Raw genomic sequence first — 71,518 nt, 5'->3', positions numbered from 1 at the left:
AAGGACGATCTTCCAACTGTAGTTTATCTACATAATTTTCAAACAATATATTTACCTCATGCAAGTGGCATCTCTAACCTTCTTATTAGTCTGTCCATTTTGCCCCCTTTCCAGCTTGATGTCTCCCTAAGTACAGATGTCTCCTCAGCGCAGCATGGCTGTTAACCTGGAGGCAAAAACTATGTCCCACCACTGAGCCTTCCCATCTCCCAGAGCTCTAGACTCAAGTGTCAGTAACTTCTCTGGGGCCCTCAAGGAGCCAGTGGCTGTCAATTGACCAGACTGTCATAGGTGACATTTCAGAAGGTTGTTTTTTTCTCTTGGGATACAGGCACTGAGAATCTCATAACCTTCTCCATGCCCAGGTAGGCTTGGCCTGCAACTTAATTCCTCTTTGTCTTTTGACACCAAGCTTAGTTTTGGCACTCCAGCTCAGCTGCAGGTCTGCTGTCCCTCAATGATTACCAGGGTACTTGCTCTGCCTCCATGCTGAACGCTGCAGTGAATGGATACTTGTCAAGATTTATTGCAATGAATCAGTCCTGAAGAGGTGGAGTTTGAAGGCATTTCATTACAAAGTCTTCTCATTTCAGCTGAGCTTTAAATAAAGGACATACCTTTATTTATACTTATACTTCTCTCGAACTACTAACCACCCCGCTTCTAATACACCCCAGGATGCCATGGGCCCTCTTGGCCACAAGGGCACAGTGCTGGCTCATGGTCATCCTGCCGTCCACCAGGATCCCCAGGTCCCTTTCCCCTACACTGCTCTCTAATGGATCATTCCCCAACTTATACTGGAACCTGGGGTTGTTCCTGCCCAGATGCAAGACTCTACACTTGCCCTTGTTATATTTCATTAAATTTTTCCCCACCCAACTCTCCAGCCTGTCCAGGTCTCGCTGGATGGCAGCACAGCCTTCTGGCCTGTCAGCCACTCCTCCCAGCTTGGTGTCATCAGCAAACTTGCTGACAGTGCACTCTAGTCCCTCATCCAAATCATTGATGAATATATTGAATAATACCAGCCCCAGTACTGACCCTTGAGGCACTCCACTAGATACAGGACTCCAACCAGATTCTGCCCCATTGACCATGACTCTCTGGCTTCTTTCCTTCAGCCAGTTCACAGTCCACCTCACTATCTGATCATCCAGACTGCACTCCCTCAGTTTAGCTGTGAGGATGCTGTGGGAGACTGTGTCAAATGCTTTACTGAAGTCAAGGTAGACCACATCCACCGCTCTGCCATCATCTATCCACCTCGTTATATCTTCACAAAAGGCTATGAGGTTGTTCAAGCACGAATCCCCTTGGTGAAGCCATGTTGACTGCCCCTAATGACCCTCTTATCCTTGATATGCCCTGAGATGGCACCAAGGATAAGTCGTTCCATTACTTTCCCAGGGATGGAGGTGAGGCTGACTGGTCTATAATTACCTGGGTCTACCTACTTGCCCTTTTTGAAGACTGGAGTGACATTAGCTTTTCTCCAGTCCTCAGGCACCTCTCCTGTCTCCCAAGACTTGGCAAAGACGATGGAGAGTGGTCCAGCAATGACTTCAGCCAGCTCCCTCAGCACCCATGGGTGCATCCCATCTAGGCCCATGGATTTGTGGATGTCCAGATTGCCTAATTGTTCCTTAACCCAGTCCTCATTAACCAAGGCAAATTCTTGCACTGTCCTGACTTCCTCTGGGGCACGGGGCTCCTCAGGACAGCCTCCGGCAGAGTAGACAGAAACAAAGAAGGCATTCAGTAACTCCGCCTTCTCTGTATCTTCTGTCACCAGGGCACCCACCTCATTCATCAGTGGGCCTACATTGCCTCTGGTGTTGGTTTTATCTGCCACGAAGCTTGTGCAGAGGAACTCATCTTGGGTAGAAAGTAAGTTATTTTTATGTCTTTGGTGTAGATGTACAAGTGTGTATAGGACACTAGTTCTGGAAGCATTTGTTACTGGCTTCTGCTTTCCTGGAAGGTCAGTTTATTATCACTGTTTTTTGTTCTGTACTCCTAGCTAAGCTCATCAGGGATAACCCAGGCTCCTAGTTGAATAGATGTCCTTCATTGTCAATATGTTTCCCCTGTAACTGGATCACCTTTATGGCTGCTCCATCATCACCACTAAAAGCCATACGGGACAAAAACTGATCAGGCTACTTTGCATATCTGCATATGCAACTTCCTAGCAAAGCTTTGTCAATTAAGCACTTGGCCATGGAATAGTAGCTGAAGACTTATAAACTCCTGGTTATGAAAATTAGTCTCTGCCTAGAAGTTTGATACCAATAGTATGACACTTACAGCTTGTACTGTCATATGTTATCTACGTGCACTGACTTCCTTTCAGTATCAATGTGTCAAGAAATTTAATGCAAGAGTACGGTTTAAAACCATTAAGGTCTCCTGGAAGGGGAAATCTTGTCCACAAACAATTAGGAAAAGTAAACACATTCCTGCACAATGTGAATTTCTGCAGTTACTGCCACTGAATGCTCTTTTCTGGCAATGGAGATTCAGATTAGCGTATATTTAGTCTCAGAGGAAAAGATTTATCTCCCTCTTACTACCTTTGAGGATGCCTGGAAGACACAATCAATACACACTGATTGCTGACCTACAAATCTTTTGGCAACATGACTGAGGTGGAAATGTGAGAAGCATCTATTGGCAACTTGTATTAATATTCTATCACTCAAAAGTGTCCAAAGTATAATCCAAGATTTACACAATACCTTATTCATTCTGATTTCATAGGAGAGACTTCCAATTTCCAGCACAATACAGTTTTGCTCTGATGTTTCAGAGCTCTAGCCATTTACTCTTACCCTTATTGATCAGCCACCATTTTTGTCACTCTTCTGCTAGAACTCCTACAAGGCAGAGTAGGAAGTCACTTTGCAATAGTAACAGCATTGAAGAAAGTGGACAATGTCTACTATGTTGTCATTCATTCAGCAGCTGATACAGGTTTGTCACAGCCCACCAAATGGAGGTTGGGGGAGAAGAAACTCAGATTCACTGGTCCCCTTGGTTGGAATAGAGTATACACAATACTTAAGGTCCACAAACAAAGACTTCTAATTTGCTGCTCAGCCCAATTGGTAAATAATTTAGTGGCAGAAAAATATGACACATGTGCGGTTTTATACCTTATGTTACTTATTAAAAGGAAAGCAAAATAATAAAGAGAGCATAAATAGGAAAAGATAGAGATAGCATCACCCTTCAGCTCCCATGACATGTATGATGGGAGTTGTAGTCTTGGATAAGTCCTTAGGTGCTTGGCTCAGTTCCCACAATAAGAATGATGGCCATACTTACACAAGGCAGTAAAAAACCCTAAAGAAATCAATATTCTTTAATTTGGATATAAAATGTCATTGTCTTTGAGGTTTTTTGCATTTTTGCACTGTGATGTGAAGTCTCTAGTAAGTAACATAGATCAGTCCTACAGAATTATCCTAGATATGGAAAGCTCAAGTTTCCACAGTTGAGCAGGGAGGTTTTCTAGAGTCAGATAAGGAATATGTATAAGGACAAGTAGCCTATAGGTTGCTCAAACTTAAAGTACCCCCTGAGGAAAGACTTGGACGTCTCTTTTGTCCTTTAATGACAGAAGGGTGGAAATAGCACTTCTGTGACACTGTAAAGCCCTGAGTTGTTTGGTAATGCCTGACCAGTTCTCAGCTGCTGACCTTCTCCAGCAGTATAAATTTGACCCCAATAGAGCAAACTATGCTTGTTCCAGCACTACACTGTTCGACGGCTTTGATACTCTCAGAATGCAACACCTCCTGATCTGGCATGCATTAGCTGGAATAAGTCAAATCTACACAAGAAAGATGAGTTGGAGAAGCTTAGCTGGAGTGAACCTGCCTTTAACTGCTTGCAGCTTTGCTTCCTGAGCTTCAAGAGATTACCATCCCCCTTCTGATGTGCCAAAGCCACACCTGTATTTTCTTTCTAGCCCAGACCACCTGGAGTGATCCAATGTTAAACATACTCATGTTAGCCCAGAACATTTTGGCTGAAGTGGGTTAGGGAAGCAGTAGTATGGGTAGATATCAAAGGAAAGTAATCAAGAAAAATAACCACAAAAGTGCAGTACTTATATTTAAATGAAACTTAATGTGTTATTTCAGAAAGGGGCTGCTGAAATAGCAAGAAAAAACAAAACAATTACTGAATTATTTTGCAGGACTTCTTGTGGCCAAGAAGGCCAATGGCATCCTGGGGTGTATGTGAAGGGGGGTGGTCAGTAGGTCAAGAGAGGTTCTCCTTCCCCTCCACTCTGCCCTGGTGAGACCACAGCTGGAATATTGTGTCCAGTTTTGGGCCCCTCAGTTCAAGAAGGACAGGGAACTGCTAGAGAGAGTCCAGTGCAGGGCAACGAAGATGATGAAGGGAGCATCTCCCTTATGAGGAAAGGCTGACGGAGCTGGGTCTCTTTAGCTTGGAGAAGAGGAGACGGAGGGGTGACCTCATTAATGGTTACAAATATATAAAGGGTGAGTGTCATGAGGATGGAGCCAGGCTCTTCTCAGTGACAACCAGTGACAGGACAAGGGGTAATGGGTATAAACTGGAACACAAGAGGTTCCACTTAAATATGAGAAGAAACTTCTTCTCAGTGAGGGTGACAGAGCACTGGAACAGGCTGCCCAGGGAGGTTGTGGAGTCTCCTTCTCTGGAGACATTCAAAACCCACCTGGACACCTTCCTGTGTAACCTCATCTAGGTGCTCCTGCTCTGGCAGGGGGATTGGACTAGATGATCTTTTGAGGTCCCTTCCAATCCCTAACATTCCATGATTCTGTGACTTAAGTTCTGTTGCATAGTAAAAGAGCAAGACTTAAAATGACTATTAGTTTACATCTGCTTTTATATTTCAGAACGATAGACTACTTGCAACTTAGCTATGTATTTTAAAGGAGAAAATAAAAGCTCATAAAAGGTTAGAGAAGAAAAAGTTGTGGCATAGCACACTATAGGGACGAGGAAATTCTACAGTGTTCTGGATCTCCCAGTAAATAGCATTCTCTTGCACTCAAAGTTAAATAAAGTTGTACAGGAGAGAGTAAATCTTCAACCCCAAAAGGTGGGACACACTACTAAAATGGGGAGAGCCGTTTCAGAAAGCTGACTTTTAATGAACTCAGGTTTGTATGGCATAGCCTGAAGGAGACCAAAACTAACCATGGACCACCCAACATAATTATGAGGTTGTTACTACTACAAAATATGCAGAAGAAAAAAACTAAATACAGTTATCAGGATAACATATCTTTTCGATTTATCAGACAAAGCCGTAACAAAGGCAGAAATTAGATCCAACACAGCAGATTCCTCTCCATCTGAACTCTTCAAATTAAGACAAGATCTTTTTGTGGAAGGTATGCCAAGTTCTGGTAGAGTTGTAGGTTTTCCAGAGGAATTGATTAATATGATTCAGCAGACTATGTTAGACAAAGCACAAGATTATTGCAAGTCTCACATCTAAAAAGCTACATCAGGGTTTGTTTGTTGGTGGGGGTTTTTTTACACTGTTTCTTGTTGTTAGTCGGGGGTTTTTTGGTGTTTTTTTTTGTTTTGTGTGTATGTTTGGGGCAGGGGAGGCTTTAACTGCAGAGCCACAAACCATTTCTATTTATATAAAAAACAATGTCACAGCCCTGTGGACTTGCTTTATGTGCTACATGCAAAGATAAGCCTCCTACAGGTATTATCTCTGAAACAGAATCCTGTATATTGGTCAAACTAGCATTTACACTGCCCTGAAATAAATTAGACAAGCAAGACAAAACCTGCCTTCATCTTCATTGCAGTTTGATGTCCAATACAGCTGTTAGGGTTTAACCCTATCTAGCAATCAAAACCACAATAGCCACTTGCTCACTGCCCCCACCGCCCTCAAATAGGTGAGAGAATCAAAATGTAAGGGAGAAACTAATGGATCGAGATAAAAACAGTTTAATAAAATAACAAAATAGTATTAATATACTACTAATAATATATACAGAATGGAAAATACAATAGAAAAGATACTCAGTGCAATTCTTTGCAAACTCCCTTCACACCAAGCAACCAGCCCTGGCAAGAACACCCTGGTCCCACACAGCTGATCCCAGGAGAAGAGAGACAAAAGCCCAAAAAGGCAGAAACACACAGAGGCCCACTGCAAAATGTCAGAATTGTAAAAGACCAAACTGAACAGAACGAACCACCACACCCAACTCTTATTAAATATGAGGCATGATGCTAATGGCATGTCCTCATTGCTTGGCCTGGATGTCAGTCAAGGTCTGCCCCATCCATGCCCCCCTTCTTGGCTGCCTCACACCTGCAGGGGGAAAACCCAGAAAGGTCTTGGCTCCCAGACAACAACTGAGATAACAGTAAATTCTTACATCCTCACTGTTCCAACTCAAAACCACTGGAAAGTTACTTGAAGAAAAACACTAATTCTGTCCCATGGTGTTATTTTCTTGTTATCAAACAAAATCCAAATGACTGTGATAGCTACAAAAAAGGAATTTTCTAACTGCCTGAAGAAAATTAAGTCTCAGTCAAACCAGTACAACAGGCCACTGAGGCACAGCAAAACAATTTTATTGTTGCAATGCATTTTCTCAGAAGCTACACAGAAGACATTTTTACTTATTCTAGCAAGAGCATAGTAAATAGCATTAAGCAAGTCACCACGCTCTCTCCAATGCGGCTTCCTTCCCTTCTCTAGTCTATCATCTAGGCTTAAACACCCATTTTCACATCTAGTCCAGTGTTTCTCTCCATTTGCAGCCACCACAGGAACTAGCACAAACCAGGCCCTTTTTCAACAAGGGACTGACAACCCACACTGATACAAACCTGATATTTCACTTTCACAGCAGCAGCTCAAGTCTACTTTTAATCAAAGACTCACACCCCCTACCAGGGGACAGCAGCAGTCTGGGTAGCAACAAGGCAGTGACACCCCCCACACCACTCACCCAAAAGAGTGACACAGTCACACAGCACCTGAGCAGGGAGAGCCAGGGTAACCACAGCCAGAGCTGTAGAAATAAAGCAGGTCCAAAGGCAACACAGTATCAGAAACAATCAGACACAGCACATGGACACCCAAGCTGAGCCTCAGGCCTGGGTTTAAATGCAGCCCTGGGGCCAATGGGTGGATGGTGCATGGGTGGAGGCCCCATGGGGGCTGAGCAGGGTAATTAATGCCTGTTGACCTGCCTGGGCCTGACCTGTTGCTGTATTACCCTGACAAAGCCATGCACCAGCCTTCTCTGGTTTCTGTGGGTGAGAAAGAGTGCATATAGGTCTGAAGGGAGCTGATGCAGCATGTTCATGCTTTAGTGCAGCTTAGGCACAATTAACGCTTTTGAAGTACCCCTGTATAAATATGTTACTGGTGCGCTGAACTTCACAAGTAAGGAAAAATAAGAAATTAATGCTGCATTTGAAAGCTGAAAATATTTAGACATCCCTTTTCTTCTACTGACTGTGATCTTCACATACCCATCTCCCTGGTCTAGGTTATAATCTGCCACAGACACGCAAAATACTAAGTACAGTGAAAAAAAAAGTCATCTGAAGATAGGCAGCTAGCCCTGAGATGTGAAGGTTGAGTTGCTAGCTGCCTGTAAATTGTCAGATTCTCCAGACCTTTCAGAAGTCGTCCAGCTCTAAAGAGCACGTGTTGGTGCTTGTACAGCATCCAGTACCCAACTGCTTGATGATAAAATGTTTGATGATGTTTGAAAAAAATAAGAGATTTATCTATGACCTATTGTACCTGTTTAGTCTTAACTTGGAAAAGGAATTACAGTCTTGTTTAATGTACTGTGTTGACTTTTCTGATTGAGACTTTATTGACCAAGTGCTCTTCTGGGCTGAAATACTGCTGCTCTGACAAGTTGATTTGCAACATACCCCATCTGCCTTGGTAACCTCCAGGGCATTTGTTGTAGCTGGTAGTTCATCTTTGCTCACTTCTTTGAATAGCATTGTGAATACCAGCTGACCCTCATTTTCTGCCTTAGATGTATAATAAGACAACAGAGTTAAGTCATAGAACTAGTTTTATAATGTATGATAGATATATATTTGCTCAGATATTTCTGATAGTATATAGCTATATATGGATAATAACAATATAGATCAATCACATTATTCTCTGTGATAATCTATAGATATAAAACTGATAATCTCTATAGAGATTTATTTTATATTTAGCTATATAGAAAGCCAAAGATCTCTATAGCAACAGAGATATAGATCTATATATACAAAAAGTGTAATAAATTTGTTTGGAAACTTCTTCAGAGCAGTGTTTGGCACCTTGAAGTGCAAATGCTACAAAAAATATCCTGTATACAAAAATTTCTACCTCTTTATCTGCACAAATCCTCTCTTGTCTGCACCTAGGAAAGGAATTAGAAATTACTTGGTTTTATCTTAACTGAAACCATTAACACTACTGAGCTCATCCTACATTATTCAGATAATCTACTAAATCATCCTTATATAAGAGTTGCGTGCTGAGTAAGAAAGTCAGGAATCTGCTGGGAGATGGGTTTTATAGATTCTAGCAGCTGATGCACCTTTAGTCCTTCAAACTCCCGTAAAGTGTCTGAAGAGGAATAATGTATCACACTACTCTGGCAATTCTACCTTAGGCCATGGCAATCATGTGTCTTGTGCTGTTTAAAACTATCTAGAAAGTCTTTTAAAGGCTGATAGAAAAAAATATGTTCTTGCTGGCTGGTTCATTTTACCAAGTAAGATGATTCAAGCTTCTAAACCACCTTGTGCTTGCAAAGCATCGTCTAATAATCTAGTTGAGGGCACAATAATAACTGCAGGACAATTTTGAGAGAGTCCTGAAGCATCATAAAGGATGTTGAAAGACTTCATACAAGCACTGAAACATCATCTCTGGCTTATCAGGAACCTTTTGAAATTTGACAGTATAAAGGCTCAAGGCTATGGCTCCAATTTTGGAGGAAACTTGAACATCTGAACCTCTGTCCTCCAGCATTTAGCTTGCAAAGGAGGTAACAAGATCTCAAGAAACTGTGTTGCACTGACTAAGCCTTATTAAGGCTGTCAAGAGAGACTGGCAAACAAGACAAACTTCAGTTTCTTGGGCACAGCAAGAAACATCTTACACTGCAAAGTCGCTGACCTGATTTCAGGTGTTGATTGCTAGAAAGTGAGCAGGCTTTTGACGGCTTCCCTTCATCTGAGCAAGCGATGGCTTGGGCTGCACTGAGGCGAAGGCTGCTTGCTAATTGCCCTCTCACAACACCGTCTGGCAAACCTGCGCTGTCTTCGTGTCAGCAATGAAAGCATCTGCCGAACAGCAGCTTCTTGGCTCTGCCTTTGAAGGGAGTTATACAGAGGTGACAGAATCTCAAAATGCTGCTTTGCTGACTCAGTAGGCAGGTGAGGATTCACAGTAAGATTTTTCCTAATAAAAGAAGCGTGATACAAGGAAGGATGTAGGACAGGCTTGCTCAGACAGAAAGTCCCTGTTTGTTACTAAATGTTATAGCGGCAGCTCATAAAAACCTCAGTCAAGAGAAGAACCCCCTGCTTCTAGACATACAGGCTTGCCCCTAGAATTAGTGGTCTGAATTAGAGACGTCAACTGATTGAATGGCTCATAGGCTGGATATCATGTGGTCAAGGTGTTTAGACAGCCCACATAGCATATTCGGAATTTCATTTAAAAGAAATTTTTTTTTTCGTCACTGAAAATATAATCTTTTAGATATACACTCATTGCAAAGTGATACAGTGTTTCCTTCCCAAAGCTGCAAACTGGATCAAATAGGGACTGAAAACTGAATCTCTTATCTCTTTTAGCTGTATGTATCTATAATCATCTATCTACACATATGACTCTTCAACATAGACTAAAAAACAGACATCAAAATAACTTCATGGTTTCAAAGTTCAGATCTCAAATCTTAGGATATTTGAGAATTCAAGCTGTATATGCAAGTCTGATTTAGCAATGGCGAACATGCATAATGATATAGATGTGACAACGCACAGTTACCTGACCTCATGGGTTTTTCTCAGAACACTTGCCTCATCTGACCCTAAAAGGAACTTGTTCTCTAGGGAATGATGCTGAGTAACAGCATGCTTAAGTAAAAATACTGTTTAAAATGTTATTAGTGTAGGTAAAGTAGGCCTATTCTTGCTTCTCCCTGATTCTGAGTGTGATAGGAGAACATAGCAGTTTGGTACTGCAAACTGTATTATCCCTAAATAATATCAGGTAAAATAACCATTACCCTCTGGCTTAAATACCTGCTCTGAGAGAGAAATTCAGAAGAGATGTTTAACAAGAACCAATTAACTAAGTACCTCTGATGAGCTTCAGTAACATCCTAAGAGTTACAAAAGCCTGCTATCCCACGGGAAAAGAGACAGAGAAGAAACCTTTGGCCAAGCGTAAATCTCATTTTAAATCAGATTATAAACATGATGACCCCATTATACTTCTGCTTATAATACCATATGCTGTTCCTTGCTTACAAAATTGTGACTCCTTTCGATGTGAGCAATAGCAGTAGTTATTTTATTTTTAAAGCAACAAAAGCCATTTTCTCTACCAGTATTGCAAGAGGACTCCACAGCATTATATGATCATAATTAATATAATAATAGATATTTCAACACTTTAATTCAAGCAACTTGCCCTTGCCAAACAAGAGAGGAAAGTAATAAGCATAGGGAATAAACACTTCAGTGGTAGGTAAAATGTTCCACAGTTTAATCAGTCAGGTCTGCACATCTGCATGGAAAACACAGTGTCTAACCTGTGGGAACGGGGGGAAGGGAGGCCAGAGGGCACAAGTTTTAAAATCGCCAGATGAATCTGACACCTGAATGTGTCTCTTCACCTCTGTTGTCATGGCCTCTGGTAAACTAAAATCATGCGTGATACTTAGTGAAAATCAACATTGCATTAATTGGTTTACCTTTTTTCATGTTTCATCCTCAAACTATGGCATCTTTTTTGGTTTTTTTTAACTTTTAAAAAGCTTAGAAATTTCCATTTTTGTGATAGCTTATACTTTTTCAGATTAGAATTTAACCTATTGTACTTTTTCCTATTTTTTCCATGGTTATATCTTATTTATTACACAAATATTCTCTATCCTCCTTATCTGTTTGCCTCTCACCCCTTGCTTCCTTTTCTAAGTGAAAACAGTCTCAGTACATCTTAGCTTAAAAGTCATCTCTAATTTCCACACTTCATTTTCTTTACTTCGAGCTAGCAATTACTGGACGAATATGAACCTGCCTGTTGAAGTATGTCATTTAATCAACAAAGAAGGATACAAAATTTCCAGTGTGATTGGAAAAGACTGCCATCCAGCGAGACCTGGACAAGCTGGAGAGTTGGGCGGGGACTAACCTAATGAAATTTAACAAGGGAAAGTGTAGAGTCCTGCATCTGGGCAGGAACAACCCCAGGTTCCAGTATAGGTTGGGAAATTACATATTAGAGAGCAGTGTAGGGGAAAGGGACCTGGGGGTCCTGGTGGACAACAGGATGACCATGAGCCAGCACTGTGCCCTTGTGGCCAGGAAGGCCAATGGCATCCTGGGGTGTATTAGAAGGGGGGTGGTTAGTAGATCGAGGGAGGTTCTCCTTCCCCTCTACTCCGCCCTGGAGAGACCAAAGCTGGAATATTGTGTCCAGTTCTGGGCCTCTCAGTTCCAGAAGGACAGGGAACTGCTGGAGAGGGTCCAGCGTAGGGCAACCAAGATGATTAAGGGAGTGGAGCACCTCCCTTATGAAGAAAGGCTGAGGGAGCTGGGTCTCTTTAGTTTGGAGAAGAGGAGACTGAGGGGTGACCTTATTAATGTTTATAAATATATAAAGGGTGAGTGCCACGAGGATGGAGCCAGGCTCTTCTCGGTAGCAAACAATGATAGGACAAGGGGTAATGGGATCAAGCTGGAACACAAGAGGTTCCACTTAAATTTGAGAAAAAACTTCTTCTCAGTAAGGGTGACAGAGCACTGGAACAGGCTGCCCAGGGAGGTTGTGGAGTCTCCTTCTCTGGAGACATTCAAAACCCGCCTGGACATGTTCCTGCACGACCTCACCTAGGCGTTCCTGCTCCAGCAGGGGGATTGGACTAGATGATCTTTTGAGGTCCCTTCCAATCCCAAACATACTGTGATACTGTGAAAAAGTGAAAATAAAAATCTTGTGTGAAGCGGTACAGCACTAGCGATACATTATTATCACAACTGATTACACGCCCTCTCGTGGTCATGCTCGTAGAATAGCAATCACTTATTTTAATTAAGGGCAGGCTACTGTGCAGCTAGAACTTAAACATTTCGTTTGGTTAAGGCTGGTTTCAGAGCACTGGGCAGAGCTCTGCTACAAGGAGAGAAACATCAGCCAGGATAAAAAAGTGAAATCATCTGTTGAACTGTCCCCACAGTTTTAGGGTTTAGCTGTTGTGCCAGTGTCCTGGAAATAGAGATCAATACTCCCCATTCAGAAATGAAAGGACTTCATCAGATGTTTTGTGTATATTGTGTACTTTTTACAGACTCCCTATTTTATTTATGGAATGCTAAAGCTAAATAAGAAGGCTTGGAAGACCTACAACATAATCACAAGACTTAATTTCTTTCCAAATGTCGGATGCCATTTCTGATCTACAGTTGAATACAGATCAGAAATATAGATTTAGTCTGCAGTTAAATATTGTTGATTAGTTCTATAATTGGTTCTTATTGAAAATAACAAGGTACACTTGTTTTCTAGGATAAAGTACTCTGATTTAGTTAGGAATATGCAATTATGTTCTTCTTTGGGTTTGAATGGGTAGTACACTAATTTTAGAGACCGAATCCCAATTTATCCATATCAAATGAATCTGCTTTCTATACTTGTATTCAAGACGAGCTAGGCATCACATCTTTGAGTTATTGTAATTTCTACCAGAATTGAAGCCCCTGATTGCTCTTGCCACAAGCGTGCTGAATGATGCAGAAAGCAGCATTACATCTGCTGTTACACCACCATTTAAGAGGTGTTTTAATTACTTAGGAACATCATTACACCATTTTCATTCTCTATCCTCACACATACCAACAGATACACTCTATTTTTATGCAAGGACAGTGTGTATAGAATATATAATGGAGGAAAGTTGTATTTGCAGCTTAACATCTCTGAAAGTGGTGATCATGGTGTACACAATTTCACTGAATATCTTTGGTGCCCATTATTCAGGCACTTGGCCTTCATGGTAGGTGTAGTCATATGGCAGCAATAATGGAAGTCGCAGTGCTTCAAATTTAAGGGCCTTTACACTGGAAAGTGTGCTAAAGATTATTAAGTAACAAATACCTACACAACCACAAAACACAAACTCAGAAATTCTTTAACTTCATTTTTGTCCCGTGGATTCTTCCCGGTGATCCATGGATTTCTTGTGAAAGGTGCCCTAGTCAGGACAGAACAACACGCTGGGCAGGTTGGAGAACTCCCAGCCATTGCTGGAGGTGGTGACCTCACTCTCTCAATGAAACAGGACTCCTGGCGTTAGAGCCTAATTGTGGCCTTTTTTCTTCTCTTAAAAACATGTTTTCTTCAGGCTGGTGTATTCCTCCTAGCCCACTGCTGTCCGTACGCTCACCATATGTGCACCAGTGGTACCAGCTTACTCCAGCAGTAGCCTGGTGACACCGGAGCTTGGGGTGTCCTGTCTACATTTGCTTGCTCCCAGTCGCCTTCCCTGCCAGCAGCAGGAAGGGCAGGGGCAGAGGGTTTTCCTTTTCAGTGCTCCTGGAAAACGCCCCCAAAGCAATCCAATGGCTACTCATACCAGTGGTGTAGTTTCTTTGCCTTTACAGGACAAGACAGCAAAGCAACAATTTCAGGATAAGTTAGAGACTGAAGTTAGAAAAATCACCATAATGCAAATTGTCTCTTGAATCAGATTCCATATATTTCATACATACATTGACAGATAGGTACAGTAGCCTGGTATCAGTGGTTGGATAACCATAATTACTGAATATTTATAAAGAAAAATGTCCTTCTGTCGTTTTATTGCTATGGAGACTTTCTCAAATAAAGTATAACAAATAGCTTAGCCTTTTAAATCAACCAAAAAAATTAAACAGATGGACTTAAAATAAGGCTGGAAGATAGGTACATAAAACTGCTCAGAAAAATGTGAGCCATAGTTCATATAGCTATCATTATGCATTTCTAAAGAAGGCAAGTGCTCATTGAAGTTAATGAGTATTTTGGTTCCTTATCAACTTGTGGATCAGAGCTTTGATATAAACACAGCTGGTGTGTGTTCAACCACATCTTCTACTGCTCTGCAAGTTATAGGATGTCATTTAACAAGGAGGTCTTGTGAGGATGTTTATCAAGTTAGTTTGAGTTTGGCAGAAGTAGCTGACACAAGCACTTTACAATAGAAACATTCAGAAAATATGTCTAAAGCTTTTAAACTCCCCCAGCCCAAATAATTTAAACAAGTTGTAGATTACATATTGCATAAAATATCATCATACTTATAAATTGTATGTGAAATTAATGTGAAATAAGTACTCTGTTGACAAAGACGTAACTAAATTTTGGTTTACTTTATAGGACATCTTTTATTTGAATTTAGAAGTCTGTTAGTGCAGATTAACATTTGATGTCTATCTGAGCTTTCCATGTGTAACTTCCATTGGAACGGTGGTCCTGCTTAAGCTATCGTCATGCTGTACCATGTACTGCAGTGAACAAGATGCTTTATCCATAAATAGTTCAATGATGCTTTGAAAGAAAGTGAATTATCACTCCTGATTATGGAATTTGTTGCAAAAATCTGGAATTTGGTTGATCTAAAGGTTAGACAATGTAAGAATAAATATGAAAAGTATCTTGGATTGGGGTTCAAGTGGGTGCAGTCCTGGTTTCTCTGTTGTCACCACTGGATAAATGCCAGTTTCCTTCTTATCTACAGTTCCATTTTTCTTTCACATAAAATCCAGATATCCAATGCATTCAGGAACTAATGCATCAAAGGTGATGAACATTAGATAAAACTTTTCTGGTTCCTCCAACTTAGTGACTAGGGAGAAAAAAAGAAAGCTTAGCAATAACTGATATATAAAGTCAAGAACTAAGGCCACTTTCCTTCTCACAGGAGTGCTAATTTTATTCTCTGTTTCATTCTGAGCCTAATATGCTGATCTTCATGTATTTAATGTCTCCAAGTGAATTGACTAACTCCATGTTTAGTCTCACAGCACTCATTATGTAAATAAGGAGAACTTCAATTGAAATCTGTGTCATTTCCTGAATGCAAAAACTGGCATTAGAAGGGAATACCTATTTTTGCTATGGCCAAGAGACGGTATCAATTTATCTTTATTATTAGCAGCGGCAGTTAGTGTTGGTTCTGATCATCCAAACGAGAGCTTTGACTTCCAGGGAAACACAGTAAGGTTGTGCTGAGCGTGTTTGAAAGTCCCACTGAAGATGTGCCTGCTCAGAATGAGGAATGATTCGTACTTATCCTGTATCTCTGCTTTTGCATTATTCTTCTCTCTGGAAGTGCAACTCCAGTTACGTTACCAAATTCCTACAAATCTAGACCTAAAGTGATGTTTAGGTATAAAATTAATATGTCACAGTTAATTATTAAAGTCTCCTTTAAGAAAGCACTGCATGGCCTCAGTATAGTAAAAACACATTATACGTGATCTATTTCCTACTGCCCACCACAACCTTTCTGCTAATGCAGAAAAACCAAAGCGCAAGTTCCAGCCTGTGCACGGCATGGTGCAGGGGGTGAAACAGAAAACAGAGATACAACCTTTCTCATGAAGTAATAATTCCTTTATTCCCAGAGCCGAACGCTCATTTGCTTCGGTCGTTATGGATTTTACCCCGACAGGACACCCGGCCGAGGCCGAGCTGGTGGCGCAGTTTCCCCTCCGGCCGCTAGATGGCAGCCCCGCTGAAATGAATGCAAACCCAGCAGTGCTAATTGCAAACCAACAGCCTCAGGGCTTTAGAACACCAGATTCAGCAACCAAAATGAAGAAAACGCTAAGGAAAAAAGGCTTAAAAAGACTTTTCTGGAGCGAAGACAGATGTGAAGCATTATGTATGAGATGCATATCTTAGTCAAGCGCGATTCACTTAGAAATTCTGCTTTTCAGAAAGTATTTGGTACTAGCACTTCTTTAACATTATTGGTCTTTAACAGTTGTGATTTCAAGTGTTTTTGAGAATAAATGCTAAGTAAGCAATCAATAAAATATACTATTTATAACTGTCAGAATTTTTTACATTGAAGACAAAAACTTAAGCTAGAAGAATACCAGAAATTCAAAAACTGGAAATTCAGGAATTGCCAGAATCAAGGTGTGTATATTATCTCGATTTGGTCCATGTGTGCATACATTATGACAGTCATTAAATTAAGAACCATACTGTGCTGTTTCTAAAGACTGGAGACCTCATTTAGTGCACATGAAATGCTAGTTATTTATTAGTTATTTTTCTCCACTTCATCACACGCATAGCCCTCTGCATCATTTACTGTACAAACCATGCAAACTCTGATTTCAATATAGAATTGTTTATTATTGTTTCGTAGCATCCTCTGTGTTCATAGTATCTTAATTTTCTACCCACAGTTAATGAACTGCTAACTTTTCTGTATGGCACCTGGAAGGCCAGATGATCATATTCTTATCTTGTGGATAAGAGGCTGAGCCACAGAGGGTAAAACCAGCATTTCTCAATGAAATTAATTAATTTCATACCCTGTACAAGAAACCAGTTCTACAAACTTCGGTGGCTTTTCAGAATCTTCTAATGTATTTTACATTCAAAGCCCAAACTGGCTTCAGTTACTGTAAGTGCTCAGTACCTTTGCAGGATGCATCCCAGATTTGGGAGCCAAAAGAAACACCAATGTTTGTCCCTCTATGATGCAGGACAGGCGGCGTGGCATCCATTCCTGCAAGGGAGCCCTCAGCTGCCTTGGGCAGCCCCTTCTTGTCTTTCTTGACACCCCTCGCCTGTCCTGGCTGTTTGAGCCCTTCTGCGCCAATGAAGTCAACACCACATTCCTGACACAGAGGCTGCCCCCCTTTACCTAATATTGAGTCCTTCCTGCGGATCAACGTAGGACCCGAGTGCTACACCGCGATCACAACACCGAGGGGCACTGTTGTCTTTGGTTTAAGTGCCAGCCCTGGAAAGTGACGATTCTGTGGGTAAAGGATGTCTGTACACAGCCCTGGCGCTACCCAAACCAGCCGTCCTGCTGCATCACCAGGATTGCCCTACCCTGACATGCAGGAATATTTCAGAATTGTAGAGGGAAAAATGACCCTGTTGCCTACTACTTGGTCTTTTTTCTGAGATTACCTCTTACTACCAGTTATGAAATTGCCTTGGCGATTTATCCAAGTCATTTTGCACTCAGACAGTGACTACTCAGTAGTCAACGGATCTGAATTAAGATAGAGGCAACAAGCAGCATCTCATTTCCAGGCTCTGATTGATTCATTTCTCAAAGAGACCCCAAACTTTAGATTTAATAAAACCGACTTATCTGCTTCCTTTCCATGAATGTTGCAGACAACCTAAGGCATCAGATTCTGATCTCGGTTGCTGTGAATGTGGAGTGAAAAAACACCAGTAACTTCAACAGTTTTATATTAGATTGGTTCTATTTGTGCTGAACTACCAGAAAACTGTTTTATCCTTGAACTGGCAGCTTAGTTACATTACTGGTCCTGGTCACTTCACCAGAGATAAGATTACAGAAGGCTTTTCCTTTTAATGGCATTTCTGCCAGCTTGTACTTCTGTCATGAATATTCTTCTAAATAGCCCTCCGAGGGCAATTAAGAAAAACAAAAAAAATAAGGAGAACAAAGAGACTGTCATTAGTAATCCAAGTAGGGTTTCATTTCTGAGAAAGGATTAACAAAGAAGACAAAGAGCAGAATGAGAAGGCAATTGATGTTGTCATTATCAGCAATTTCTTCAAATTAAGTTGGCAAGTCTTGTATTCACCATGCAATATTCATTGTGGATTGGCATTTAAAAAGATTTGTAAGAATTCAAAATAAGTCTTTAGAGCAGGGCGGCAGAAATATGGTTTGGATTGGGACCTTGGGTAAATTCCATCAGGGCTCCACTGCAGCTCTAGCCATGCAACATGTCGCTTGCTCCTGGGAAGATCCTGTATTTTTTCACTCTTCTCATCTCTCAGTGAAAAGTTAAACACATGAAGTTTTTGGCAATCTGGCCAAAACCAGAGTGTAGGCATTGCTTTCTGCTTTGCAGATCTGTGTAGAAACTACGTAGCACACATCAGCAAATATAAATGAGTAGCCTTGCTCAGAGTGAAGGGAATGTTAATAATACGGTGAGAGAAACTGAGCTGGGAATTTCCTTCTTTGCAACAGTGAAGGCCTTCACCATGTAACTAATGGTGAGTTTTAATAGAGTGTGTTGTAGGGATGGCTGAAGAACCTCAGCTAATCTATGTCATAATAGGATTTGCTTGGTGGGGAGCTCGCTCCAGTGAGGGGAAAGAAATGTCACTGAACATGTGGAATTTCAGAAAAAAAAAATGTTAGCAGCCAATGAACTACGGTGGAATATTAACACTGGCAGTCTCCTTCAGCTCATATCATCAGGCAAATGTCATTAAGAGGATGGCAAATGTCAGGGTCTTGCCTGTGCCTATTCTTCTGTTCTAAGGTACGGCCCCAAATTGCTGGGCTGGTGGCTTCTTGAGTCTGCCTGTCCCTGGCATGGAAATGCTTTGATTTCCTCCTGATGCAGAATGAGAAAACTGCACAAAGCGTCCTGGGATGAGAGAATTGTGAAAATAACGTCATCAACAAGTCTGAGGTCTTTGTTGCTGTTCTTTAATGTCTTCTGGCTTTGCTTAGCCAAGGCCGCTGAGTTCACAAACCCAAAACCTTGCTATTGTCATTCATCCCTGCCCGCTTGCTCCTCGCAGCGCTTCTCTCAGCATTTCCCACCGTCCTTTACTGCCCTGCGCCTCTGCTGCTTCTGCCTCTTTTCCCTTCTGCTTTCCCTGCTTTCTCTCCTGCTTTTGTCTGCTGCTCCCCACTGCGCCTCTGTTACTCCTTTTGTGGTGTCCCTGGGGCCGGTGCGTGCCCCGCTCCTCCTTCAGCCTCCCCTGCTCCTCCTGGCCGAGCATCCATCCCATCCAACCCTTCTCTCCTCGCTCCACTCCGCCGTGCACAGCTGCTGCCCTTCTCCCCACCTCCACCACTCCCGCTGCTGCTGCTGTTGCTGCTGCTCCAAAAACAGTTTTGACCAGCTCCACTTCCAAACAATGAGGCTTTGACCTCTTTCCCCTGGGAGAAGATTTCACAGCCAAACACGTCTCACTGGCAGGAGCTTTTCCTGATATTCAGCCTGTTTCCTTCTCCCATTGCTCCTACTTAAATCTCTTTATATTGAACTAACAGCTCATGCCCCAGGCTAGGTGTTTTACCCCTCCTTTTCTGCCTGGTGCAAAGAAGGGCTGGATACATATAGGGAGGCCAAAATGAACATGGACACTCTCATAATATGCAGCATTGTGCATCCAAGTAAGCAAGCTCCTGTTGTACCCAGAAGGAGCAGAACAAACACACTTACCATAATGAAAAATAGGCCACATGCCTTACAAAAATTCACCAAAGGCCAAATCTTGATCAGTTTTTATCCATCTGAAGGAAAGATACTCATACAAACAGCTGTGTCAACAGCCTGTGAGCCAGAGGCTGAGTGAATCTGAGCTCCTGGAGGGGGGGCAACAATCTGAAATAGGTGAATAAGGCCCAAACTGAATAAGTTCGGATGCAGAGGGAGAGGTTTTAACCCAGGAGGTAGAGGAGAAAAACATTAAACTCACAGAGTGTGCAAAAGGAGGAGAGACTAAGTAGCCGCCCCAAAAGAGGGAAGAAACACAACAGACCATTTGAAAGGGAGGGGGCACGAGGGGGTTCAAGCAGCTGGACATGGGCCAAAGTGCATTAGGTGACCTGTGGTGGGGTGACATGGGGTGAATGGGGCCAGAGGCAAGAGCACCCTACACACAGTCAGGTCAACAACCTGTGGAAGCAACTGAAGTCAATTGTGAAGCGACTTATATTTTAAGGGCAAAGACTGTCTTTTGACTAAATAGCAGAAAATTGTTCAGCAGAAGAGGGGATTAAAACTGATACTAAACATTCATTTTGAATTTACAGTTCCTGAGGCAGTCAGCTGATGTCTGTGTGTGTGCCTTTCTGGCTGGGGTGTGGGTCATCTACACACATAATCACCTAGACTTTGCCTTGCCAGCCTCAGCATGGATGCCAAGGATATAGACTGCAGTCTTACCAGGCAGTATGAGCCAACTTGCCTGCTGAATAAAGGTGATTTTCTGTTCCTTTCTATCCTGTCTCACAGCTGCATCTATCTGCCACTTACGTGGCTCTAGCACTTGTTTGCAACTTCCATCAGCTGATCCAGCTCACTAAACCACCACAAACATATCAATTTATTTTTTGTGACCAATTTTCTGTTGACTTAGTGGATTCATTCATAGAAAGGGTCCAGAGAGCATCAGTTTTAAGGCAGGGAGCAGGACTGTACAGTTGGGCACAGGATAGCAGAGATGAAGGGAAGACAGAGCACGATTTCTCCTCCTCAGAGGCAAGACTTTCCTAGCTCAGTGTACAAGGCACTACACCCTGAGAAAGCCTCTTCTTCCTTTTCTCCAGTGTTTTAAAATGTGCTAACCTATATGTACCCATTAGCACATTGTAAGGGCTGCTCGTTTTCCTAGTCTAGACAGGCCCTTCAAGCAGACATGCAGATCTGCCTTCAGGCATTTTGTCAGGGCAGTCCTCAAAAGTACCTTTCAGAGGCTCAAATGAAAACTTCAGATGGCAATTTTGAATCTTAGTGATTACAATAGCTTATTTTGGCCAGTCCAAAAGCTAAATTATTAATACCAGCTGAATTAATAGTAGCAAAAAACACTCGTTAGAAATTATAATGGTACTGAACACCATAACAGATCCCCTATAGTGTAAATCAACTTGGTCCCATTTATTTAATGAAGCTACAGCTGCTTACAGCAGCCAAGGATCTACCCTAACATTTTCTTTCTTTTGCATGTACCTAACAGAACATCGCAACCTTCTTGCTCAATTTTTCTGCCATTCTTATAATTTTTCCCTTAGAGAGCTTCTTTAGACATAGCAAAGACTGCTTGGTAATTTTTATGTCTAGCCTCCTATTTCCCTTGCTACTCCCCCATGTAGTAATTTGTGTGGGGAAAAGGTAAATCAGAGCCACATGTTCCCTTTACAAGTCTGAGATAAAGAGCAGCAGCAATATCGTTTGCTGTGAATTCACCGGGATTAGTCAAAATGCTGTTAACTATGGAGAAGATCACAGTATCAGCATGCTTCCTCTGTTTTGCCTGTTGCCTTGTTGGGGTGAGCTTAGTTTCTTCTGTCAGGACAGGAGGCAGCCAAAGGTGCCGTAACACAACCCGGTGTTCTTCCCATGACAAGCTGGCACAATTAGATGTGCCATACTCAGCCAACCAAACATGCTGTCCCTAATGGAGTGTAGGCACTAGCTGAAGGTATGAGGAACATAGAGACATTTAAAAATTCTTAGTTGCTGCCATAATGAAAAGAGCTAGTCAAAATCTGGTTTTGGTTCATTCATGGAAAAATAGAAAAGGGGGGTAATGAAGAGGTTTTTTTCCAAGGAAACTACACTATTCATATAAATCTGAAAACACAATATTTTTATCTTGAAATGCCGCCATTGTAGTGTGTGTGTGTTTTTAATCTGTCTGGCTTATCTCCTGCATTGGAGAGGGAAATGCGTATCACTTGCATCACTGGTTACATCCCACCATGGGAGATACAGTTCAATCAGTTTCTGCAGCTCTAGAACAAAGATTAGCATTATTATGGGATCAAAGAAAAACCTCTTTCATTAATATCATGCCAAGTGACTCACAGTTCACCAAATAACGGCAGTGTGAACCGTGATCTATTCTAATGAAGTCAAGAGCATCACTGTGGAATTATACGTACGTGACTACAGACTAAAACTCTTGGTCTTATTCTGGCTCTCACACCTGTTCCCAGTTAGACCAATTAGCGTTTCCCTCAACACCGACCATTAATCCAACTATCACCAGCTGAAGAGTGCAAAGCTGACTGTTTGAACAGGTATTTAATTCTTCCCACCAGATATTTTTAGGAACTATTTGTTTAAATCCCACTTTTCCTCAGTTTTGCGTCTCTGGGGTTACATATACAAAAAACCCTATGTGTCCTCCACACACATCTACGCTGAAAATAAGTTAAATCCGCAGATCATTTTAGCACTTCAGATAACGCTCTTGCATTAGAGCTGCTGGCCAGTGCTTGTTTGTAACACATTTGCTTAAAATCAGTGTTTTCCAGAGTGTTTGAAGAACCAGTTATCAATAACTTTTAATGAACACTTGCTCAACGTGCACTCAGCAGTTTGGGACTACTCAGTTGTACCACCTGTAACCACATGGCTTCAAAGATGACTCTTTTCTTATGCATGCATGTTTGAGGGACTTAGATATTGCTGACACCCATATTGGAACTTTTTTTTTTCCCAAATCAATGCTGTGTTTCAGCTCAGGCTGAAAGACTCAGGGGGTGTTTTCTCCCATTTTTGGACTTTGAGATGTGCAGAGCTTTCCTGAAGCCACCAATACTGGTTCTCAGTGAATGGTACCTGGATGTCTTCACTTTAAAGACAAATGAAGCTCTTACAGTCATACAGTGAGACCTTCTAATAGTTCTCTAGGACATGTCCATTACCTGGTTCAAATTTTGCTCAGAGCCACCGTGCTTTGCTGTAGGCCTTGTTTGACAGGAGATACTGCACCTGAGGTACAAAATAAAGCTCATAAATGTAACCAAGCCCCTTTCAGCAGAAAACTGACCACGACTGCAGTGCGAAATCCCAGCCAATATTTCCACCAGCTTGCTGGTGGAAACAAAGATAGGGACACATCAGCTTAAGGCATGATGAACTTGGCTGTGAACCAAAGGGCACCAGCACCAGTTGCACGGTGCTCACCTGATAAACAGTCACCCAGCATAGCCCAACATCAATAGGAGGTGGCTGCTTCTGTTCCTCCCAGGGCCAAAGAGGCTCAGGTTACTCGGGCTTGCTGTGGCCAGGAGCCTCTGCACTGGAAGTTTCACAGCCTTTGATGATTTAATGTGTCTGTACCCTAAGGACAGGACTGGGTATTCCTGGTTTTCAGTCACAACCTCTGATCCTTTTAAAACTCACTTAGCTCTCTTCTTTACTCATTTCCTTTCCACCTTGCTGGCTTAATCCAGGCTTTGGTCAGGTGAGATGGCTCTGGGAAGCTTTCCCACTGTGGAGATAGCTACTCTGTTAGCTCTGTTACTGTACATTTGTTTAATTAATTGCTCATTTTGTTCCTGAGCTGTTGTGCTGGCCCAGTGCACTTACGGTATGCATGAGTGCCTAAAAGGTGACGAGGCTCCTAGGGATGACTCTGTCCCTTTCATTTATTTATAGAAGTTGAGCACATGATCCCTTATTAATTGCAGGCACCGTTGGCTCAGCCTGACTGGAGATAGAGTGGCACCAGCTCCAGCCCCTCTCAGCTGGCACCGACAGCAAGCGAGGCAGCAAGGGCCATGCTGCAGAAAGCAGGACTGATCAGCCTGGATTGGGAAAGCAATTAAACTTTATGTGGCATTTGAACTGTGGACCTGAAGGTGCACAAAATAGCCTTTGGCCACTATAAGATCTTTTTTTTAAGTGCTGCGACTACTTAACAGAGGTAATTTTAAGAACATAAATCAAGGGTTCTGCTGTTCCTCAGGAGGCCAACATTTATCACGGCAGACCTTAAAACGAATCTGAAGCATAGAAATTATGATAATTTACGTAGCATATGACTTATTGTCAACAGGCCATGTAGCAGAATCTTCAGTACCAGCAGCTGAGACAAGCAGCCTCATCAGTATATGGGTTTATATTTAAGCACTCAACTGTGACGAAAGCTGACAAATGTTTCTTCTGGTAGGACTGCTGGCTTAAATAGCCCAAACAGCCTGTTTTTATGCCTGAGCTGCTCTTTCAGATGTGCCTTGGATTGAACCAGGGCCACTTGGTCAGTCTGGGTCACTGTCCAACCCCACAAACTGCTACAGTGGCAAACTGAGGAGGGGGTAGCACAGGGGGGGAAGGGGAAAGGGTGTGAGGGCTGCTTGAGCCAGCACCACTGCTAAAGGCCATCCTCGTCAGACTTAGGTCCTACAAGTCCAAAGCCCTGGGATCTTTGCTCCTTTTCTGCCCACAGACAGCTTTGAAGCTTGCTCAAATGTCGAGCTGGGGATTTCCAGGTGCAATTCACCCACCCCTCCAGTGCCTGGTGTGTGAGCAGGGAATGGGTACAGTGGGGTATTGTGGGCTGGAGATGTGCTGCACCTGGGTTAAACACAGTCAATAGAGGTTTTGCTAATGTGTGTTGGAGGGCAGGAGATGAGAGGAGGTGACAAGCAGTTGTCCTCCATAATAGATCTGTGGGTTGAGGAAGTCCACTGAGGCATAAAACCTTCCTTGCCAGGCTGCCTCGGGTCCAGCACAGAGAATTTATTGTCCTGGATCCAGGCCCAAGGACTGCAGCTCTGGCTCTGCTGCTATCTGAGTAGTCTGGGACCAACATTTTACCTGCAGTTTGCTTTTCACCATCTGTTAAACATCTTAAGACGTTTGTGCTGAATGTCGAACATGCCGAGTTCTGTATCAGCTGGGTTGTAATTAATGAGTGGTTATGATGTGGCTGTTGGAAGATTTCCACAGAAAGTGGAGCTTCTTTTATCCACAACAGCTCTGCCATCCCTGTTCATTCTCTGCAGGTTCCCTGTGGGTGTATGTAGCTGAATCACACAGTACCAATCTGGATTTCCTTGTTTGCAAGCACTGCTTTTTTTTCCAACACAAAAAGGAGATGCCAAAGAAGGTTGTTGACTTCGTGTAATTTCTCTGAGGTGCACAGATACTGAGCTGCTAAGCATACTCTTGATAGATGAGATTAGATAAAGGAGGAGTGAGATCAAATAGCAGTTTTCTGTTACTACCTTCCAGACAGTTGAGATGTAGCTCAGATACTAATGTGATGGGCACCCTAGAAACACCTAAGAAAGATAGGTCATTGAGAAGTGGCTAAATAAACCATTCTCTCCCTCTACAATTGTAGCTATACAGACACTTTCCCCCATTCCATTAAACTCTTCTCTGTTCCCAAGAGGCAGCAGTCTGGGTCTCTACAGGTATAATATTTCTGGCTTTTTGTCTGCCTGCAGTGGATGTTGGAAAACTGGGTTTAAAGAGGAGTATGTAGCAAAATGCAAATGTGTACATACAAAACTTTGAAAATTCATTAGCAAAAATGTTATCCCTTTTTACAATTAGCAAGAATTGTCATTCTAATTCCCATGATGTTTGATTAGAGAGCTAGGAAGTTTGCAAAGTATACTTCTGCTGACAGATTGAACTTGAGGATGTTTTGTGAACTAAACCTATGCCTTGGAAAGGCTTTGATATATATTTTGTCCTGATGGATGGATTCCACAGAACACAAATAGTCAGTAGCCTGTTAGCATTCAATAAGTTTGGAAGAGTGCTGTTCTGCTGAGATTTAAATCTTTATCTCAGTGATAATACTTGCCATCTTATTTTGATCAATAGTTAGAAAAGCATAACTAGCTTCCAGAAAAACTTTCACAGAAGCTGTCATGGGCATTATTTTTTGCTGAAATGCTTGGAAACTTTTTTGGGACAGATATGGGGAAAAGATGGAGAATCAAATCTTCGCACATTAGAGAAGAATTCCAAGCAGTTTCATCCAGACACATCCCAGGTCATCCTCCTCTGTTCTGTTTCCCTTGTTTTCTGATAGACCATTTGCACTCCCACTAGCAAAACATGTAGAGGATTTGGGACCATGGGATCCATGTAAATACAGTTTCCATGGTCTTCCTGGGACTACTTTCCTCCTGGTCTTCTACCCCCTATATGATCAGAGACTCTTCCCATAATGAGAAATGTGAGAAGAGTTTTGAGCTTTGGTTCTGAGATGAATACACTTCAACCACAGCTCTGCGTCTGAGAGACAAACTGCCCTGTGTTCAGGTCAGAATTCAGGCTACTGAGCATGCCTGGAGAAGGACAGCAGTTGCAGAAGGAGGTGCTTACAAAGGCTTCCACTGTTTTATTGAACAAGAAGGACATCTTGCGCACCACAAACTTGTCTTGGAGTTCCTTCTTGAGACGAGTCTCTCCACCTTGGAGACTGGCAATCTATAGAGGCACTGCCTGCAGTAGAGCAAAGAAACATCCCCCTATACTGAGCCAGCACAGCAACAATGTCATTAGTTACCTGAAGAAACTGTCCACTGGTGTAGCTGCATATCTTTAGACTGTGACACTGGTGAGGCTGTATTGCTCTCTGTACCACCTAAAGCTGCTGTGCCAAAGAACAAAAGTATTTCTAATATCACATCAGCTAGATCTGCTCGAGGATGTTCAATGCTGAAGTGAGTAAGAGGAGACTCCTAGAGTCTCTCATCTCCTGTGGCATCACTGTTTCAGAAATCCTAGCATCCTTTCCTCAGGAGGAAGCTTCTGGCTGCCTTGGCATCACTGAATGATCTCTTTGCAAGCTTGTCTTCAGGTCCTGGACCAGTGCCCGGTTTTCAAATCCCATATACTTTGTGCTACGAGGAGTGCCCCTTCTGACCCTGGCGGCTCTGTTCCACCTCGGCACGAGGCTACAGAGGTTTGGGCCAGCAACTTCTCCATTACCTCCCAAGTGAGAGTCAGTTCTTCCGACGAGACGTGGTCACCAGAAGTCCCTGGCGTGGCGGTGTGCATTCCAGATTCCACTTCAATTATTCACACAGGGCTGCAGCAAGCTACCTGCCACTCAGACAGCCAATCTCTCTCACTCTATTTAAATAAGACATGCTCTCCTCTAACCACAGAGAAAGGTCTCGGGAGCTGACATGTATTTACATGTATTTACTAAGTGGGGTTCTCGATCCTACCCTTTTGAAAAGGAAATCTCCCATAAGCAACCCCAAAGACAGTTTTGGTGAAGCACATTAGGAGAGACTTGCACTATTTGAATTGATTTGGCAACTAAAAGAGCAAATGGTCTCTGTCCCTCAGACTTTGGGGACACTTGAGCTTTGAGGCACTGATATTCTGTAGGTTTAAAATACAGTGTTTTCTGTTTTAAAAACACAAGGACCCTGTACCTGCAAAGCTCCTTTTTGTACTGAAGGACTCACTCTCCTTGACCTTGAGAATCCAAACCAAACTGTTCAAAGCCTGGTCTTAGGGCTGCAGTTGGTCGCTTGTGACCTGTCAGAAGCGCTTTGCTCTTGTGCTTACACACCTCAGAGAAGATCAACGATTGGCATCACTGTACTGGAACCCAGTGAGCAGCAGCCAGCTATGTGCAGCACAGCTGGCAGGCCACATCTGGGGTTTTTAAATGTACAAATGGTCGGACAGTCTTTCTGGACTACTAGGAATTACAAGATAGACTAATTAGAGGTGACATTTAGAACAGGATTTTCCATTGTAGTCCCAGAAAGTCTCAGATTTCACCTATAAGAGGGGTACTCTGATGGGCAGCCCAAGGGCCACGGTTTGCCCACAGAAAATTCCTCTGCTTTGCTGGAAATAGGGAACAGCTGCTAGGACTGCGCACAGGGCCCAGCAGCTGAATGACCCCTCTGGTGCCTGTACATAATCAATTATTTAGAGTCAGGACCTGCCACTGCTGCATCCACATGACCTGCGAGACAGGTTGTGGGGAGAGGGTTGCAGAGGGACTTAGCCAGAATCACCTGGAAAGGCTGCATTGTCCTACTCACGGCTAACATGTGTGGGGGACCGTGCCATTTGTTTTACACCAGATTGTGAGGTCAGACAGGGTCAACAAGACACTAGATCATACAGCTTTTAACCGTGTTCCAGTCCTTCAGAGCTCTGTAGGATGAAAAAAGTGTGGACTCGCATCAGCCATTCCAGTGCTAATAGTATTGGCTGGCTTTTTTTCTGTGAAGTAAGGCATTGTTTGTACTGCCTAACGGCAGGTATTATACATTAGCTGAAAATAGGTGCATTTTTATATACCAAGGCCAAGACTCAGTAAGGCTTGGTTTTGCCAAACATCTTGACAGCTGCTTTATAGGCACTTGCTTTTGGGTTCGTAAGCCCCAGTTGGATGACCAGTGCCCTGGAGCAGCAGGTATTGGGAATGACATTTATAGCAGCCAGGGTGCTGAGCAGGGGAATATTGAAGGAAATCAGGAAGGCTGGGGCATGTGGAGCCTCACCCTTCCCCAGGACTTACATATTTACCTATAGCCTTGAGTTAGGCACCTGTGTAGAGTGGGGATTCATGGCCCCTGATTTACTTCCTAAGCAGTCATCCCTTTGGACACAAGTTAACTGTCTCATCCGGCAAGTGCTTGACGTTGTATGGAACCTAACTATTAGAGCAAGTCACAAAACACAGCAGCTGTAGCCACTTTCACTCAAAAGCAAGGCTGGAAGAGGACACAGCAGCATGCCTGGTGTGTCACAGCTGGTGGTTCGCTCCCACACCAAGGAAATGCCAACAAACAGAGCAGCGTCCTTGAATCCTGGTCCTGCTCATCTGCTTCACAGCTCCTGCAAAGTCGGTGTGTTAACCATGGTGTGGCAGGGGCCCAGCAGCGACGCAGTGTGTGTGAAAGCCATCATACCTTGGTGTCAGCCAGCCTGTGCAAAGCCTGTGTTCAAATCCCTTCCAGGGCACCTGTGAGTAGGTTCACAGAACAAAGTCAAATCTAAGAAAAATTGAATTCTTAGAGCAACTTTTCCTACATTTCCAGCCTTTCAAAGTCTGTGTGACAGTCAGCCTTGTTTGGGTTATATACAAAGTACAGACTCATTTGTAACACTTAATATTCATGTACTATACACCGATTTGATCACGTAACCTCATCACCTCCTCATGCCTCCTTTCTGTCCATCTCCTGGTGTTGTAGCCGAATTCCAGCACCAGCGTTGCTAACAGTATGGTTTCACTGTGGTTGTATGAAGGAGTATCAGTATCAAATACCTGGCAATCACGAACCAAGCCACAAAAAGGTAAGAGTTTGCTTCAAAACCACATGTTTTAAACAAGTAATAGGTGTGTAGGATCCACTCTACCCAACTTCTTGCATTTCAGTATTGAGACTCTTGCTTTCAAGATTTTCTCCTCCATTACCATGATTAGAAATCATGTTTTGGTCCATGAGCTGGGCATGCCAGAAACCACTAGATATCTTCAGGCTCAGAATGAATTGTTTGAACTTACAATGTTGTTCAGCTGTTTATAAGACTACCTGGCATTTAAACCCAGTGCACAAAAAAATCTGGAGTGAGTAGAAAATGTTGTCAGACTGGAACTGTAGCTGACTTTGCAAAGGTGTAAGAGGTTGTGCCAGCTGCCTGCACGGTCCCTTGCCTGCCAGGGACTTCCCATATGGCCTTGGGCAAGTCACTTGGCTTCCCTGGGCCTCAGTTTCTTGCCACTGTAAAAGATGGGACATTCCCTTACTGCACAGAGGTGCTGGGGAGATAGGAATGTTACAAGGGAGATGGTATGGGGCAGCAGGGTTTCTAAGATTTGTTCTACAAGGTCAAAGTAATAGAGAGTTAAGGTTAGCCAGGATTCAGAATCTGAAATTGTTCATTATGTTAAAACTGTTTCCAGGAAACTAAGATATTAAGCACAATATTTCTGTCTCCCCTCTTCCCCAAAAAACCTACATCTTGATTCTGCTACAATAACTTGTAAAAAACCCTCACTTATCTTTCTTCTTCAGCTGTTCTGAAATATGACTGTTTTTTTTTTTCTCATTTTATTCTGAAATTGAAGCTGCATGAACATCTTTGTCTCGGTATAAAGCAAAGCTGTTTGGTTAACATTAATTGATGAGCCTTCAGTTTAGTTCTTAGTCAGGGGCAGCAATGAAAAAGGTTAAAAAGGTATGACCAAGTAGGCTACAAAAGGAGGTTGGCTTCAGAATTTATCAAATTGAATGAATTAGTGGGAAGGTCCCTTCAGGTCTTTGTACTTCAAGTGAAATAGCTCTGCACATCTGCAGTGCCGCCTTGGTTCAGGTGAGATGTTTTAGTGGTGCCTTCAAACAGTCTGCCTGGTTCCCTTGCAGAAAAGAGCGGCCAGCCAAGTCTCTGCTGTGCAAACCTGAACTCAAGCGCCTCCGTCTGAACCGAGCCAGGGACCCCCTGCCTCGTACGGCAACTCGGGGTTCAGCTGCCTCAGAGCTCGCCGCTGCTCCCTTCAGCTTCTTCTGCGATTCCCCGTGGGTCTGTAATGAAGCTGAGTAACAAACACAATAAAGATGTACCTGAAGGAGAACTAGACCATGTTTTGTAATCAACTTTCCAAAGCTTCTGTGGGTTAGCAACATGGTTCCGCTTTTCACTCATCTCTAGAAATGAGCTTCCTTTCTTTATGACAAAAACAGTGACCTGCCAGCCAGTCTGACACAAGGTAATTTGTCCTGTTTATCTGATGACTTTGATAAAGCGTAGAGATTATTGCTCTTCCTTCATACTAAAGTATCATTGGTTTGTTTATTTGCTGTAATCCTGAGTGCTTTTTTTTACAGCAAGAGCTTGAATGCGAAAATAATTTGGAGAAAAATCTTGGTCGTAAAACTAAAAAAGCACTTTAAATATGCTCTCCGTGTCTTTTCTTCCAGCTTGCACGTTATCCCTAGTCCTGGCCCCTCTCAGCAGTCACGAGATAAGCTTCGAAGAAACAAGGCCGTTGATTGACGGCTCATTAGAAGTTGCCAGAGCAGCAGAAGGGAGCCTGCCTGCAGCCGGGGCGCTGCCGCCGGGCCGGGGGCTGCTGGTCAGCGCTGGCCAGAGGGGAACAAAGACGGCGGGAGGCACCGCAGGAAAACAACATGAAATTTTCATGGTGCACGAGAAAGGCCAGGTGTAATGGATCAGGGCCAAAGCCTCCCCTGCCCCCACTGCCCCGCCGCATAGATTTACTTGCTATATATAGGCACAGACGGGGAGTATAGGTTGTGCCACGCGGCACGTACGCGCCCGCACGATTTCAGGGAATCTTGACTTCTCTATGCCAGGCTGAATTTATCTGTCGATCCATTTATAAGTGAAGGGGTCCAAGTACCTACAGTGTTAATATCTGTACATATTAGATGTCAGGGCTCCAGCCTTAGATAATGTCACACACTGAGCCAAACTTACCCCTGTGGCGCAAGCCAGGCAAGGTTTACAAGGAATGAATTTGGCTTAATGTGCCTGCCTGTCGTTATGTTTGTTTTTACAAATCCTGTTTATTCCTCGTGTAAGCATAGTCCTCAAAGTTAGAAGATTTCTACCAGGCACATGCCAATCCACCTTCAACCCACGAACTGGGATGTCTGTTTCTTTAGCTTCCCTCAGGAGTCTTTCAAGCCCCCTGATTCAGGCTTGTCTGACATTAAAACCCCTTCTCCCCTCTGGTGACAGCCCTCCCTCAGTCCTCTGAGTGCTGAACAGTAGAGAGACATTCATAACAAATTAATGCAAGGAAAATTAGCCTTTACCCTTTGTATACTGTGTCATCTGACAATAGCTGCGAGTGACTTTTAGTTTATATTTTCCAATTCCAGTTTTTCAGTTTTTAGTTGAAGTAGGGTTTAGTTGAAATTTTCCAATGGCATTTTTTGCCTCAAATTCCCTGTTTTCCACACTGAGGAGTATTCTGTTTAACAGGTAGGTAAGTATGGTTGATGTCAAAGACCACATTATTTTGATTCCTGTAGGTTACCCAGTCAGACTTCTTCTATAGGTACTCAGAAAAACACAGTTATCTGTCTTATTTAGTAATTATCTAACTCCTAGTAGTTCTCTAACATCTAGTATTCTTCTAGTTATCTACTTTTCATGAATAGTCAAATACAAGGGCTTCAAATTTATCTTTTGTAAGCTTTCATACTAGGGGAAATTCACTATGCAAGTGGATCAGCATGGCTGGATTATGTTTGTTTTGTCATTTTAATACATTAAATACATTCACAATCTTTTGTAGAATATTCCTAAATCTGGGACACCCTGGAGAAAAACAATAGACTTGGAGAGAAAATTACTATAAGAAGGTAGAGGTGGGCTGCAACGGCTGCTGTTAAACTGTGAGTTTAGAAACCCTCACATCCTGCTGGAACGCAGGCTGTGCTTCTATTTGCATAAAGACTTTACAGGTTGAGGAGAAACAGTTTTTTATGAAATGGATAATATGAGACCATAGACATTGTTATGGTATGGAATTTATTGATAAAACCTAAATCTGTGACCTCTGTTCTTCAGTAAACATAGATTAATATTAAATTCCCTTAAGCTAGTAGTGTTACAGGGACATAAAACTGGCGTAAACATGTATATAATTTAGAGCTTGATTTCAAATTAAGAAAAGTCACCTTTCCTATAATACATAATAACATTTTTCACTTCTTTAATATCCTTTCTCTTCAGATCTCAAAGAGTTAGGAAGGTAATGCTTAAAATTGTGTCTCTATTTTAGCAATAGAAATTCTGAGTCCTGAGCCAGGCAAGGTGATTTGCTTAAGATCCCCTACAGATTCATTGCAAGCCATCTTTCACTCCCTTGTTCTGCCTTCTGCTCAGGTCTAATTTCACTTTCACTTAACCATTGAATTGATTTATAATTCTTCAGAAAAACTTCCAAAGTGCTATCTGCTGTAAATTGCAATTAATAAGGATTGGAGCTTGCATACAGAAATGTGCTGATTTCAGTAGAAGTTAGGGGATGGGGATCGGAAGCTCCGAGAGAATCACCTAACACACAGCTATTGCAGAAACCTTGTGTGTGCCTGTGGAGGCAAACACCCTTTCAAAAACTGCTATCGCAGCACAGTGATGCACAAAAAGGCATGAGACGTAACCTTTCTCCTGTATTGTAATCCACCCCTTCCCTGAGTGGCAGCAGTGAATTGAAAGGAAATATTGAAGCAAGCTGCTCATTCTGGCATGGGCCTGTGTGGGCTTCCTCGAGCCCCGCACCACACAAAGGCCTGCGCCGCTCCGTGGGGGCCCGGCCGTCCCGGGGGGCCCCACGTGGGACCAGCCATATCCCGCCATTGTGAGTTCCTTCAAAAATAGTCTCGTGCTTTACAAAAAGCCCAAAACACAATAATAGTGTGACTCAGCAGTTTGGGTCTGCAGGCTACCGAGCCAGCTCTGTAAAGGTGCCATTGCTTGTGACTGAAACAGGGGTGACTCCAGTGCCTCCAGCTTTTGAACCTCTAGCCTTCAGTAACCAGGTCCAACAACCATGTCAGTGTTGCCGCTGAGCTGCTGGATATCCTTGGGCAGACCTAACAACTGGCGTGAGATGCTGACATAATAGGTATTGAAGGAAAACATACACAGAAATGACATAATTGTCAAACCTGCCCCGTGATTTTTGGAGGCCAGCTAGCATCTTGGCCTGGATACCAAAAATCATCAGGCAGGCAGATGAGGTATCTTTCTCAGCTTCCCTGTCAATAAAATGGCTTGGACACTGGCTTGTCTGTCTCTCTCAGTTGCCATAATAATACTATTTGTAAAGTGATTTGACAACAGAAAGCACCAACTACAGCTAGTAACATTCCAGCACGGTGCTGGGGACTGGAGTTGCTGATCCCCTTCATTGGCAGGAGAGAGTAAGACACCTGAAAAATGAGACCAGGTGGTAGAAAGCAAAGCGACTGGTGGAGCAGCGAAGGAGACGAGAGGAATTAAAAATGAGAGGGGAGATAGCATTAGCAAACAGAAGCAGAGATGTGGGAAAGAAAAAGTAGAAGGAAACTGTAACAAAAGAGAAGGAAAGGAGAAAAAGAATATGAAAGTTGATTTAACCAGAAATAGTCCTGGTTAGTCAGGGAGCGATGAGTCAGGCCAGGGTGAGGCTGCAGCACGGGGGAAGGCAGGGTGCTTCCCAGGGGGAACAAACAGCCCTGAGTCACCAGCACAGGCAGGAGGGCACTGGTTGTTCCTTGCCCTACAGCCCCACGCATTCGGGGCACCCAGAGGTGGGACCCACAGCTCCCAGTGGCTGCGTGACCCTGCTGGCCTTGCCTTGTCTCCTCTGCCTTCTTCCCTGTCTCCTCCTGCCCTTCCTCTGAAACCAGCAGTTCACCTCCTGTCAATTCGAAACCCTCACAAAAGCTTTTATTGCCCCAAGTTCATGAGAACTTGATCGGCTTTCAACCTTCCCGGTTATTTCTTCTCCCAACCAGAAGTTCTGAGCATGATTTAAAAAACAGTGGCAATGCTCAGGTGTGACTTCTGTACCCAAGGTACAGACGGACATTTGGAAAGACGGCCATTTGGGGTTCAATACTTTCCAATAAAGCGGCTCTTTGAAATGAAGTGTGCTTTTATTCAATTGCAAACTGCTTTTTCCATGGAATTTTTTGAAGCCATTATGTTTATGTCTCCCTTTAAAAGAGGAGACAACTCTTGTGCTTCATTGGGTTTTTTTGTTCCAGACTGCTTCATTTTCTGTCCAGACCGTTCACCTGTAGAACCTGAGGCACAAACCAAGGGAGAGGATCCCCCTGTAGCATTGCAGCTTTGTCGGAGCGTCGGTCCCTGATTTCCCTGCCCCCCGCAGCAATTCCTGCCCTTTCAGTCCTGGCAGTGGGTGACCTGCTGGATTTTCGTGAGGGGGCCATAAAAATGAAACAAAGATTGTAAGAAAGAAGCAGTGAACACCTCTCCAGATTTAAGGAGAGACTTTACTGTAGTTTTGTAAGAGGATCTCGTCTATCTCTTTAATAAGTAAAGAATTTGGGTGACACAGGACCTTCTTGTCTCCAGTGGAGGACATTTTTTCCCCGGGGAACCTGAAGCTCAGTTATTAAAAATGAAAATCTGTCTCAGCCTTTCAACTCAGTTCTTGGAAACACCAGCTATTAAAAAGGGGAGAGCTAAAAAGGAACCAAACCGAAGGACCCTTTCCAGATGAAGCTTTCCTGCGATCTGGGTACCAGGACGGCAGCATCTGCCTACACAGAGAGCAGGTGAGTTATGATGCTTGTTACACATCACCCAGCAAAGGCTGCCTTTCCTCTGGGGTGCTGCCTACCTGGAGTGCTGAGCTGCACATTCGCAATTCAAACCCAAAGAAAAGCCTCATCCCAGCACTGCCTGGTGCAGCTCCCCAGGCTGGTGTGGGAAATGGGTTTTCCTGAGCACTAGAGGTACCGACATGACCTTGTGAATCGTTAGTTGCAAACATTCCTTCAGGAAAATTGTAAGGCATCCTGTTCTGCCAAATTATATTCAGACTTGTTTTCCAGGTTTTCAGATTTGTCAGAATTTTTTTTTCCTGCCCAAACTATAAGTTCTATCCGTTCTAGTTTTACTGGAATTTGGAGATGATTTGCCACTGGGAGAAGAATAATACCCTCAGTTTTACATTAATTCTCATGAGTATACTTTAAAAAGATACTACATTTACAGTGAATACAGTGAAAACAAAAAGACAAGCAAGAAAAGGGATTTTTTTTCTTCAAAAAATTGGGGGTTTTGCCTTTACAGCAATCTTTAACTTCTATGTTTTATAAAAAAAATTCTAATACAAGGAGAGTTTACCAATATCATTAGCTGAAGATAATAAATACAAACATCAAAAAGTACTTTAAGAATACTCTATGGATGGAGAAACAGAGGACATAGATTTACATATGAAAATGGAGGACCTGATTTTACAAACAATGGGCTGCTCATAGGTATTCTGAGCTGTTGAATATTCTGTAAGCCCTTTGTGAAACTGATAGGAAAACCTACGATTGGAACAATAAAATTAATTTCTTTTTATGTTTTTCCATCCTCTATTTTTAATATTTCTCTTTCTTCTTATATATTTTTTCATAAACTGATAGAAATGTGAAGCACTCAGCAGCTTCTAGCACTGGATGTTCTTTGGAACTATCAGCAGAATTGCGCTTAGTTTAAATTTTATTGCACTTAGGACTTAATTCTACACTGTGCTGAACACCCTCAATGGTGTGTATTGCGACAGAAAACATAGTGCTAGAGGTCAAATTTCTCTCCTTTATCTTCACATTCAGGATAGTTGAGCTCTGTTTTTCCACCATTTTCCATCCAAATTTGAGTGTTTTTGAGGTCAAGCCTCAAGAAGTAATGCTGAGCACTTACCAAAATAAATGCAATACTTTCTGCTGGTTCCAGCCAAAGCTCCACTTAGCCCAACACGAAGTCTTTGGCAGTTCTTTGCCAAAATACATGATACACTAATGCGATGTTCTTCTTCTGTAAGGTGGGAACAGTAATACATCTGTATTCTACTCGGACCACATGCAACGTACTTTGTTAGGACCTGATTCTGCAAGGACTTCTCTTCCTGTGAGCACTCACAGGAAGAGAATACTAAAGAATTTAGGATCTATGTATGTGCCCCAGGTTAGGGTTGATTATTATCATTACATTAAAAAAAAGGGGAAAAAGAGACCAGGGAATTTTGCATTACTGTAATAAAAAGGTATGACTTTTATATTTTGAACTTGTTATTTCAAAAGAATTTTCCACCCAATCTGATTTACAGTGGCACAGGTGGAGGGAGGCTGTGGAGTCTTCGTCCTTGGAGATATTCAAAAGTTGTCTGGACATGGTCCTGGGCAACCAGCTCTAGGTGGCCCTGCTGGAGCAGGGGGATTGGACCAGATGCCCTCCAGAGGTGCCTTCCAGCCTCAGCCATTCTGTGATTGTGTGATAACAGTTCCAGAAACAAATAGCCTTACAGAGGCAGGGAGCCCCAAGGTTACTCATTAGCCAGCGGTGACATTTAACAGTACTGTTAACTTCTCACACAGAGATACAGGGGACAGCCTTAATTCTGCCTGGTACTGAGTATATCTCACAAGTCCTGAGGATCTTCAGTGTCCATCACCAACCACACTCAAAAATGTTTTGGTATTTTAGAGTCAGATCCCACCCCTCTGAAGTCAGTTTTACTTTTCCTTTGGCAAGGAGTGGATCAGACCTTTACAGAATGAGGCTGCAACTCTGTAAACATTGTATACAGATTTTACTTTAATGTAATGCCTAGCATGGTTGTCTTATGAAATCCAGTAGCAGAGTCAAACATCTGAAGGAGTTTATGCTTCAGGAGTTGGTCCAGAATACAAGAGGAATGCAGATAACAAAGGCGGGAGAAGTGAACTGGTAAGAACGAGATGGGGGAAAAAAATCCCAAAGAAACAAAACACAAACCAAACCAAACAAACAATCAAGAACCACAGAAGAGACAGAGTAGGGGTGCAGAATCAGGAAGAAATGATGGACAATGGAAGAAACTCAGAGACAAGGAAAAAAATCAATTTAATTTCACATTCCTAATAGAACACATGAGAACATTTTTTTTTTCCAAATAGAGGGGAGGAGAAACCTTTCTCCTAAATCATTAGCATGCTATAGAAATTCTGTTCTATGCAAAGTCTCTGTAGAACTGGACAATTCCTTAGTGAAAGTGAAATTGTATTCTTTGTGAAAAGAGAGGGAAGAAAGAGAGAAAGAGAGAAAGAGAGAAATGAAAGGAAGAAAGGAAGAAAGGAAGAGAGGGAAGGAGGGAAGGAGGGAGGGAAGGAGGGAGGGAAGGAGGGAGGGAAGGAGGGAGGGAAGGAGGGAGGGAAGGAAGGAGGGAAGGAGGGAAGGAGGGAAGGAGGGAAGGAAGGAAGGAAGGAAGGAAGGAAGGAAGGAAGGAAGGAAGGAAGGAAGGAAGGAAGGAAGGAAGGAAGGAAGGAAGGAAGGAAGGAAGGAAGGAAGGAAGGAAGGAAGGAAGGAAGGAAGGAAGGAAAAGCAAGAAAGAGAGAAAGAGAGAAAGAAAGAGAGAAAGAGAGAAAGAAAGAAAGAGAGAAAGAAAGAGAGAAAGAGAGAAAGAGAAAGAGAAAGAAAGAAAGAAAGAGAGAGAAAGAAAGAGAGAAAGAGAGAAAGAGAGAAAGAAAGAGAGAAAGAGGGAAAGAAAGAGAGAAAGAGGGAAAGAAAGAGGGAAAGAAAGAGAGAAAGAAAGAGAGAGAGAGAGAAAGAGAGAGAGAAAGAGAGAAAGAGAGAAAGAGAGAAAGAAAGAAAGAGAGAAAGAAAGAGAGAGAGAAGGAGAGAGAGAAAGAGAGAGAGAAAGAGAGAAAGAGAGAAAGAGAGAAAGAAAGAGAGAAAGAGAGAAAGAGAGAAAAGAAAGAAAGAAAGAGAGAAAAGAAAGAGAGAAAAGAAAGAAAAGAAAGAGAGAAAAGAAAGAGAGAAAAGAAAGAAAGAGAGAAAAGAGAGAGAGAAAGAGAGAGAGAAAGAGAGAGAGAAAGAGAGAGAGAAAGAGAAAGAGAGAGAGAGAGAAAGAGAGAGAGAGAGAAAGAGAGAGAGAGAAAGAAAGAAAGAAAGAAAGAGAAAGAAAGAGAAAGAAAGAAAGGAAAGAAAGGAAAGAAAGGAAAGAAAGGAAAGAAAGGAAAGAAAGGAAAGAAAGGAAAGAAAGGAAAGAAAGGAAAGAAAGGAAGAAAGGAAGAAAGAAAGAAAGAAAGAAAGAAAGAAAGAAAGAAAGAAAGAAAGAAAGAAAGAAAGAAAGAAAGAAAGAAAGAAAGAAAGAAAGAAAGAAAGAAAGAAAGAAAGAAAGAAAGAAAGAAAGAAAGAAAGAAAGAAAGAAAGAAAGAAAGAAAGAGAAAGAAAGAAAGAGAAAGAAAGAGCAAGCGAGCTCAATCTGGCCCCAGCAGACAAGAGCGTGTTCAGTGACAGAAACGCACACACCTCAAGCCCGGCTGTCAGCGCTTCCTTCAGCCCGCTGCCTCTAAGGCCACCAGTGAATTTTCAGGGCTGACAGCAGAAACGCTAACTGGAAAACTCCAACTCCTGCCTTCAGTGCTTGCAGCAGGAGCCAAGCACAGCATCCTGAGAGAGGATTCTCCCAAGAGCATTCTCCCAAGGCAGTGCCATTTTCGGGGGAGAAAAGAGCGTTTCAGTTTTGGTTTCAGAAAACAGAAAGGAGCAACCCCAGTGAGCTTGTTTAGAATTTGCTCCCTTCAGAAGAAAACCCCAACAGCAATGTCCTCTCAGTACTATTTATAGTCAGAGAGTGATCCTGCTCCCAAATACACCTTTAAAAATGTGCAACACTTTCTCCTGCCAGCACTGGGTGCTGAAGCCGGTGAGTCCTTCCATCAGGAAGAGGCAGGCCCTCTCCGTGAGGACAGCTCGGGTGAGGAATGCGCAGGGACGGTCAAAACCTGAAATTCAAGCTGGGCTTTTTCTGCCTCACACAACAACAGGGAAATGTGGTGCAACAACAGTAGGTCTGTTGATATGTGTCAGGGCAGAAGACAGTACTTTCCAATCCTTGGCACTCATATTGAGCCCCCTGAAAAATCATCAAATCGACCAAATGGTCCTTATGATAACAAAATAAATAGAACCAACCCCAAGCGTTTTTCTTGTTTGTCCTTTGCTTTATGACCCATGAAGCTATCCTTAATTTTCCTATTCCAACCATGAGAGTTAGAAAAATAGAAAAATAGAAATGAAAACTGAGCTCATGAGACAAGACTACCCCCACCAAAGTCAAGTTGGCCCTGTGTGGGTTTCGGAGCCCACCCAGGCAGAGAAGCCTGCGAGACCCATGCCTAAGATCACAATGTACTCTGCAATTACAGCACAATGCTGACAATAGCATTTTGACAGTAAAATAAGAAGAAATAGTTCTGAAGACACATAGGGAATATGGGGGGGGGGTCTAACTAAAGAAAAGAAGTAATTTTATTCAGTATTCTTTGGAGCAGTGGAGCAGGCTGACAAAAGGGTTATGGGATGGCACAGTATTTCCCTCTGCAATGTCACTGGGACACTGCTGCACGTGATTTAAGATTAATCTCTTGTATCAAAATGTTACCATGTACACTAATGAGCAAAAACTCTCTGGCAGAGTATCCGTCCCTGGGGCTCCCACTCCCAGGTAAGAAGCCTGTCTCCATGCTATTGTAGAAACTCTCTCGGCAGAGTGCGGTGAGGTTGGTGGTATAACTTGCCCTCGGTTCACAATTTTCCATTTCAGACTCGCTGTCTCTGTCTTGGTTTCGGTCTATTTACTCGGAGCCATTTCTTAACAATGTCTAATTTCCTCAAGGAATCCCTCTGAGTCCCCTCTCTTAGAAATGCTGCCATATCTTTTTTTTTAATCACTGAAAGGCACAAATATCCTTCCTGAGCTCCCTCACCATCCAGCCTGATTATATACATAGATTTCAGTTTCCATACATTTTCTACACAGTAGGAGCTCCCAAAACACAGCCTCTGGGGATATAAAGTGTGGCCTCAACTGCAGCTCAATGAGATGAAAACAAAGCCGATCAGGTACTGTTTTTACTGTTAATGAGCCTAACCAGCAGGCAGTTATTACTCAGTCTGGAAGACATAAGTGGTTGGAATCGTAGTGCATTCATTTTTTATTTATAGCGATGCACGTTCAAATTAGAAGTAGCCCTCCAGCAGCTGGCATTTTGCCAGGGCCTGACCATCAGTGTGATAAAATTTGAGTATCTTTAAGATATAGAATGCCTTTGGTTGCTTTTTTTTTTTTTTTTAATAGTATTCCCTTCCCCTCCTACTCACAACTCCCTTGACTATCAAAAGCGGACAATGAGGCTTAATTACTTTAGGATCCTGGCCCTTACTGAAAACGAAATTAATTAATCATTTTTCTTTCTCACTTAGTGGTGAGGTACAAGTCAGACATGCGCTAATCTTCTCATAACAAAGCAAAGGCTCAGCCCTTCTGGCAAATAAAAGAGTAGAAATGAACCCTTGGAGAAGTACCATAAAGAAATGGGCTTTTGGGGAGGCTGCATGTTATTAGCCTGTTAATCTATTAATGGAAACTGTAAATACCTCACCCAAAATCACCATAACTCTGAAGCATTTAACTGGAGAGGCTCACAGAGCCTGATATGAGGAACCCACAGTAATTCTCATCACCTTGCTAGTCATCGGTTTCCAATCGAACCCCTCCCCTGAGTTTGAGTTACAAGCCTCAATAACTGCGTGGCAGACTTGACAGCAATTAACATTACTCAGCCGCCAGCTGGGTTTTAAAATCTCCCTTCCAAGTGATCTTGTTACGTAGTTTTGAAAACAGCCTGACAGGGTGCTGCCACTGCAGAGCTGGATCCTGCCTCCCTCAGCTTGCTGAGATTTTGCTATTGATTTCAGGGGGAGCCAATAAATCAATGGCAGAGCAAGGGTAAAAGGTGCTAAGCTGCTTTTCGGAGGGTGAGGCTTGTTTTGGCTTATTCTCCTCAGTGAGGGGGCTTCAGAGAAAGCAGTATTGAGAACTTAACCTTGCTAGTTTAGCTGCATGTTAGTTGTATACAGGAATGAACATGACGTGGGCAAAGCGCTCCCTGACCCTCACAACCCACCGTTCAGACTTCAAAAGCCAATGAGAACTTTCTAAGTTATTTAAAGCCCAGGAATAAGAATTCTGTTGGAAAATAACTAGCTGGGTCACACCGCCCCCAGTTTTAAGCTCAGCCCCGCCGTGCGAGTAGTTCTGCTCTGTGGTGGTAGGATTGGGCTGAGCTGCTCCGAAGGGCTGGTCCCAGCAGTGAGTCCCACCGAGGGCTGACAAGGGCATTTATTTCCTCCGTGCTCCCCCCTGACACAGGACGGAGCAGTTTATTTCCTCGCAAAGATCAGGGACGGAAACGCAGTTTCTCAGCGGAGGCTGCTGTCCCTGTGATGCAGCCCTGTCTCCGGGACGAAGGCTAGGCCCTCTCCTCCGCATCCTTCCCGCACCCGGCAGCGACGCCCGGGGCTCCTCCACAGCACTTACCCGCCCGCCGCCTGCGAGCGGAGAGCTGGTGGGGTGACACGGGGTGACACACAGCAACACAGCAACACAGCCCGCGCCCCCCAGGGGCGGGACCGTTCTCAGCCCGGGGAGGCCCCGCCCCGCCCCGCCCCGCCCCGCCCCGCCCTCCGCTGCTCCGCTCCGCGGGCTGTGCCGGACCGGGCGCACCTCCCTTGCGGCGGCGGCCGTTGCCCCTCGCGGCGCGCCCCGCCCCCTCTCCGGCCATTGGGCGGCGGGCGGGCGGGGGCGGGGCGAAGCGCGGCGGGGGCGGGGCTACCGTCAGCTGTTCGCGGTCCGCCCGGCGGCGGCGGCGGCAGTTTGGTGGTGGGGAGGTGCGGCGGCGGCTCCCGGGACGCGGTGGCCCCGCGGGACGCCTGTCCCGCTTCTCGGTGAGTGCCCAGGAAGCCCTTTCCCCAGTGGGGGCCGGCCTCTCTGAGCCAGGTCTCCGGTCAGCGCGGTGCCGAGGCAGGATGCGATCGTGGCATGGAACGGGGGTTGCCCCGGGACAGCCCCGGCGCGGAGCGGCTCTTGCTCAGAGTTCCGCGGCGTTCCGGATGGGGATAAGCGGGACGGCTGGGAATGAGCCCGGTGGGCACCGAGAAGGCAACGATTTGCTGATGTAAGCAATGGCTAATGCCCGGTAGCCAGCGCTGCCCCTCCCGGGCCGCCCCGCCGATCTCGGGTGTCTCGTCCCCCGGCGCTGCCCGGAGTAGCTGCCTGTCGGCCTCTCGGCCGGGAGTGACTGCGGGGCCGGAGGCCGGACGGGGCAGAGTTAGAAGCAGTCGGCGGTGCCGAGGCGCGGCCGGCCAGCTTTGTTTTGGGAAGCTGGCACGCACGTGTGCGCTGAGCCCTCCCTCCGGCTCCCAGCCCTCCGCCTGTCAGAGCGGGCGGGCGGCTGCCTCGGCTCGGGAGGCTGGTGGCTTCTCTTGCGGAAGGCGCCGTGGGTCGGTCACGGCGCTGAAGTCACGGGGGCCCCGTGTCGGCGTCCCCGCCATCTGGCAGAGTCCCCGGGGCGCGACCTGTTGCGCGGCTGTCCCAGGCGAGTTTGTGTTTTCAGATTGTGGAAAGAAGTTAAGTGAGTTGTAGGATGAGTTATCCTTTACACTGCTTCGGCATTCTCTGTTCAGCGTTTCCTAACGGCTCTGCAAAAAAGTCAGACCGTATTGCAGGACGTCGAGTAAAACTCCGGGCTTTCTAAACCTTCTTTTGTTCAGGGTTTGGTCTGCTGGCTAGCTCTTTGCCTTTGTTGCACTTTCTTGCGCTGAATGCCCGTGTCCCATTGGGGCTCCGATGGATGAGGTATGGCAAATCTTGCTGCAAGGACAAATCATGTTATGGCCTGGTCCTTCTGTCAGGTGATCACAATCCAGCAGCAGGGCTGGCAGGGGATCATCTGTACCGGTGTCTCAGGGCCTTAACTCCTTTTAGTGTGCTACCTTAAGCCATGGATGAGAATGTTATGAGTGCTGTGCCAAGACAGCACTGCTGTCACCTGGTGGAACTGGACCAGCTGTGGGGCTGGTACCTGTTCTGCTCTGCAGACTTTTATTTGGGAGTTGTGGCTGGGCCAAGTGAACTGCTGAGATGCAACAACTTGAATAACTGTAGTGGCCCTCAGTTAGAGCCATGCACAAATAGTTCTTGAACTGCTCCATCCCTTTGTCTCCTTTAGCATGTTGGTGTTGTGAGTGCTGCTCACCTGGGGGGAGATGGGAGCACCAAGGGGAGCACTGAACGCATCCTTATAAACTTATTATTAATGTCTCCTTCAGGCCTGAAATTCCTCTTGCTAGTCTTCCATTCTGTTAAATGCCTCGCAAACCAGAGCAAAGGAAGAGACATGAAGAGTTGAATTTCACTGCCTTGTTTGGAACTGGGTGGAAATCCTGGAGATGGATCTCTTAGGAGACTGTCTTCCAATTGGGTTAGATGCACAGGTAACAGTAAAGGGACTTGTGGCCTTTTTTTTTTTTTTTCTAACTGCTATGTTTGCAAAGAGCTCTCAAAGAATGATTTAGGGGTTTAGTGTTGTTTTTTTTGTTGTCTTGTTTTGTTTTGTTTTTTTTTTTCCTCCATCATCTTTGTCCAGCTTTGTGCTGTAACAGAGCTCAGGAGTGCTTACTATGGCAGCTACATAAGCTAAAGTCCTGCTTTAAACACTGACACCAGCGATGTGTTTTTGTTTAGTAGTAGGGTGAACTAATGCATGGATAGTAAATGTAGGCTTTAGGGTAAGTGACTGCATTGCCAAGTTCGGGCCATGTCTTGAGCTGAGAGAAGAAATGAGAAGCTGGAAAGAAAGTTGGCCCTTCTAGGGAGGAGTTATGGAGAGCTTCACAGAAACAGCTTTGCCAGCTCTTGAGTTTTGCAGCCTCTGGGGTTTCTTAGAAGTCTGGCCTTGCAGCCTTGTGATTACAAGAGCTTTACTTCATCAATATGTAATAGATGGGAAAAAGTGAAGGGGACATACCATAAAGTTCAAATATGGTGGGCCAAAGCAGAGCAGACCCCAAAGAAGCTGACTCGCTATGGGGCAATTTGAAGGACTGGAGTTGCCTTTTAAAACAATGCCCTTCCAGTTGCTATGTGCTGAGGTTGGGGGTTGGCTCCCTCCTTGCGACCAGCTGTGGAATCGGAGCCGTGGGTGGGTGGACTCTTAGACACGTGTGAACTTTGTCTCTCTCTGGTCCAGCCGTCGAGGACTTTCCACAAAGCCGTGACCTCCACCACCGAGTCACTCACTTGCCTCTCCTGCCAATGCAGATGGGCAGCATTCGGAGGGAGGGAAGCAGACAGAAAAAAAAGAGCTGTGTTTTATTGTTGGAGCAGAAGGTATTCTCTCCTGGACAACATTCTTGTGTCTTAGCTGTTTCCTCTAATGTTTCTTTACTGCAGGAGCAATGGATCGCCCCAGCTACCTGGAAGAGGACTATTCTAGCCTGGATGGGCTGGACGATGACGTGTTTCACTCTGATGACTTTGGACTTGCAGGTCAGCCTGGTGAGATGACTGCAACTGGCATTTTCACACAGAACCAGTCCTACAGCTGCCTTCTGGGGAGGTTTCAACTATTCCCCCTCACACACTGCTGTGGTCCGGGTATCAGGCATCCTGAGCAGCAGGACAAGGCAACTCAAACACTCAGCCCGTCCTCTTCCAGTCAGGATGTTATGTTGCCTTGTGGAGTCACTGAAGAGCCCCGGAGACTCTTCTATGGTAAGAGCACTCCAGTGTCATCAGCTTTGCAGCAAGGAAACTGTCCCTTTAGCACTTCCCCAATCAAGCAAGGTTTCTTTCATTAGGGCATTTTATTAAAGGACTGAAAATTATTTTGCTTTGGTCCTACTCCCTCAGAAAAGACGGCTTGTATTTTCTTATCCTTTTTTGTCTACTGCAGGAGCCAGGTACTTGCTCATTGCTTCCACTGGCCTTGATACTCCCATTCTTTTTGGCTTTATTCTGTCAAATTTTATTTTACTGCTAGATGTTTAGGTACTCACCATACCTTGTATCCTACGACTTGCCTACATTTTTTTAAATTGTAGTGCCGTCTCATCCACATAGGAAGACTCCTAAACATTTTCAGCATAGAGAGAGGGAAAGGGAAAAATGTACACTTAGTGGGAGAGCTTTTAGGCTCTTTACTGGAGTTAAAGTTGTTGAATAAGTACCACGTCCATCCAGTATTTTACTAGTAACTGATGGGACACCATTCAGCTTTGTGTATCTGATTCAGCTTTAATTCAAATCAGTCCTCTTAAATGCGACAGAACTGAGCAAAGTCTGATGGAAAAGATACAGCAACCTTTAATGGGAGACAACTTGAGGCAGAGATCTTGGAAAAGTGCAAAATTGTCATTAAAAAAAAAATCAGCTCTTGGCTGAACTCTAAACAAACAAAAAGGAACCAAGTGTAAGATCCTGCTAGTCATTTGATTATGAGAAGCAACACAATGCTCTGCTTAATCGATATAAACCTGCTTAAAAGCTGAGCAAATGTTTTACTGCATGCTTTTACGGTATACAGTCATTGTTGGGGCTTCAGGAACTGGACTTTAACATGAATCAAAAATTTAAGATTATGTGCAGTTCTTTCTTCTGTACTGAGTAGAAGAGCAATTCTTTGCCCTGGAAGAATGACTCTTTTGATCTCTGTTGTGTAGGGAATGCTGGTTACCGTTTACACGTCCCTCCAGTTGGCTTTGGGTTGGATCCACACCTCCAAGAGGAGCCTCAGGAAGGTCAGCGGGAAGCGCGTGCCGAGGTGCAGATCGCACGGAAGTTGCAGTGCATTGCCGACCAGTTCCACCGGCTCCACATACAGCGGGTAGGCTATCTCTGGACAGGGAGGTGGGGGGTTTGCCATCCAAGAGGGGTACTCTGGAGGACTGGCTCCTCAGCTTTGAGCGAGCTGTTGTCTAACACAGCAGCCTGCCAGCAGTGATGAAATAGCAGGATTATACTGATGAATTTTGTTCATGCTAGATTGCTGGCTCTTCCTAAAGATTGGCAGATGGAGGGACAAGAATGTGTGGGGTTGCATTAACTACCTGGGAAGGTAGCTGTTCTGCGTTAGCTGCTGCTATTCCAGCTCTTCCAGTTCATCAGCAACAGCGTCACTGAGGCTTTCTTCAGGGATCTCCCCCTTGCTTTTTATTACAGCTTTTACTCTTCTCCACTCTCCTCACCACCAGTGTCTTCTGTGGCGCAAGTGGCCATCTGTGGCTTGTATCAGCTGCTCATCTTGGAGATGACAACAAGCCTGGAGTCTGTTCTGACACTCCTTGTTGTCTAGGGGTAGTTGTCTGAATGTTGTGGAGTATATTTAGATCACGCTAGACTTGCTAGCAACTCCTGTCAGACAGTCCTAGCTGGTGTATCAGACTTGTGACTAACTTCCTCACAACAAAAGACAGCTGTTAAGATGCCATCAGGTCTGAAAACCACACTCCAGAATCTTGATTAAAAACAAACACAACAACAAAAAATTCTGTTCTTCAAAGAAACAAAACCAAACCAGCACCCTTAAAACCCCTGATTCTTTCTTCCTTGTCCTCCTTCCCGTTAGGGAGGGGTGAAATGGAAATTTCAGCCCATGCAGAATTTGGCAGAGGTGCAAGCCCATCAAGGCGAGTGTGTATCCACTTGCAAATGCAGAAGCTAATACTCTTGCTGACTTTTGAGAGGGACAAAAACCTTCTCTCACTCCAAGTGACTTGGTGCTCTGTTAACAGTGGGATCTGTTGTAATTCTCACAGGTAAGTGAGGATCTTGGTCCTGGTCAGAAATTGTGGCTTGTGGCTGAGCAAAGGTTTGCTCCTCTCTGTGTCATGAGAGATGAAGGAATTCTGTGACTCTTGATCTCCAAATAGCAGGAGGATTAAAGAATCTGTAACAGAAGATTAGTCTGTAGAAATGTAGATGGGGCTATGAATGTCATTTAGCAAAATGCAGGAATAACAAGCTACCACGAGATTTTTAGCAAGTGTGTGGTTGAATGGGGTTTTCCCCAGTGACACCTTTTGCCAGATAGCTGAAGATCCCACTCTGTGTAGACAGATAGTGACAGGAAAGGGAAGGTGAACCATCCCGGCAGAGGAGCCCTGGCGTGAAGTGGTCGAACTGGTTGTAACTTGACCCCATACATCTGGGGAGTCTGGGCCTTGGAAACGCGTCCAGGAATGCCCACCCCCGCCGGCCCCGCTAACGCTGCCCGGCTCGGGCTCGTTGCCGCCCCGTGGCGCGGGCGAGCTGCCAGCGGCGGGTGCTGCGGGGCTCCCGGGCCGGGGGAGCTGCCAGCGGCGGGTGCTGCGGGGCTCCCGGGCCGGGGGAGCTGCCAGCGGCGGGTGCTGCGGGGCTCCCGGGCCGGGGGAGCTGCCAGCGGCGGGTGCTGCGGGGCTCCCGGGCCGGGGGAGCTGCCAGCGGCGGGTGCTGCGCGGCTCCCGGAGCCGCGCACCGGGCGCAGCCGCGGGCCCGGGCGAGCTGCCCGGCAGCGGCGGGTGGGAGAGTTAGTAAACAAAGGCGTCCGGCTGCCCGGGCCGGCGGCGCAGCCAGCGGGGGAGGAGCTCTGCTGTCTTTGTTTGAACTGGAAGAGCAACAAGTTGTAAAGGGGCGGGTGGCGGGGAAGAGTCGTTCAGCCATTTACATTTCAAAACAAACCAGAAAAAAATACCCAACCCAAAAACTTAACCCGAGGACGGAATAGTTCAGCCAGTGGTTCTCCGCAGCCTGACCCTGGGATAGGCCTTGGCGTTTGGATGTGTTAAGGGATTCTTTCTTGTTTGTCAGGAAAAGTGCGTACTGAGCCGCATACTAGTGTCCAAGGCACCCTTCCCCACGGAGCGTTTTGTTGTCATGCCTAGTTCCTTCCCTCCCAGCCCTGCATGTAGGATTTCCTTTGGCTTTTAACACAGATCTCCTAGGCAGAAGCCCCTCTGTCCTGGGCGTGCAATGGCTCTTTGCAGTCTGTTGCTGAAGAAGCAAGCAGTCTGCCCCTGGAGACATGTGAACTGGTTCACAATATGTTGTGGTTTGGAAAGGGCAGCCTCTGAGATGTGGAAAACTGGGCTGTCGTTTATCTTGCTGTGAAACTAATCCCTGATTTGGTTGCCCCATTCCAGCTTGTCTCAAACATTTGGTCAAAACCAACTTTGCAGAGTGGTGTGTTGAATCAGATTTAGAGTACCGCAATGTTAGTCACACCAGTGTGGTCTTGTGAAGTACTGAGACAGAGCAAGTCTGATTTTCAACAAGCTGTGCCTCTTTTCGGAGCCTACAAAATGTCTTATGTGTGAACCTGTGAAAAGAAAACATATGTTTCTTCAGTCAGAGTTAGAAAGACATTCAGCATTGGAGTAGTGCATCCAGCTAGCTCAAGAGTTGCCCTCCCATGGCTGTGGAGTTCTGCAAGGCTCTCCAGCAGTTCAGGTATGGCTCCCGTTCCGCCGCCGCAGCAGCAAGGCTGTGTTGACACAAAGGCCGCTGGTTAATGTACATCCCTGGCAGAGAGAGGAACTGAGCAGGCAATAGCTGCTGAGGTTGACGTCACTGAGTTGTCATTGGACTCAGCTGCACGCACGGTTTAACCTCATCCCACACTGGGAACCCTGGACAGTCACTGTTATCTCTTCCCTGGGCTCCCGGAGCTATGTGGTATTTGTTTTGTGGTTCTTGGCTATACAAAAGATTTTTGGGTATGCATCTCGTAAGAATAAGAAAGTTGGCTGCACCTATGCTTGATTTTGGCATGTACACCATTTTCAGGGTTTCATTTCCTATTAATATATTAAACAGAATACAGTAGTTTAAAACCTGGCTTTTTCATCCTTAGAACAGTGCTAGAGCAATAACGCAACACTCCCTAGCATTCTGTGGCTTTCATCTCCTTAAGATGCTGAATTTATTATAGGAAGGACTTGAGCAACTCTCTGTGTTCCTAAGTAGCAAAGCCTGCTACAGGTGGATCCAGTTTGCAAAGGGCTCTGCTGAATTACATGCAACACCAACCTGTCTATGTTTTCTCGAGCTCTTTAGTCCCTCTTACCTGTCTGAAGCTGTGTTTCTTCTGGCAATGTTCCGTCTGTTGTGCCTTTCTCACCCTGGAAAACAAAGGTAGAGCCAAGTCATGTTTTCTGCAGGAGAACCCAGTACCTTCCACCTTCTTCTGAGTTTCGAGCAAGTATGCCTGTGCCATGGGATGTGTGAACTGCTTGCTGCAGCTGAGCTTGAAGAGTGCACTCTAAGGTTATGGAGAACAGAGCTAAGCTTAGGGGATCGTCTGGGATGTCCAAGCCGCGGCAACAAGTGTCTGGGCTCTGCTTTGGGTCCTGAGTGCACTTGAGTTCCCTCGCCTTGAGAAAGGGCTTCAACTTGTGCTGAACTGACATCGTGTTTCACAACATGACGCGCTGCTAGATGGGATGGGAGTAGATGAGCGAGATGGTGGCGCTGGAGAGCCGACCCTATAGGAAAGAGCACAGGGTTATACGAGAGTGGGGTGGATGACACTGTATATCAGTATCACACCCCTTCAGTTTGTCTTGCTCTATTGAGACACTGGAACGCTATGGCTTTTTCCAAATAAAATAACTCTTTCCAAGCAGGCTGCAGCTTTGAGGGAACTGTTTTTATCACATCTCTTCTTTATGGTGATAAGATCACTTCACATGGGATAAAATTGTCTCTTTAAGAGCCAAGGAGTGGTAGCCTTGAACAGTTCTGGGCTTGGGTCCAAGCAGAGCCACTGACTTGCTGTATGACCTCAGACAAGTCTCTTGACCTCCTTGTGCTTCAGTCAACCCATCTGGAAAGCTTGGTTTAAAAAAAGCTGAGCCTCAATGAGAACCAGATGCTGAATCAGAGCTGAGCTTTCTTGAGTAAATAAGTGCATTACAAACAACAACAAAGCCCCCTTCCAACACATCAGGAATCCTGCAGTTGATTTAGATATGCTGACCATGCTTAAAAAGCCTCTGTGGATCTAGCTATAGAAAACTTTATTCCTCTAAATTCCACACTTGGTTCAGCAAGTAGCTGTCTTGTCATCCCTGCAACAGGCTTGAGCAGCCTGTGGAGCCTGCATACCTCTATCCCCACTGGCTGCAGACAGATGGCTGGTAATGTACCAGTTTGCCTCAGGTTAATGACACTGAAAATGTCCAGGAGGAAATGTTATCCTTTGAAAGTAAAACGTGTTATGTTTTGCATATTTTTTCCCCTCTGTCTCTCATGAGAGTTATCGAGGCCTCCTCTGAGACGCTTCTGCTTATGCAACAGGGAGCCCATGTCGCTTGTTGGAAATGCATCAGTGTGAGAGAGTGGGTGCATAGCACTGCATGTTGATCATTCATCCCAAACTCTATCAGGCTTTTCTCCATCATTTATTGGGGACACTCAGGGAATTTTTAACAGCTGCTTTTTTAAACTGGAATTGTTTGCAGGAAACTGTCCTTTATGATGACTTTACATTTTAGGAAAAATGTTCAGAAATGTTTCCTAATAATGTCATGCAGAGACTCTCGAACTGTCCTGCAGCTGAGCCTGTAGCACTGGCAGCTCCTTACTTAACTTGTACCTGCGAGACTTGGGGTAAGTGCTTTCATTCATTTCCCGAGTAGGTCAATATGTTTCAGGATCTTCTCTGCTAGCTAGTGCTTGCTGGTCCCTGCTGCTGCTGTGCAGCGGGTCTCCTCTGCAGCTCTGCCATCAGTGTAGAACTTGAATTTCCAGCTGAGGATGCAGGAGCATGGCAAGGAAGAGTACCAGGTGGAGAACTCCTGAAGTGGGTGAGCTCAGTTCAGAGGGCAGGGGTAGGGTGGGTGTGAGGTTGGGAAGACTGAGGTGTGAAGCAAAGTTCTGGCAGGGCTATGGAATGAGGGTCCTAGGCTTGAGGAATGACGTATGCTATAGGGGGAAGAGGAGTTCACACAGTCAGTGGAGTCAGAAACTTGATATGAGGAAGTGGAGACAGATTTTTTGGTTAACGTTGTTAGATTTATTATTTTCCATTTTGACAAGTGACAATGAAGGAAGAGGCGGGCTTGGAAGTGCACATTCCCGTATGCATACAGACAACACAGCAACCTGTTGCCCCATGCTTAGCACCTGTCCTGAAGTCATGCCACCTGCAGAGCTGACTACATGGCAGTTAGGTTAACAGAAACTTGCTGGACCTTTTCACATCTGATCTGAAATGATATTCTTTGGTATGTTAAGAAAATAAAATGAGAACAAGAACATAGTTATGGCACTGCATAAATCCATGTTTCTCCCAGATCCTGAATGCTACATACAGTTCTAGTTTCCTTCTTCCAGAAATGGTGCAGCAGAAATGGAAAAGGTTCAGAGAAAGTCAAGAAGGATGATGAAACTTCCATATGAGAATTCTAAAAAATGGGCTAGAACTGCTAAGTCTAAAAGTGACACAAACCAAAGGATTAGCACTATTAAACAGAAACCAAAAGTGACAAGAAGGAAATGGATAAACTAATTTCTCCCAGTATAAGAACTAGGCAAAATCAAGTCAAGCTACTAGGAGCAAGCTCAAAGTAAATGAGGTAGTTTTTCATGCAATAGGTGGCTCTGTGGAACTCCTCGTTAAGGTATATTGTGCATCCCAGCGCTTTATCTGGGTTCAAGGGGAATCATAACAAGTTTATGGCCATTGAAAGAGACATTAAATAAACAGAAACCAGATCTGAGTCGGGAAGTCCTAAGCTCAGACTAGTTAGATACTGAAAGAATATTAGGGGGAGCTATTGCATGTACTTGCCCTCTGCTTTTCCTCAGGCAGCCGCATTGGAGGCCAAACTTTTGATGCCACAGCCACAACCATTGTATATCAGTTTATTAAAAAACACAAAACTTTTGCGTCAGCCTAATCTATCCTTCTTTTCTATGCTTTTAGCTGACAAAAGATTTAAATATATTATGGTTTTGTTCCTGCTTGAAATAGGGGATAATGTTAAAAAGCAAAACTTCCTGCATGGCTCTAGCAGAGGAAGTGGGAAGAGGAGAGGGGGAGCCCAGTGGCTGGAGAGCACTGTGAGATCTGGGCAGCGTTCCCCCATGAATCCTTCACCCTGCCGGACACAGGACTGCAGTGTCTTAAGGCAGTGGGGACACAAATCTCACATATCAATATTGCCCACATTAAAGAATGTGAAATAATTCTTTGGGACAGTACACGTGAATGTTTTTACAGTATTTCGAACATCACCTGCAGTATCTGTGTGTGGTTTAAATGGCGTGCAGTGCTGCTGCTTTTCCTATACAACACCCCCAGTGGTCTCCGCACGCTCTTCTGCATTCCCTTGGCTCTTGCAGCACCGTGCTGGCTGTGACGGTGGTGACGTGCTTTCTGCTGGTAGCAAGTGTGACAGCTGAGAAATTATTTTTCAATTAAGAAAAAATTGCGGTAATATCCTACATCTTTTTTAGTGTAGGAGACTAGGAAATGCAGGTTATAACTTGTCTGAGATCATGCAGGGATCGCTGATTGGAACCCAGTTGTTCTGCCTCCAGTCCTCTGCTTAGGTTGGTTGATCCTATTAAGATACTGCCATCTCTGGGGGGGATGATGAGATGTTTGGACTGATTATTTATGGTGAGGAGTGTGCGTGTTTGTATTTTACTCAATTAAATTTTATAGTGGAAAGGCAGGAAAGCAAGTGCCCAACTGCAGAGTCCTCCTTTGTTTCAAGCCATTGAGGAGGAATGTCCCGCTAGCCTTTTATAGTCTCTGTTTGGGTTTTTTGTTTCTCGGTTGCAGCTACCCTTGCCAATGGCAAAGCAATCTTTCTGAGGACCTTACCACAGCAGAAAGAATAGCGATCTAAAAATAAAAGCAGCGAGGCAACTTCTGTTAACTCCGATTAGCTTTTTCCTGATGCGACACCTAACAAGAGGAGGGTGACGGGGACCGAGGGTGATGGGGACAGCAGCCGCCCGCCGAGGGGAGCCCGCGGAGGCCGGGACCCCGCCAGCGCACAGGAGCGGGCAGAGGCCCGGCCTGAGCGCGGCTCTGCCGGGCAGTGTTTGTGCTGCGGCTGCTGTGTTTATATCGTGCGCTAAATTTAGCCTCTGAGTCATCAGAACTGCTGACGAGCGGCTGCTCTGCCCGCAGGCTCTGGCGCTGCACCTGCCCGCCCCCTGCCTGCCCCTCTGCCCGCCCCCTGGCCCGCAGGCTCCCCTCGCATTGGGACAGCGCTGTGCCCAGGACAGGGTCCCCCCACCCGCCTCACCCCTCCGCCAGAATATTTTCCTGTAAAAACTTACAAAGTGTTATTTTTAACCAAAACCCTGAGGTAGGCTTTAATCACTAGGGGGTGTCTCCCGTGCACGAGCAGTTTCGGGATCGCCTCCCTTCTTCTGGCGGGGAGGGAATCCATGCGAGGTAAAGGTCAGCCTGTCCCAGGGCCGGTGCAGGGTGAGTGACAAACAGGGTGAGGGTGGAACCGCTCTGCCAGCCCACAGTGGGTGCCAGGGTGTAAACCTGCCTCCACTTGCTGCCTGCGGCTGTGGGACGGGTGGGTGTCTTCTCCTGGGCACAAAGATGAGGTCTGGGCATCTCTTCCTGCACCCTCGTTTCCCCACCCCCCCAGCATGGAGGCGAATCCCCCTGAGACTCTGTGCCGCAGGTAGAGAGTGGTGTCAGGTGCAGCTCCATGGAAATGCAAGACCCTTATTTACTGTATTTATGGAAAATAAGCCACCATGCCCCTCGGGGTGCAGGAGGGGAAGGCTGAGGGCCTGGGAACGCGGTGGCCGGTGGTTGCCCTTCCCAGGTTGCCGTCAGCTGGCTGTTGCCATGGCGTCTGTCTGCTTCCCCTTCCTGCCCGCTCTGGAGAGGAAGGCACGAGTGGCTGCATGTTTGTTTTTGAACTTACAAGAAAGTTGAGAAAGGGCTCACCTGCACAGCTGTGCCCACAGCAGGCCTGGGGCAATGGACGTCGCTGTTTGCTGCTCGGATGGTGCCGTCCCCCTTGTTTGGCCTAGGCAGCCCATAAATGGGTTTTGGGGGTCTCCTGCACCCCACATCCCTCCTGCTGCACCTGCTACTGTATTTTAAACATGCATGTTGTTCATCTTGTTTCACAAAGACTGACGGAGGCTTTGAGAAAGGAAGCAGCACTTGAAATGACGCCTCCCTCTACCACAAGTTCAGTCCCACGTAAGAGAGCTGTGGGGTTTGCAAGCCAGAGGATGCAGGTCCCCAAGGAAGATACTCATCCTCATCTCTGTGTCACCATGAAAAATTGTGCCGCTAAGCTCCTCTTTCGTTTTTTGTCTGTTACTGTCTTTTTTTTCCCCTGCTGCTTTTACACATGCATTGTTCTCTGGTCATTAGGAATCACAGCTGGAAAGATTTGTATTTGACTTCCATTGGCCTGCATTTCTCTTTCCAGTGGGGTGCACCACCTGTAACCTCTGTTGCCTTGGGGACTGTGACTTTCTAGTCTTTCTAAGCTAAAGCATATTTTGTGGTAGCACAATATGCCTCCAGCCACCTGGCAGCCAAAACAGTCTTCAGTGATGAGTCAGCAACTGCTCATGGTGTGCAAGTATTTTTGTTTTCAGTGAATAAATAAAATCCCAACAACTTACTGCTGTTGCTTGTATTAGTCATTAAAGGAAGAACGATGTTTTTATGTGGACATATGGCATTCTTCTTCTTTTGCTATAATAGTGCCATTTATGGTGATAGTTTAATGCCTCTAGTTAAGATAGGATCAGAATTTGACCCTTAACCATCTCGAAGCCATGAAGCAAAGTGAAAAGTTACCCATGAGATAAAGAAGTTAGACAGGTGTACCCATCTGTATATGTGATTGGAATGTAGCAGACCCACATGCAACACATGTATATGATGAACATATTCTTTATTTTTTAAGGAGGGATATTAATGGCATGTATGTATCACATGGAAAAGTGAATCCTATTCATCTGTTAAACATTTATGTTCAAGGATGCAAGGAGCTGTGGCAGAGGGACAACATTTTCTTTTAAGGTCTATTACCTTACTGATCTTCCCTTGATCACCCTGTGCAAGGGCTAGGTAGGAGTAAAAAGCTTTTTGACATCTGAGGTGCTCTTTGACAGGTACACAGCTGTATATTTACAGTGTGAAACATGTATTAAGAGTTCTAATTATGGGGAAGGAATAAATGCCAGGTCAATACTGTTTCTCTTTCATTGGCTTCCAGTAAAAGTATTGCTGTTTTTTTGTGTTTGTTTACCAGTATTCTGCCTTGTAGCTCAGTACCATTCATGGAATAGACTTTACTAATGTACTGTTGATGCAGAGCACACTTTTCCTGTAAAATGGCTTTTCCTTGTGACTCACTGAAACCTTCATGCTAACGCCTCAGACAGTCAGTCTCTTAAGGATATCCCCTTTAAAAAGCAGCAGCTGCACTAGGAAATGGTTTTATGTCATTCCAGCTTTGTGTTGACTTGTGGTATTCACAAGTCTACTTTAGTTACAGTTAGTGTAGAGGGCAAAAGAGACTTCTTCCCATCTTAGGAAGGAGCTTCAAAATGTTCATTATGTTGCTACTTCATGGAGGTGGCAAAGTGTTCATCCCTGGTACATTTGTGCAGTAGTGACCCTGAGGATTGAATTGTTTTGGTGAGGGACAAATCAGCATAGTGAAGCTTAGGAAAATGATAAACCTGTGCCACAATAGTTATGAGTCTTACAAGACTGTAAGAATCGACTTAAAATTTATCACAGCTGAAAAAATTAGATGCCAGATTCATGGGGTGACACTCCTGGGTTTTCTGTTCTTCCTGGCAGCTAAATTATACCACACCAAAAACCCCTCAGTCCTGAATATTTGAGTATTTCGGTCTTGGCAGGGGCACATCGAGGGAAAAGCTACTGAAACCTGTGACAAGGACATTTTTTAGGCTGGGACAGTCCTTTTGATAAATTGTTTTCCTCTATCTGTATTGGAAAGAATATCTGCCATTTCCATTCCGTGGCTCGTGTCCCACTCTGAATCAGTACCAGAGGAAGCAGATCAGCCCAGAAGCGCAGCCCTCGCTCCGTACACCCGGCAGCCTGGCTGCTGCAGGAACCAGCCCCAGCTTGCGCCTCTTCTCAGGTCGCCTTTCTCTTGTGCTGGTGCAAGCATCAGCTTGGCCACCTGATGCCATGAATCCGATGGGTTAGCATGACCTGGTCAGTACTAAAGGCAACTTCTGTGCCAGATTAGTCCTGGCCTCGATCACCGTCCTGTTCCAGTTCACTTTGCTGCAGCAGTGTGAGGAGAGGGCGGTGCGAGCGGGCTGCTGCAGCGCCTGGGACCGCAGCACTGTGGAAGGCGGTGCTGGCTGGAGACGGACCCAGGGAAATCCAAGCCCTAGGTCTAGGAATAAAACCTGGAAAGCTGCCCTCGGCCTAGTGCTCTGTTTTTTTCACTTCAAAATTAGTGGTGTCAATGTCCTTCATAAAGTGATTTGAGATCATGCTTCTTATAGGCATGAGGAAACAAGGGTAAAATAATTCCTGTTCTGCCCTTGCATTAAAATCTCCTTGAGTGTCTTAGGGAAACATTTTTAACTGGAGAAGGAAAGAAATGCTGTACCAAAAAAGTGGCTTCAAGAGGCAATGAAATAAACACTATAGAATATAAACTAGAAAACCCCCAAATTTAGAGTTTTTCTCAGTATTTGTGATACCACATCCCATTGGTTCTCTTGCAGGTCTGTAGGGCTCTAAAAGTCTTATTGGCCAAATAAAACCAAACCCCAATACCTTCCTCAAAAAGCTCTCCTTCCTTTAAAAAGAAAGGGAGGAGGATGAGCACAGTCCTTTCACTGTTGTTCCCTGAACGCGGCCCCCTTTACCTATCACTGCAGAGAACAAGTAATCCTTTTCTTCTGAGGTGACATGTAAAATTTAAGGAGGAGACAGTATATTTAGACACCTGTTATTGTGTGTGAAAAGTGCAAAGTGGCCTCCTACATGAAGCAGGACATTAATACGGGGATTCTTAGATTTGTCTGTCCTGCTGACAGTGTGGAATAGTTGAAATTGCATGTGCCAGATTAGCACACCTCATCTCATCTGCCACCAAGTCAACCCACTTTATAAAATTCCATGAGAGTTTCCATTAAAGAGGCTCCACCAGTGAAGCTGAGATATGTTTCAAGTTCAGGATTTCAATACGAATTTTTAAATATCCTCTCGCATTTCCCATACTAAGACCCTATAACACACTTCTTTACCCTCTTGGCTGCCAGTAGAATCAGATAATCTGCCAAAGCGTATTGTTCTCAGAGCATCTATAGTATGTTTGTCCACCATGCATAGTTCGCTACTTTGGAAACTGCAGAAAAAGGCATTGTGCTTGCATGGCACTTCATTGACATGCTACCCTGAAGATCTCTGTTTAAGGAGCAATCATCTGCTTAAGGTGTAATAGCTTGATAAAAAACATGGTATCTAGATATCATCAGGACAGTGTCGTTCCACATGGGTGTTTGAGCGGGTTTGGATGTGGTTCTAAGCAGAAGGGTGAGAAGAATCTCTGGAGTTTGATGAGGAAGGACAAGCCTGGTCAAACTGAGAGGCGAGTAGCAAAACAAAAAGTATCTTGCTTTTGAGACCAATGTTTTTTTTTTTTTAACCCAGTCCTAGGGGATAGTTTCTAAAAGGATGTTTTCACCTGTAAACCTAACACATGCCAGGGCAATCAGTATGAGCTGAACTCAGGGCTGGTTACTTTGAAATAAATGTTACCAGGCTCTAGAGTCGCTCCAAACACAGTGGTGTTGAAATGTGTGATGGGATCTGTGTGTGCTCTTCTAAACACAGGAGACAACTGCTAAGTCTTGAGGGTAAGAATAGTGATCCACTGCTAAGATGGAAGATGAGCCCAGTTTTTCTGAAGCCTGCTTTGTGTGTATTTGTAATTCAAATGGCACAGATCTACTCACGGTGAAATATGAACATAATTTAATGAGTATCTGGGAGGACTTTGAAGAGCTGCCTATTGACACGTCTCCAATACACCAGCTCCAGTTGCAACTCTCGCTTATTCGTGATTACATAAAGAAAGCCTTGCAACCGTGTTGTTCTGCCCTGTTGGGCTAATCTGCATTGAAACATCTTGTTCATATAATGTGCTTCAGTGCTCTTTTATGAACTCCTGTGTACTGAGGCAAAGTTGTTGGAAGCCAGTCTTCTGTTTCCTCATCTGCTGCGGATTGGCGGGGGGCGGGGGAGGGGGAAATTGGGGCTGGTTTGTTTTGTTTTCCAGAAATGATCAGTCCTGCTTAGCAAATATGGAATTCTGGATGAGAAAACAAAGACTGACTTCTAATAGAGGGTCGGTTATTGCGGTGAAATAGTATCCCAGGCTGGGCAATGTAAAGAGAAACCCACCTGTTTGTATGAGCTGCCATTAAAGTGCAGGAAGGTGGGGGTATAATCGGAGCCACTTTTGCAGGGGTGATTACATATAACAAAAGAAGGAACAGTGTCCCTGCCCCAAAGCTGCATTATATAGTCTGGTGTCCCCCTGAAACTCAACTCCTGTGTTTCTTCCTTGACAATGGGACCTGAAATAACCTCTTGGTTTTGGTTTTTTGTGTGTTTTCAAGTATGTTCTTGCTTAAGGTTTAATTGGCTCCAGTCAGTAGGAAAGGGCTCCAAGGCTGATTATTTATGGCTTACTGTCAAAAGTGGCTATAAAAAGGGCAGTATTATCTTGGAGATGCTGGGAAGGAAAATGTGGTGGGGGGAGGGTGGGGGAGTGTGTGTGTGCACGAATGTGTTTTCTTGTACTAGATGAAATCAGAGTTTTGCTGTCTCAGCAGTGTGGTTTAAATTGAAGATTAACCCTTTGACCTTCACGGTGTCAAATCACTTACAGATGGATCACCAGTTATATTTTTTCTTTTTTTTTTTTTTTTTTTTACTTTTGGGGTGAAGGGGGGCTTTTAAAAAAAAATTAAAAAAGGTTGTTTGTTCATGCAGCTGGGGCTTTTGAAAGGCTCAGAAGCCAATCTGATTAAAAACAGCACTTGGCTAAACTCTGCAAAATCCTACAAGCAAAAAAAAAAAAGTTTAATCCTCTTGTGCACAATGCATAAAGGGTCTGCTCTTTTCTTTTTGTAATGTTAGAGCTACAATTATTTCTGGAGAACTTATCATTTCCCTCTCTCCCCTCTTCCCTTGCTGCACCCCCTTGTTATGCTGATGGGATTAAAGTGTCTGCTCTTGAAAAGTGTAACTGAGTTGTTATTGGAAAAGAGAAGTGGTGTGTTGCAATTTTAGAAATATAAATAACCTCGCTTCAACTGTTCTCCTCCACAGCATCAGCAGAACAGAAATCAAGTGTGGTGGCAGCTTTTTCTCTTCCTACACAACTTGGCCTTAAACGCGGAGGCGAACAGGAACCGCACTGGGCAGAGGTGAGCGTCGCCCGCCTGTTTCGGCCGCATCCAGTCTGCAGGGAGCACTGAACAAACACTGGTTCGGGGGCGAGACATTGCACACCGCCGGCCGGCTGTGAGGACTCTGAATTTCTGATACTCGTCTTCACATTTGGGGGTTTTTATGGACTCTTCTTTGCTGCTGCCTGCCTCGTGAGGCAGGGAGCTCTTGTCCAACACTGTCGAAGGAAAGCCAGAATGTGGGTGTGTTTGGTAAAGCTTGCTGCTGGTTCCCCGCGCCGGTGACCTCTGTGCAAGGGAGGCAGGTGTTAGACTAACAGCTTCCCCTGCCCTCTGCCTTTGTCAGTGGCAGAGTGCAGGAGTGTCACTTTGGCTGCTAGTTAAAAATGATGTCTGGGATTGATGAGTCTAAACATAATTTGGGTATCTTCCAGAGCAGAGATGCTTGATTCCTCCACAAGGAAACATTTTTTTTTTGTAGCAATTAAAACATTCAAGTAGTTATAGCCAGCAGGTTACTTGTTTTCTGCATGGGTTACTGTTTATTTCCTTGTACTGTGTGTGAGAGAAAATCACAAAGAAATCTGATCTCCTCATTCTTTCCATTGGGCACCAGTTGCAGCTCTCTCACATTAAGTTTTTCTTTGTCATTGCCATCAATAGGCAAAATCACTTCAGTAGAACAGTCTTAAAATGTAACCTTCCTGGGATTGATGGTGGCTGTTAGTTTCTGCCGCTGTTTGCTTCCAGTTCAGTGTTCACAGTGCCCGTGAGCCAGCATGAAGCCAAAAACCATGCAATATGACACAAGCGACGTTCTTCTACAATGCTAATGTATATGTTTTTATTAGTTTTATGATGGGTGTTTGTTTTGTTTTGTTTTTCTTTTCTCCTACTATAATGTGGTTGGTCAGGAAGGCTTAGGTCCCAGGCATCCAATACTTTTGCTTCAGGATTTGACAGGGAAATTGATTAGCAACTAGTCTGACAGGTATCCTGTACAAGCAGTCTGTCCATTACTCCCATATGTAATGTTTGGAGGCTGCTGTAACCACATATGGACTAGCAGCAGTAACATTACTTCATGGGAGGTCTTTAACAGTTCCCAGTTTGTATGCACTCAGAAGTTTGTCCATATGACTGACACTATTGGACCAGCACAGGGAAATTACCCTACCAAAAGGAAGTAGCCTTAAATATCAGTGGCTACATCTCTTTAGCCTTAAATATTGTTAGTTTGCAAACCCAGTGACAAGAAGGGTAAAACACAAACACAAAAGCAATACAGACAGAATTTTCTTCAGACCGTTTCCATATTGCCACTGCACCTTGTTTTGGGTCTCATGATACAACCAGCATGAAGAAGAGCTGTCCCGAGAATTGCTCTTCAGTCCTGTTATAAACATCGACTTCAGGTGTTGAGGAATTCTCCTGCTCTTGGTCCACTCTGAAAAATAAGCATTACTCTGTGGGAAGAATAGTTTACTTGCACATAACGCTTTCTCCTCCACCCCTCTCTGCATACCCTTCTCTAATTCATGCTCTCTCTGGTATTTGTGTAATCTCATCATTGCACCCTAGTGTCTGGTAACTATTTGCTAAACAGAGTTAAATCTGGACTTTCTCCCTCTCTCCCAACCCCATTCTCTTGATTTGCATCCTGCTCTACTGTGGCAAAACGTGCTTTAGCTCCCTGAAGGAGGTCCACAAGCCTTTTTCGCTTGCATATATTCACATTCACTTTCTTTCAAAATAAGGAGAGTTTATGTGAGAAAAGCTTTTTCCTCCTCTGATGTTATTTTTCTGGCTAAAGCCAGAGTAATATGTTCATCCATGATGGTTAATAATTCATGTAAATGAATCTCAAGTAGTATTTTGGAGGGTGGGTTTCATGGAGAGGGAGGGCGGGAGGTTTTTCTTAGCAGGGGGGCTTGGTTTTGTTTTTGTGTTGTCTTTTTAGGCATGTGCACTACAAAGTTACCCAGAGGGACAGAAGTGATACCTGTTGCTGGCTGTGCTGCAGTGGCATGGCAAGCCATTCTGCCCCTCTGACAGAGGCAAGGCTGCTCAGACTTGCGGTGCACAGTCTGCTTGGAGTGAATGCTGGTCATCGGAGAACAAGGACTTCAATGGGGGGAAAGCCTGAGGTGTAGTGCAAGCACAGACTGAGTTGGGGACCCCTGAGAACCTGGATGTTAAGGAGAAGACTCTTAAATCAGAAGATATTAAAAATTCAGCAAGTGCATCTCATCTGATGCTTAAAAAACATTGTGAGCTTTCCCCTTCCCCTCTGCCTTGACTTGACTGCCAAACAGGCCAACAAGGCCTGTTCTCTGGATGCATAAGCTGGAAAGATAGATCTGGTACTGACACTTTCTGGTGTTGCGACCCAACCAGTTTATGTAGGGTCAGACTCTTAACATGGAGAAACAAGTATCTGAAACAGTTCCTCAGTCAGGCTGCCTGCCTCAATAGAGTCATTTGGCTCAGGGAAAGTCACATCTTTGCTAGTCCGTATTTCCCGCTATAACAACAGACTTATCAAAATTGGTCATGCCAGGGTCTCAAGTTAAAATCTCCTTGAACAACAATACTTCATTGGAGACATAGAGCTAATGCTAGACAAAGGCTGACTTCCTCCAATATGTGTGTTGGTTACTGGTGCCAGAGATTTACAACCACTGATAATATATTTTAATTATATTCTATATCTGCATATCTTGGAGAAAGGAAATACACTCTGTCAACCCAAAAGTCTTATTTTGCTTCATATGGATTAGCGAAAAGCAGCTACTTCATACTCACAGTCTCACCTACTTGGGGAAACAGTAGGAAGATGTCACATGTTTTATCAACAAATACACAGATGCACAGCACCTGAGGATCTGTCACCTGTCCATGTTAGCAAGGCCCCTTGAGCACACCCTGAGGAGATCTTCCCTGCAGGATAGCTATTGCAGTGTGGCCACAGATATAGGTTGACTGTTTGGGGAAACAATTCTAAGGAACTTGGTTTAAGTCTTGCTGGTGAAGGATTATGCTTGGGTTTGTAGATATTAGTTTGTCTTGGTGAAAGGAATGGGATGCTGTTTCTCTCTGTGTTGTAAAGCTACAGTATAACAATTTAGAAAGAACAGTCAGATCTTTCTCCTAAAACTTATTCCTGTTTTTAATGAGCAATTCTTAAGAAGAGCTTGAGCTGCTGCTGATGGTACCAGCAGCCTTGGAGTATCTTGCGTGCCTTCCCCAGATCTCCAAAATGGCTTCAGACCTCAGTTCTCTTTCCTTGAGGGACAGAGTTCTTCCTAGCCCTTCCCAGCATCCCACCCTTCCTAATATCATGTAACCTGCCCACCCCTGGATCCAGTAAGCCTGGTGCTAGTAGGCAATAGTTAGTTTTTGTTTCCTGCAATTCTTAAAAGCTGAGCCAGTAATCACAAAGTGACTGCCTGGGGTAGCTGCAAACTGCCGTAAATAGGACACAACAAAGGCAGGGGAGAGGATGGATTGCACAGAAAGGGTTGCTGTTGGATCTCTGTGTGGGGTTCAGCCTTCTCCCAGGGTGCTGATAATCCCTGGTAGCACTGAATTCCTGCGTAACTGATCACATATCTCCATTTAAATAGTCAGTTGTTATTAAATGCTTGTTGGCTAAACTCTTGTTAGATGAGTCCTGAAAGAAACTTCCTATCAGCCTTTGCTTTGGAGCTGTGTATCAACAAGGGAATAGAGGCAAGGAACCCAGTCTTTCTTGATGTGGAAAGGGTGATTGCAAAGACATCTTTCTTTCTACCAGCCATTTACTTTGTCCTGTCAAGCCTGGAGTAAAGGTATAGGTGATGTGTGCATATGAGGTCTAGTCCTGGAGCTGCTCCATGGCAGTCGCTGAAGCTGTACCCAAGGTTGAACATCATTCAGTGTGGGGCTTGGCAGTCTTCTGGGAAACTGCATATTCTACCCATTAGTAGACTAGGGAGAAGAGCCGTTTTTTTAATGAAAAAGCAAAATTACTTGAGTCAGTTGTTGCAATGTGACCCCCTCAACCCTACAATGAATTCCACCCTTCCACTGTTGGTCCTGACCCATATCTCTGCTGAGGCTGTGGGAATGGTGAGACTGTGACATGCTGAATGGTGTGCTATTGAGGGTGTTTTTAAAGGACAAAACAAGGACAGCAGTCGGCATATGTGCTAGGATCAAACAAGAATGCAGATATGTGGAGGTCTTGCCTTGTTTTACCAGCAATATTTACTGCGGGAGTATTAGTAAAAGTACTCTGGGATGCTCCTTCACATTCTTGGGAGCTCTGCACATTGACCAAGTACTATCGAGTATTAGCATAATTTGACAACAAAGATTTTTAATAATGTCCTTCGAAAGAGTCTGTCTTTCAAATTGGCATTTGTGGTCATTTGCAAAAATGCCTGCCTGTTGCCTTTGATTGTTTTAGCAAGAAGAAATACCTCAAGGAATTGATAAAAGATCCCAGGACAATCTTTTACAGTTCCTAAAGACTTCAGTGGTCTCTGTTTCTTTGATTTGCATGTGTTCACACAGGTGTTACACAGCTCAGTTCTTCTCCACCAGGAAAAGCAGAAAAGACCAAACACATCAAATGCACTGGAATGCAATTGTGTGCGTGTGTGCGTGTGTGTGTGCGTTCTTAAACTGAGTGCAGTCTGACATCCCCTACCCCTTCTTTCTTCCACGTGCCTGACCTTCCCCCTTAGCCACAGAAAGGAGGGTCCCTTCCTGTGAATCCCATGCTGGAAGTTGGTTTCTGGGAAGCGAAACCTAATGTCTGTGGGCTGTTTTTTAAAGCCATGTTTCAGTTCTGTCTTCAGACTCTTTGCTGCCTTTGGGGAATGGATGGGTGGGAAGGGTAGATTCTTAAGCTGTTTTTAAAATCTATTCTGGAAATTTTGCATGTATAAAGTTATTCTTAAATCTAAAGGAGTCTCCCCACTTTGTGGACACAGCTCCAGGAGAGCATCGTCACAGATTCCTCAGCTCCGGCTTTGATCAGACTATTCTGAAAGGAAAGTTTGATAACAAAACAGGGAGAGAGTGGTGTGATGGAAAGACGATGGCATTGTCAGTATCTCCTTAAATAAAACTCAGAAGTTAGGCTTGTAAAAGGGAAATCTTAGAACAGCCCAAGGGATTTGTATGTCTGTTTCCACTGGGTGCACTGGAAAATCCTGCCACTAAATTTGAGTTTGGATGTCTAGACTGTTGGGTTTTTTGGGTAAAACTGATCAGTGTCTCTTCTGTTCTCTTCAATGGTGTGTAGTACAGTCTCCCGCATTCCTAGGTAAAATTCACTGATGAGAATACTGTGAAATACAGATTCACATTTTTTCCCTCCCCGTCCTGCATGACTTTTCTACTTTTTGGTGGGATTTTTTGATTTTTTTTTTTTTTTTTTAAAGACTTCAGAGTTCTTCATCTGGAAAACCATAGAGGCAAGGTGAGCTAGAATTTGCAATGTATTTAATTTAACTTTCCCTCAGTTGAGGGTTTCCCCATGGGTTCTGAATATGATACTGTCCTGCTGCAGAAGTAAACCCGATGCTCTCCTGTGAGATTTCTGTCTGGATTAGTCCTGAAGTGCACACACCTTCTTCGCCATGGACTGAGACCCAGTGAGAATGTAGCATTTTGTTTATCCTGGTTGTGTGCCTCCAGGACTCCTGCCTGTACAAATGATGACTGGGCAGAGCTCCTTTTTTTTGTATCTGTGCAGTATATTTGCTTTGTGCTTTCTTTCTTTGGTGCTTTTTAATACTTTAATACTTGGAATTTTTTTTTTTTTCTAATAACTGGTACAATTTTTAATAAAATTGTAAAATTATTTGTCTGTGTTCTTTGTGTTATTTTTTTAATGGATGGAGGGCATTTACACAGCTTGCCTGTTCTGGAGTTACCCAAATCAGTGATACAATTTGGGTTGTTCAACTTTAAAAATATCTGATAAATCCTTTTATATGCACCCTAATACCAGGCCCTGCAAGAAAGACAAGATTTTCTTTCAAGGAGGTATATTCTCATGCTTGCATAGAGAACTGCTGCTACTTGGAGATGCACAGTTAACTGCTGCACAGTTAACTTGCTGCTTCAGATCAGGAACATCTCTCAAGGCATACATAGGATGCATTCTCCAAATGTGCAAAGTGTGACCTTTGATTGATGGCTGCCTGTGCAAGTGGATTCAAAGGCACTCAGGCCTTGAGGATAAAGACTCATTGCGTGGTCATCCTGCTAGGGAAATACGGGTCTCACTGGTCTCCTGACATAAAGGCAGTGGAGGAAGGTGGCTGTGGCTTTGTAAAGTGCTAATGACCCCCTCAAATACAGACATGAAAATGTTTTGGCCATCCCAAGCAACAGCAAGACACGAGTTTTGGTAATCGTCAGGCCCGTCCTGAAGTTTTATTCTGTTTCCATAGAGAAAGATAAAAACTGCCTTCATGAAGTAACGGTAGTTAACCTGAGTGGAGCAGAAATGGTGATGTGTGTATTGTGAATAATTTATAATTATTTATAATTCCTTCAGCCACATTCCTCCTCCAGTGTGATGCTGCTGGTACGGTCTTCATGGGAGGCTCTAGGGAACCCAGTTAACAATCCTACCCGATGTTAAGTTGCCTCGGCTGGTGTATGCATGTTACAAAAGGGCCTTTCATTCCAAGAACACATGATGTGTGTGGTATGAAAAGCCACATGTGCATCTAAGACCACAGGGGGAAAAAGACAGTTTTTCTTTTCATTGTATTAGATCTAGTGAGAAGTGTGTCCCCTGGCCAGCCTCATGTGACCGTGAAAGGGCCTGTTGTAACACACTGATACAAGGGGACAGAAGTGAGATTGATTTGGATGGAAGGGCTAGCTCTGAATTTCCTCATGTGGATAAATTCTCACCGTTAAACTCTCCCTGTTAAAAGCTTCAATAATTCCTGTATCAAAGAGAAAAATAGCTTTTAAAAATGGGCAGTTGGTAATGCTACCGCAGAAGCACTTGCCAAAGCTCCAGGATGCATGGCACCTTGCTCAAAACAAAGGCAGGTGCACAGATATGTGGACAGTCTCCCTTCCTCCAAGCTCTCCTGGATTTATCTTGGCTCTTTGGTGTGGCTCTGTCATGACCTGGGCTGTCTGTCACCTGGCCATGGCAAAGCAGACTCAGGGTGTATGGAAACCTTGTCAGGGTTAGGCATCAGGACCAAACGCTACAGGCTGGAACATTCCTACTACAACAGACATCAATACTTTTTTTTTTTTTTTTTGGTAGTTTGAAAGAAACTAGATGGCCCAGAAAATGCATTGCAGAAAAGCTTTGTTCTTGAAATACTAAGCCTGCATACTAACAGGGCACTTTCAGTTTATTTCCAGCCGTGGCCCCTTCCACGGCAATCACAACATGTCCCTCACTTTCTCTACTAACATGACTAGCACTTTAAGGGAAAATGAGTTTTGTTATTAACTTCCTTGGGGTATGCTGTAGGGACAAGGTAAAAAGTTTAAGTAGGATTACTGCTTCAAGGAAAAAATGTTTATCAAGAAGTGCTCAGCCTGTCTCGTTAAAAATAATAAAGCACTCGGAGGACAAGAAAGTTCTTTGGTTGCGCAAGCTACTGCACAAAGCTCTCTATTTTAATGGCTCTGGCTGCTGAAGTTTAGAAGCCACTGTAGTATATGGTTTGGGGAACATTTTTCAAGCACTCGTACCATTGTTTTATGGTGCAGTAAATATGCTGGTCCTTAGTCTCTGCAACATGTACACAAGCTTGGAAGCAGTTCTGCTAACCAGCTTTCTCCTTGCACTGTCATACCTGAGTCACTCAGGAATAATTCAGCCCATTTCTTCCTTTCCCCACCCTCCCTTCTCTTTTCTATTTATGGAAAGATGGGGTTTGGGAAGGAAAAAAGGTTCTGAGAGTAATTTTTGACAGTTTTGAGAGTTTGGTGTTAAAATGCAAGAGCTGCAGTTGCTTCATGGTGGATATCGCTCATTCCTGTTGAAAGGCTTGAACTGAAAGAAACCTGTTTCCTACAAGAATCTAGCAAAGAGTGGATGATAATGTCTGGCAGCGAGTTGCCTTCCACCTGACGCGATGCGCAGTACCACAACACACGTACAGAGTCTGACAACAAACTGCCAGGCGTGACCCGCTGATGTCAGTATTCATATTCCTCTCTATAAGTCCTTTAAATCTTGATTTCTCTTAAATGAATTATGTTCTCTGTAACGTTCATAATGGACTCTTTTCTTTCTCTATTAAAGTCTGTGTCAGCATTCTCCTTCTCTGTGTTTTGCCTCAGGGCTCTTGATGTATACAAAGGCTTCTCTGTTTTCTGCTCTTAGTCACACGCTTTCACTCTTAACCTCAGCGCTATAAACTAAACATCCACCCACTATGGCTGGAGATGACCCTGTTTACGTCTGCTGCTCAGATCACGACAGCAACAATCATGAAACTATGTTTTCATGGAGACAGTTAGCTCTTAATAAGAGGACAAAGAGGCTTGACTTCTTACAATACTAGGAGTTTTTGCAAAAATTTCAACAGAAGTAAACAGCTAGGAAAAGTTAATGGAATCTGTAAAGAAATGGCTTGTTTCAATCATTTTAATTTACCACCTTTTAAAACTACTGTAGGTGATTTGTTGTAGCAGGTCACTGTGCTATTGGGACATGCCAACTCAGTCCAAGACTGAAAGGGCACAGGTAGAGGAGTGGGGCTTATGTTAATGTTCCAGGGCTGGTCATGGCGATTGGCCTGGACCACGACTCTCCACTGTGCCAGCAGTGAGTGCAGAACAGCAGGGTCACCCACAACGCTGAGAAATTCCCATTTTTGGGCACCTTTGCTAACAGCCTTACTGCTACGACTGCTAAGCGGGGCCCTGAGAAAATGGCTCTTCCTAAGGAGACCTCCCACCCGCAGCAAACAGGGTGAGCAGCGAAGGGTTTGGGAATATGAGGGAAAGGGGCAGGAATGCTGTTAACTCACAAAGTGGGACAACTTTTTTTGCAGGTGGCTGAAGACAGGTTGTCAAGCCGGAGCCAAGTTTACTTCTCTGCAAGCACAACTGGCTGAAGAGTGTGCTGGGAGCGAGGTGCAGTTCTCCATGAAGGGCTGCTGCTCTCCTGGCTGGGTCTCAGCAGGTGCAGTCCCAGGCAGCACCCGCCCTTCCCTCTCATCATTTGGCAAGAAGGTGCTGAGATGCTGTTATTATAAAAAGGATTCTAGTGTCTTCCCGAAAGGTCTTCCCTGCGACCCTGCCCGTCATGTCCAGTGCCGGGGCGGCAGCGTGCCAGCACTCCCTGCACCGCTCCCCTTGGCACAGGGAAGGCTTGCACACAGCCCTGCTCCTACAGGATGGGGTCACAGAGCTCATTTTGCCTGTCAGTGCGAGCACATTCCCCATAGAATATTTGCTGGCACATTCATTAGTCTAATTTTAAATATCCCAAGTGAATGTCTTTCTACCATTTCCCTCGGGAGACTGCTGTACCTACTAATAAATCTCACTGACAAAAGGTTTTCCCCGATATCCATCCTAACTTCTTTCTCTCTTAATTATATTCCAATACCCTAGTTGCACGCCCTTGTGTCACTTTGTAAAGAAACCTTACCAAAGTCATTTCTATAACTAATGCATTCCAGAGCTCACTGAACTCCTCGGCAAAAGCTCCTGCTGACTTCAATGTACTTGCAGCCGGCTTTTGGGGAAAGCTCTGCCTTCCCCCTCGGCACAAGCCTGTATCCCCAGAGCTGGCATGGTGCAGCACAGCAAGGTTTGGTTAGCATTGCCACCTAGCCCTACGTTGCTGCCCTCATCTCCTTTCTGAGTGGGACCACCAAAGACCTCAGTGAGGGTCTGAAAATGGAAAACCAGCTGTACTAACCCAGGATATTTTTTAGGCTTTTGGCAGTGCCCAGCACCCCTGCCTGCTGGCAGTAGCCCCTGCTGGGGGGCCAGGAGCTTGTGGGATTCAGGGTTGAGGCTCCAGCAGGATGGTTTGGTACATATGTCCTGGGAGCAGCAACCTGGCTCCACCACCCAAGCACCGCCAGCCTGGCAGCCACGACCGTGTCCCTCCATGGCAGTATCCCTGCCTAGGGTTACACTAGTAACAACAACAACATGACATTCATTGCTGCAAAGTCAGATGTAGTAAAGCATTTCCCTTCATTTCCTTCCCTGTATGATCGTGAGTCATGGTTCTTGGGAGCAGATAATAGGAGAAACCAACCAGTGCTTTGAGTGGTGCCCAAACATGAACACATACTTAATCATTCAGGGATTTATCAGAAAAAAAAAAGAAATGTTTAATTATATAAGCTGTTATTTGAAGCTGACATTTTGTGGTCCATACAATGAGGGTGGTAAAACACTGGCACACGTTGCCCAGAGAAGTTGTTGGAAACATTCAAGACCAGGCTGGACCGGGCTCTGAGTAACCTGATCTAGTTGAAGGTGTCCCTGCTCATTGCAGGGAGTTGGACTAGATGACCTTTGAAGGCCCCTTCCAAACCGAACTATTCTATGACTCTATGATTCTATGCCTGCACCTGAACTAGGCACTTTTCCTTCAGGTAGCCTCACTCACAGAAACAAAACCATCCTCACTCCCACTGCAGTAGTTCACTTGCCCTTTGGAAAAGAAGAACCAAAGCTGATCACCTGGCTTCGCGCCAACTACCCATGCAGTTGGCCTGGGTGAGTTCCCCTTGCTGGAGGGGCTTCCCACAGCTCACATCTACAGCAGATCTTTTTGACATGGCAGATGTGGCTTGCAATTGCTAATATCCTACTGTGTTGTGATCTTCAGTTAAAGGTGCTTGGAGTCAGTCAACCAATTTGGCACTTATCAAAGTGGATATGACAGAAAAAGGAGGAAGATGGGCAAGGGAATTATTACTCCTGATTGTTAAGCTCTCCTGTAACACAGGGTGCAAAATTAAATCCAGCAAGGGGCATAGGTGCTTGCCGGTCCCTTTGGCATTGAAGTCTGCACCCACAGTCTCATCCAGCTGCTGCCTAACTCTGGAAGTGTTTTTCACATTCAAGTTCCCCCAAAACATAAAATCTGCTGGAGGTGTTGAATGTCTCAGGACCAATCTCATGCCCAAGTCCCATGTGGTCTATGAAGCTGGTGCTTTTCTGCCTCTCTCATTTGAGAGATCTGTTGGGGTAGCCTGTTTCAGAGCACACCACCAAAGCAGGGTCCACAAAGATGCAGGGGAGGGCAATTCTTTCTCTGCTCTCAGCCAGTAACTCACATTTGAGCAGTCATCCAGAGTCATCGTATGCTGCCAGACGGGATCTGAGCCTGGTGCTCTCTGCTCCCAGAGCAGTGCCTACACGTGTGACTGGTCAAGGTGTGTTGCTCTGAACCCCTCCTGTTGAAGCTATAACACTTAGATATTTTGCAGCCAGAAAGCAGGAAAAGAGAGTGAATATGACCGTCTCAGAGCTAGCAAAAACATGGTGTGAATGTGAAATCTGTGTTCC

At 44.5% G+C, this 71,518-nt stretch overlaps 1 protein-coding gene across 5 annotated transcripts; it reads left to right on the top strand.

Moving 5' to 3' along the window:
• The first annotated feature begins 42,365 nt into the window (after positions 1-42,365).
• BMF (Bcl2 modifying factor) lies at positions 42,366-69,262 on the top strand. Of its 5 annotated transcripts, none has more exons than XM_082058702.1 (5): positions 42,388-42,480; positions 43,864-44,028; positions 44,987-45,082; positions 46,255-46,418; positions 59,916-61,900. In XM_082058702.1, exons 3-5 carry the CDS (start codon positions 44,992-44,994, stop codon positions 60,015-60,017), a joined length of 357 nt encoding a protein of 118 aa, XP_081914828.1. In that variant the 5' UTR covers positions 42,388-42,480; positions 43,864-44,028; positions 44,987-44,991; the 3' UTR covers positions 60,018-61,900. The 5 variants fall into 5 exon arrangements, with proteins under 5 accessions (XP_081914827.1, XP_081914829.1, XP_081914825.1 ...); XM_082058700.1 differs by having other exon boundaries at positions 44,987-45,307; positions 59,916-61,899; XM_082058701.1 differs by lacking the exons at positions 43,864-44,028; positions 59,916-61,900 and adding an exon at positions 69,034-69,262 and having other exon boundaries at positions 42,366-42,480; positions 44,987-45,307.
• The last annotated feature ends 2,256 nt before the right edge of the window (positions 69,263-71,518 follow it).

Source organism: Streptopelia decaocto (genome assembly GCF_964273445.1).
Source record: "Streptopelia decaocto genome assembly, chromosome: 7".
In the NCBI taxonomy this organism is placed as follows: Eukaryota; Metazoa; Chordata; class Aves; order Columbiformes; family Columbidae; genus Streptopelia; species Streptopelia decaocto.
The sequence above is the reverse complement of the archived record's forward strand: the minus strand, read 5'-3'. Positions and strand labels throughout refer to the sequence as shown.

What these genes read in the sequence shown, in the direction of transcription:
- BMF (XM_082058699.1), top strand. Translation starts at nt 44,992, where the DNA reads ATGGATCGCCCCAGCTACCTGGAAGAGGACTATTCTAGCCTGGATGGG. An exon ending in GCCCCGGAGACTCTTCTATG is followed by an intron (nt 45,308 to 46,254) that starts GTAAGAGCACTC and finishes TCTGTTGTGTAG; the next exon opens with GGAATGCTGGTTACCGTTTA. An exon ending in ACCGGCTCCACATACAGCGG is followed by an intron (nt 46,419 to 59,915) that starts GTAGGCTATCTC and finishes TCTCCTCCACAG; the next exon opens with CATCAGCAGAACAGAAATCA.